The 65,756-nt window shown below is 40.5% G+C and overlaps 1 protein-coding gene across 1 annotated transcript; it reads left to right on the plus strand.

The window, feature by feature from the left end:
* Nucleotides 1-6,165: 6,165 nt before the first annotated feature.
* Nucleotides 6,166-32,143, plus strand: SDHAF3 (succinate dehydrogenase complex assembly factor 3). Its single transcript, XM_085227483.1, has 2 exons — nt 6,166-6,418; nt 31,406-32,143. The coding sequence occupies exons 1-2, from the start codon at nt 6,236-6,238 to the stop codon at nt 31,607-31,609; spliced, it is 387 nt and encodes a 128-aa protein (XP_085083609.1). The 5' UTR covers nt 6,166-6,235; the 3' UTR covers nt 31,610-32,143.
* Nucleotides 32,144-65,756: the final 33,613 nt, after the last annotated feature.

Raw genomic sequence — 65,756 nt, forward strand, 5'->3', positions numbered from 1 at the left:
TGCAGCGCTGAATTTTGGGGTAGGTAACAACAAATGAGCAGTGGCAGAACACCACACTGCTCCATGCTGCTTTTGTTTTCTTTCTTGAGTACAACATCTGGAGGGGGACAAAAGATTCTTATCTTTCACCTTACATGAAAGTTGAAGTGCTATAATACAAGGTCAGTTAAGTATTCCAGTGTTTGGCTGATGTGTTACATTGCCCTAGACAAACTGGGTGCATGCAGAGTGCTACCAAAGATCCAGAAAGGATATGAAATGTGAAAAATGTTTTTCTGATAGCATATTTTTATGCCAAAACTGTGAGTGCTGTTGGAAAACGTATATTTCATTTTAAACAGTGATAGGGATTATTCAAATGCTAAGAATTTTATAAGAAATGTTTAAAGCTGAGAACCTGCAGCCTCTGACTCTGTGAGCTCTGTGCTTTCATGCTGAAGTAAAGTAATAAATCCAAACGCTTTCAAAGTGCAATAGTCTCATGTTTGGATTCCAATTTTGCAGCACAGCTCTCATTTCTCCTCCAAAGTGTGCAGCTGCACCTCACCTTGACAATGCACAGGGTCTCATGACTGTACAACAAGGTTGATACTTCATCCCTTGAGTGTAGATGGTTAAAAAAGATAGGGGATTTTCAGCTGAGATTAGTTACTTGATGAGGAGAGGGAGGAAAAGAGAACACGTGTTCCACCCAGTCCTCTTCACCACAGTGCTGCTGCCAAAACTGCAGCAGCCACACAGAGTGCTGAGGAAACTTTAAAAACTTAATTAGGGAAGAAAGCAAACAAAATAATACTATGGCATATTTACTTAGAGCTGCAGTGCTGCCAGAGAAACCACATAGCTTGCATTTGTAAGCTATGCTTTTCATATAAAACATATTTAATTAAAACAGGAGACAGGACAATAAGCTTTCTTCTAGATCCGTTGAAACACACGTTTATGTTGTGTTTTAAATTCCCCTTGGGCTAATGCAAAGCTGGGCTAAAAATTTAGAAGTAATGCAGGCTGGCTAGTTCTATTCCCTGAGTTTGGACTGGGGATCTGAGTGAGCATCACATGGAGAGCAGAGGGAGCAGCAGTTCATTCCTGACTTCAGGGGGTTAAACTGCTGCTTTGTATTCACACACATGGTCCTTTCTGCAGCTTTTCAAAATTTTTATTTATTTGCTTTGGCCATTTTCTCCCCAGCCATCAACAACAATTTGTTTCTTGCTCTTTTTGTGCTCTGGAAGGGATTTTGATGCATTTGTGGAAGCACCTTTGCAGAGCTTGAAGTTTCACCCTGACTTAAAAGCAGGCCAGGAAAACAATGCTTTGCCAACGAATGGTGCACACTTCACATGGTATTTGAAATAACAAAATGTGCTCTTTCAAACTGTGCTCATGTAAGTTGACAGGAGAATATTGCACCTTTCACAGAATTTTAATGCAATGGAATGGAACAGTACATGTTGCAGAGTAATCAAATTGATTAAGAGTATATTTACCAAAAAGTCATAGAAGACATAAGATGTGGTGGTTCTAAATCTTGACACTTCAAATTTGTTTCCATTTTTTCCATAGGAAAACTGATTTATAATCTAGGCTATGTCCTGGTTCTTTAGTTTGAATGTTGAAAGCAATAACAGGTTAACGACAAAAAGAATTTCCAGCTCATTGTCTGATTTGGCACTGCTGCCTATAATGAAGGTGTAGCATTTTTCCCCTAAAAATATCTTTTTTGCCATTACACTGAGCTTTGGCGCTCTTTCATCAGACCACTCTCAAATTTTTCAATCATTTGAATCATTTCACTGAGTGTAATTCTTTTAGAAAATTTCAGCTAAATGTTTCTAAAATGAGATTAGACCAAACTCACATGGTTCTTTGTAATCCTTCATTCTTTTAACAGTGACCTACCTGAGAAGTGCTGGTGCCTTTGCTCTGGGGCAAGACTTGAAAACTGCCTCTGGAATAGGGAAAAGAAAGTTGTGGAAGGGAGACAGGGAGATGGAAAGCAGGAGGGGCCATGTTCAGGCCAGCACTCCTCCTCGGATGTGAACCTGCTTATTTTTGGCTCACTGCAAAGCTCCGTTCATAGCATTCAAGTAGAAAGTTGATGGAGTATGGCAGCTAAATTCTCTTTCAGATTTGCAATTCAACCATCATCTCTCAGGTCTGCAGGAGGCAAGTGGCACTTCCTCAGGAATTGTTTTTTTTGACTGCCAAAGAATGTGTTTTGGATGATACAGATCATATGGTTCAGATGAAAGAACAAGGAATCCTGCAACGAATGAGCAGCACGGGCAGAAGCTGACCTGAAACACAACTCCCTTTTAACATCAACCTGCCAATCATGCAATTGACTAAAATCCAGAAACAGCTGGCTACATCTCCCTCTCAAAAACATAAGAGTAGCTTATCTATTTCTTAAGAAGTACTTTCCATTATTTGGTTTCATTCCACTATGAGATGCATACCTGAGTACTTGAGGCCAACCTGATGAGTTCTGTCAAATAGCACCAATTATGGCGTTTCCTTCCCTTGGTGAAATGGAGCTTTCAGATGCAAAAAATTTCTTCCCTGTGCCCTGTCCTGTGCCATGCTGCCCTACCTGCTGGCACACCAAGCTCAGCCTGCTTGAGCAACCTGCCTTTACCTGAGCCTGCAGTGGACAGGCTGTTGTCTATTCAGCAAACTCAGCCACGTCTGGTATATTCACTGCCTGCATTCCTCCAAGTCCGGAGAAAGAGCCAACTCATTTTACAACAGCATATTTGTACATTCACTTGCATGTGCAACTTTTAGGTGGGTTTGGAGCAGACTGTCCTGTACTAGGACTGATTTTGCTTCTGTCAAATCAAGGTCAACACCTTAGCTTACTTTGACAGTGGCAAAATCATTGTATAAAACTCAAATATCAGGAGCTTTTTCTAAGTCATTTATGAAACTTTTCATTGTGCAGTTGCCACAGAATATTTAGCAGGCATTTAACCATCACAGCATATCTTTGACTTGGCTTCTGAATCAACAATAGTTTGTAAAAAGGAACTGTTATTAATTTATATGAATATGTAGAGATTTTATTACAAACTTCATTGCTCTGAAGTAAGAGGATTTTGTTGTGCTCTGCACATTGAAAATATAGGAAGCATAAGACATGACTGTATGGTTCTTTATGTTCATAGCAGGAAATTAGACACCCTAGGGTTCTGTACTTTAACATTTAACCTACAGTCTCAAAAAGAAAATTGCAGAATATTCTTTTTTTTTTTTTTCTTTTCTTTTCTTTTCTTTTCTTTTCTTTTCTTTTCTTTTCTTTTCTTTTCTTTTCTTTTCTTTTCTTTTCTTTTCTTTTCTTTTCTTTTCTTTTCTTTTCTTTTCTTTTCTTTTCTTTTCTTTTCTTTTCTCTTCTCTTCTCTTCTCTTCTCTTCTCTTCAACAGATGACAATACAGCTTAGTTTTGTCTGGGTGGCCACAGGTTCTGGAAAAGTGCATCACATCGTTGCATTCTATATTTAACCATTTATTCTGATTCACATAAAGAAATCTTCTTAAGATGCTTTTGCTAATTGTTTAAATTACAGCAATTATAGCAGCTCAATGAATACTTCAGCTTCAGCTTCTCTAGTCACCACATTACTGATAAAAGGAAAAAAACAAATATGGAAGAGTTCCTCCACTCTTCCTGCCTTTTGAGATAGAAATGGAGCACACAACATTGCTACTCTGGTAGATTCACAGGGTCTTCTGCTTGCTATTGGTTGACTGCTAGCACAGACGGACGCATAAGCAGCCAGAGCAGGGGACTGGGACTTAGCATATATGCTGGACCAAAGGTTCCTTGGAAGAAGTCTGAGATGCCACTCATGTAGTCCTAGCCATGGAAATAAAGATTTGTTATACGAGATGAACCTTGCTTTATGTTGCCCCATAGCAAAGCTGGTATCATCTCCCATAATCCACAGGTGCTATGGAGTGTAGCACAGAGATAGTCTGGTGCCTTTGTAGGATCTGCTCCAATTTCAGCAAAAGCACTGAACCAGTGCTCGTGAGCCCAATTTTATACAGAAGAATTATTTATGGATTATCTAAATCACAAAAAAAAAAAAGTTCACAAGAGTTCATCATATGGAGATATAATGAATGTTATACAGAAGATGAGCAAAATGGCTTTTAGTCCTGTGGACAAAAAGACAAGATGTGAAAAAAAATGCAGATTGCAGAGATGGTTGATGTATCCTGATTAATATTTGAGCCACAATGGAAATGCCCAGTAGAGGGCTTCAGTAGGCCACTGAAGGACTCCCAGACACACATGCGATGGAAGTAGCAAGGAGAAATCTGTCAGTGTGCAACGTAAGTAAGGGTGCAGTGTGTAATGTAAGGTCATTACGAGAAAAAATATTTAAATTAGTTCTTCAGATGAACGCACCCTGACGTAATTCAGAGGAACTGCATCATCGCAAATACAACGGGAGAAACAAATCTGTTTTTTTAAACACAAATATTTTAACAATTTGAACATCCTGATAGACAAAATGCAAAAAGTTTAAGAATCCTTCCTGATAGAAATGTCTGCAGAAGTACAGTTTGAAAATATAGCAACCCCAATTGATTTAGGGATTAGGACTGCCCAGCAGGCACTGGAAGAACTGGACAGAGACAGAGAGGAGAATGGGAACTGGACGAGCTGTCTGTGCCTTCCATCACTTCTGAGTTAGATACTTGGAACCTCAACATTCCTCCCCTGAAGTGCCTATAAGAATAAATAAACTTCAAAAAATGTTAGGGAGTGAAATAGTTTGTAGTTTGCTCTTTTCTGTGTTGCTTGGGCATAATGACAAGGCTTTTTGACAAGGCAGTATATTTTTATTACATTTCTCAGTATCCTGGGGGAACTTTAATGCTCCCTAGGCCTATGGAAATGTTTCCCTTTTGTTTTGAAGTCAATTATTTGGGCAGCTAGCAAGAGCTTAACGGGGCACCATCATTATACTGTGAATGTTCATTGCTGCTTCTGCTGCCTGAGTTTTAGCCCCTTTTTCTTTATTCAAAAGACCTGTGACTGTTGATACTTGAAGATTTTTCCATGTGGGTGGGTTGGGTATGATGTTAAACAGCTGAGAAAACTTCAATGCAAGCTGCAGAGCTGTCTGTGGGAGGCAGCAGAAAGCGGGAGCTTGGCGATAGCAGTAAGCCCTGGCAGACCCAGGCAGGTAGGACCCAGGCTTCAAAATGCAGATAAACCAAACTGAAGTTGAGAAAGCTTGGTTTTAGTAGACAAATTAATTTGCTCCAAATTCTGCCCAGGTTTAAAATGAGTTATTTCCTTTGGTAGAATCAGAAATAATGTAGTCAGCAGGAGTTGGGTGGTGATTGCCCCTCTGTACTGGTGAGGCCATATGTCGAGTACTGTGTTCAGTTTTGGGCCTCTTGCTACAAGAAAGGCATGGAGGCCCTGGAGTGAGTCCAGGGGAAGGCAACAGAGCTGTGAGGGGTCTGGAATGCAAGTCTAATGGGGAAGGGCTAAGGGAACTGGGATTGTTCAGTCTGGGGAAGAGGAGGCTCAGGGAAGATCTTATTGCTCCCTATAATGACCTGATGACCTGAAAGGATGCTGTGGTGAAGTTGGGGTTGGCCTCTTCTAGGTAACAGCAATAGGATGAGAGAGAATGGCCTTAAGTTGCACCAAGAGGGTGTTCAGGTTGGAGAAGTCAAAAAACTTCTCTGAAAGAAAGGTGATGCGTTGCACAGGCTGCCCAGGATGGTGGTGGAATCAACATCCCTGGAGGTATTCAAGAAACATGTGGATGTGGCACTGAGGGACACGATCAGTGGGCATGGTGGGGATGGGTTGGTGGTTGTGTTAAATAATCTTAGCAGTCTTTTCCAATCATAGTATTTCTATGAAAACAGAGCTAAGGTATGAGAGAACTGGACAAAGCTGCACCACGGCTGTTCAGACTGGCCTGTGGAAAAATTTCTTTACTATTCACTGCAACGTAACCACTACCCTTCAACTGGGGTAGTGGTTAGTGCCCCGTGCCTGCCACTTCAAGAAGGATTTAACAACGCCCTTGGAATATGCTGTAACTTTCAGTTAGCCCTGAGGTTGCAGGGACCGATTGCACTCCCCTCCACCCCCGGAGGCCACCCCCGGGGCTTTCCGCGGCCGCCCCGTGCCGGGCCCCTTCCGCCGAGGGCGGAGCGCAGCCCTAGGGATCCGCCTGACGGCTTCGGCGCCGCCGCCATGCCGGGCGCAATTGGGCCGCGGGCGGGCGGCGCACGGAGCCTCTACCGGCGGATCCTGCTGCTGCACCGGGCGCTGCCGCCTGCCTTGCGGGAACTGGGCGACCGCTACGTCAAGGAGGAGTTCAAGAAGCACAAGGCCGCGGGGCCCGCGGAGGCACAGCGCTTCCTGCGGGAATGGGAGGCAAGTGCCCGGTGAAGCGGCGTTCAGTGGCTGCCCGGCCCGGCCCCGCGGGTGGCGGGGGAGGCTGCGGCGGGTCAGGCCGCCTGGGCACGCTGGCGGCCCCGGCCGCGCTCGCTGGCTGTGCCCGGCCCGGTAGTCCCCGCGCTGCCGCAGCCCGTGCTTGTGGCACGGCACCCCGCTCCCTTGCCCCGCTGGCAGCCTAGGGCAGCGCTGGGGGTCTGTCTTTGCCTTGTAGGCGTGTGACCACAACTGTGTGCACACCTATATGTAACAATTATATAATTAGCTAGCTGTACGTGTAAAACAGATGCGAAATTATGGGGTGTCATTTGCATATATGTTACATAAATATGTATATATATATATAGCTACACGTGTAGCTGGTTGTATAATTACAATTAACTAAATATACATGCGTAAATAGCTTCCACATGAATTTGTATTTCATTTTTGAGTGGTATTGTTGCCTTTACAGAGCAGTTCTTAGGGCAGCAGGCCTGATGGAGTTCAAACAGTGCGCAAAGCCCACAGGCACAGGGTTTGGATTTTGGGTGCTTATGTGTGGAATGAGGACCTGGGCTCAATGATACTTAGGATCCTTTCCAACTTGGAGTATTCTGTGATTCTGTGACATTTCACGAGTTCCAGAGGGGAGGGACTCTTCAGGTGGCTGGCTGCAGTCAGGTGCTGACAGATCAGTAAGTCCTAAAAAAGTCCACAGAACAGGGAAACGTTACAGATACTCCATGAAGGAAAAGAGATTTCAGTTAGAGCATCCAAAAAATGATGAGATACATACCTATATGAACCAGTAGTGTGCCCTTGCAGTCCAGAAAGCCAACCATATCCTGGGCTGATAAAAGAAGCATGGCCAGCAGGGAGGTGCTCTTGCCCCTCTGCTCTGAGCTGTGAGACTTCACCTGGAGTACTGCATCCAGATGTGGAGTCCTGAGTACAGAAGAGACATTGACCTATTGGAGTGCATCTGGAGGATGGCCACAGAAATGATCGTAGGGAGGGAACACTCCTCCTATAAGGACAGGCTGAGAGAGCTGAAGCTGTTCATCCTGGAGAACAGAAGGCTCTGGGGAGGCCTGAGAGTGAGCTTTCAGTATCTAGAGGGAATATAGGAAGGAAGACGATGGGCTCTTTAGCAAGGTCTGTTGTGACAGGATAAGGGGAGATTTAGATTGGACATAAGAATAAGTTTTTTCACAGTAAGGATGGTGAAGCACTGGAACAGGTTGCCCAGAGAGGTGGTGGATGCCCTGTCCTTGGAGACAGTCAAGATCAAACTGCACAGGCCTCTGATCTAGCTGTAGGTTTTCTTGTTCAGGGGAGTCGGAGTAAGTGATCTTTAAGGGTCCCTTCCAACTCGAAAGATTCTAGGATTTTATAGACAATTAAGCTTCCAGTTAATTTTCATACTCACTGAAATGTTTGTTTTTTTGTCTTTTTATTCTCAAAATTATTTTCCTCGCCATGGAGGAAAATTGCATACTGTTCTCTGCTCTGTGTTGGGAGTTGATTAGAACAGGTGGTGTGCAGAGCTGCAGACTGATGGATGGAAGGGTGCTGGGGGAGACCTGGCCCAACCATCTGTCTGTTAGGTATACAGTAGCTAAAATGCAAGGAGTAATGCAGATCCATTAACCCAACACTGGGGTGTAAGAAGGGAGGGAGAGTGCTGCCTGGTATCCTTCTTAGAGGAAAGGAAGAAGTATATTTTATTTGGTGCTTACCAACTGATTGATGCTGAAATTGGAAATTTGGTATCTACTTTGCAAGTGGCTGATGCTATTATAATTCTCAGTTGCAATTTATTTGATAGTGCTCAAATGTTTCTGCTTTACTGTTTCCAGTTTTAGCATGAGCTAAAAAGGCAAGTTGCAGGTTACTATTTTCAGTGGTAAAATCTTCCTTAAAATATTTTTTAAAAGAAAAACGGTGTTTACACTGAGGTATTTTTAGCCATTTCTGTGAAGTGAACGAATAGTGAACACACTTCTCAGTTTAAAAATGTTTTAGAAGTAGATTACAGAGAAAACCGGGAAAAATTAAATTATGAGGAAAGGAATGTGAATTTTGAAACCTGGCATGCATTGCTATTAGTTATGATACGTTCAAAGAAATGAAACTAATTTAATAACTGTTTTGAATGCGTGAGCAGTAAGAACTTTGCAAATATACCTTTCTTCTAACAAGATGCTGGGATGTATTAGCAAGTGGTTAATGTGGCTCTTCTCATCTTTCCTTTAATCTTTTGTTTCTTTCCGGGATTTTTCTCCCCCAGATTATTATCTGTTTCAAGGGTGGAATTTCTAAATCAGACCTTCACATTTCTGGCCTTTGGGACTGTGCCTCTCACAGCGTGTTGTGGTTTGCGGCCCCTGAAGGCCTGAACCAGGTAGCTGAGGTATTCTGTAGAAGGCTTGGATTAGGCAAGAACAAGACGCTAATGGTGGTGGCGGGCTGATGGTTAGACTGGATGATCTTAGTGGTCTTTTCCAACCTTCATGATTCTGTGATTCTTGTTAAAACTTCTGTGGTGCTTTATGGATAGGGTCAGACCTTGTGTGTGGGAAAGTGCCTGAATATGCTGTTTTACAAAACAGAAATAGAGCTGAGCTCTTAGTAAGATATGAGATGTGTTGAAGGTCATTGGTTTGAACACATAGTCTGCGTTTGTAAGGTTGTTGTCATCATATTTTATCTGTATTTACTAATTATTTAGTGAACTACTTACCATTTTAATCAGTCATTAGGGTTGCTTCCAACATTTTCACCATGCTATTTTAAATTGTGATGCTGTTTTAAGGGAGCTGAACACATGGATTGTTTACTTGGGAAAATAAACTGTGCAAATTCTCTTTATTTCTTGTGAAACGTGAAAAACTGTAACCTTTTATTTTTAAATGCATTAAGAAGAACTATTAGAGCAACTTTATTTTTACAGGGCATTCAAGCCATTGTAGCTTTTAAAATTGCTGCAGTTCTTTAATATTAGGTTCTGTTACACTACAGTAAGGAAGAACCCAAATCTCAGCGAAGATCCAGATGGACCTTCTAATTCTCAATGGGTGCAGTCATTTTGAACATACTTACAGTGTACAGAAGCACAAGTAGAACACTGAAGAGAGATTTCTTAGATTAAGTTTAAACTGAAAAAAAGTGTTGAAAAGACCCCCAGATAGTATTGTCTCAGCATGTGGATGATTCTGGAAGAATTCCTGTACTGCCCTAATATTACTGCAGTATCAGTTTCCATTAACAGAGATGGGAAAATAACTCTTTTTTTGCTTTATAGAGAAAGGAGGAGATTTATTGTTCTATCACAATTTTTGCTGGTGGAAAATGCCATTTTATGGCAAATCCAGACTGACTTGTTTGAGTTTATAAGATAGATAAGGTGCGTTTTGAATATTTTGGAGGAGTTCTTTAGTGAATCAGATCTGGTAGAAATACTCTGCAGGTATATGCAAATTTGTATAAAAGTAGAACAACATAAAAATTGTGTTCTTCCTGTCATTTCTGTTGGATTAATGCTTTGCTTCTTGAGACCCACTGGGAAATATTAAAAGGAGTTGCAAAGAAAGCAGGCTTTGTTGTTCAGGAATTATGGCTGTTCAGGTAGATTCAAATTAAGTGTATCAATTATTAATATATGCTCCTTCCTATTTTCTAAATATTTAATATTTTAATTAAAATAATTGGTACTCATTTACAGGAGGTGGCTGATATAATTAGATTGATAGTGATTATTACCTTGGAATGCTATTGAATTAATGCTGACAGATATGGTAAGTGAATTAGTTCAACAGTCTTCTAAATCGTATGGTAGCTGATGAGAACGCTTACATAAGAATAGGTAATATTAAGGTAATATTGATTGCTTCATTCCAGGTTACAAATGATATAATATAGAATATTCAGCTAGGTAATTTAAGTATTTGTTTTACATCATTTACGTAATTCTTCTTTTAATTTTGAAATAGGTAATTTCATACTTACTTTGTTTAAAAAGTCTGACCTTGTAGATTGGAAGGTCTGGACTATCTTGAGATGAGCAGAAATCATTCTGCAGAATTACATGACATTTTCTCACATCAGAGAGAGAGAATAAATTGCCTTTGAAATGCTTTGGCCTTTTTTCACTCAGAAAGTCTTTTTATAAGCTTTCAAATTAACTGAGACTGACTGGGGAGCTGGCATCTGCTGTCATGCACTCAGAAGAAAGGTGACTATTTTTCATTTCTTAATTTGGCTGGGCATTATATTGGCAAAATTAAGATAGAACTGTATCTCTCTGTCTGGGGAACTGGTTTCTTAGGCTCTCAAGAATGGCTAATTTTTCTAGTTAATGTGATATCAGAAATGATAAAAGTAATTGTCATTCATCAAATTTGTTTTCAGTTTTGCCTGGCACTTGCAGTGTTTGATTTGCTGGAATGATTTATGGCATGGACCCATAATATCTCTCAGGACGCAACTGTCACGATGCATCTCTTTCTGCTGGTGACTGGGTATAAGTGTCTTGCTTCTTATTTCTTTTGGCTAGTGTGAGCTTCCTTCCCCCTTCTTGATTTATTTTTAAGCTTCTGGCATTCAATTGAGAAATTGAAATGAGAATTTGAAGAGCAAATGACCAAACAGATTGACCGGGCAGACGAGGAAGCTGTTGCCAGTACTGGAATCAGACTGGGACAGGAGTGGAATGTGGGTTGTCTTTTCAGCAAGTGTATGGGCTGTTTAAGTCTGCAACTGCTGCTAACTTTCTGTATTATGCTGTAAGTTTCTGTAAAGTACATTATATGACTGATTTTCTCTTTGCCTGACAAAGAAGTACGTTCACTTTTTGGAAGTGAAATATGGCTATAAGGTTTTTGCCATTTTATGACTTTAATGAAAATTGTGAAATAGGATTTAAGAGTAATATTTCATTGTAACATTACCGGATACATTGGAATTTGCTTTTAGTATTTTTTATGACTATCTGGGTGAAAACCTTCTTATTAAGAGTAAATTCCTATTGAGACTTACATATTTAGCTACTGCTTAGGGTAGCCAACAAGTCTTAATTTGTAAGCACTGAATTGGAGGCAGTTTCCTTTATTTTCTTTGATATCTCTCAAGAAGCAGGAAGGAATTTCTCACTTTTCTGAAAGCTAAATACTTATGGCTGATAAATGAAAGAACATGTGGGATTTGAACATGGCCAGATGCAGGGAATCATCCTGCTGCCCTGACCTTGCACATGGAGTGACCTGTTCTGGAGCCAGATCTGAAGTCTGCCTGTGTAAGATGGCAGCTCTTCCTTGGGGCACCCAGGGTTTGGTGAGCTCCCTGAACCAACTATTATGTGCAAAGATCTCTCTGACAAAAAAAAAAAAAAAAAAAGCAAACAAACAAAAAACCCAACAACCAAAAAGCAACAAAAAACCAACAAGAAAACCAAATAGCCGAAGAACCAAAATGAATCCCTATAGCAACATTTCTTGGTAATGAAATTCCTTGGCTTTACTCCCATCCTTCCAGTGCTCCTTCAAGTGTAGGATTAGAAGCAGGAGTGGGAGCCCACTTCTCTTTTGCTAAGGCTCCAACAGCCTGGGGGTTTTCTGATGCAGAGAAGGCCTGGCATGTGTGGGGTCTGCACCTCATGGGAATGAGCATTGAGTACTTACTTATCAGCTAGAGAACACTGTTTTCTCCATCAGATTCCTCTGCCCACTCTGACACCAGCAGTTCCTTGTGTGTTTGTGGCTCTGGGTTGGTGTGGTACACCATTTGGTTAAGCTGCTCAGTTTAACTTGTATGGAAATATACCACTTTTTTTTTTTTTTTTTCTTCTTTTTTTTCCTGTTTCAGTAATAGTATGGACTGGACTTAATGGAAAGTAAAACTTAAAGGCAAAACTGAGATTTTGTTTTAGACCTTTGTTGTATTTTCCAAATTCATAAACTTCGACACTGGTATTCTTAATGCTTCTATCATGTTACCATGCCAGTTATACAACAGGTAACATGTATCTCAGGGTTCTGAAGGAACTGGCAGATGTGGTTGCCAAGCCACTCTCCATCGTTTTTGTAAAAGTCATAACTGTTGAGTGAAGTTCCTGGTGACTGGAATAAGGGAAACGTGGCACTCATTTAAGAAACAGTGGACAAAGTGACAGCATCAGTGGACAAAGAGAGAGCAACTGATGTCATCTACCTGGACTTGTGCAAGGCTTTTGACATTGGTCCCACACCAGAACCTTATCTCTAAGGTGAAAAGATATAGATTTAAAGAGTAAACTATTCAATGGACAAGGAATTGGTTATATGATCATAGCCAGAGGGTTGTTGTCAAAGGCTCCATGTCCAGGTGGAGGCCATTCACTAGTGGTGTCCCTCAGGGGTCAGTCTTGGAACTGGTGCTCTTCAACATCTTTAACAGTGGAATGGATAGTGGGATTGAGTGCATCTTCAGCAAGTTTGCTGATGACATGAAGTTGAGTGGTGCAGCTGGTATGGCAGAAGGAAAGGATGCCATCCAGAGGGATCTGGACAAACTTGAGATGTGGGCCAACGTGAACTGAATGAGATTCAGCAAGGGCAAGTTCAAGATTTTGTGCTTGCAGGTATGAGTACAGACTCAGGGAGAAGAACTCATTGAGAGCAGTCGTCCTGAGAAGGAATTGAGAGGTTCTGGTGGATGAAAAGCTGGACATGAGCCAGCAGTGTGCAATTGCAGCCTGGAAGGCTAGCAGTATCTTGGGCCACATCAAAGGAAGAGTGGCCAGCAGGGAGAGAGATGTGATTGTTCACCTCTATTCTGCCCTTGCAAGGTCCCGTCTGGAGTACTGTGTCCAGGCCTGGTGTCCATAGCATAGATGTTGGAGTGGATCCAGAGGAGAGCCACAAAAATTATCAGAGGACTGAAGCACCTCTCTCTCCTATGAAGAGAGGCTGAGGGAACTGGGCTTGTTTAGCCTGGAGAAGAGAAGGCTCCAGAGAAACCTCACTGCAGCCTTCCAGTACTTAGAGGGAGCTTATAAACTGACTTTTTACACAGTCTGATAATAATAGGACGAGGGAGAGCAGATTTAAGCTAGGAGAGGGGAGATTTAGATTGGATGTTAGGAAGAAATTCTTCACTCAGAAGATGGTGTGGCACAGGCACAGGCTGCCCATTGAAGCTGTGGATCCCCATCCCTAGATGTGTTCAAGTCCAGGCTGGATGAGGCTCTAGGCAGCCTGAGCTGGTGAGTGGCAGCCCTGTCTACAGGAGGATGTTGGAACTAGATGATCATTAAGGTCTGTTTCAACTCAAACCATTCTGTAGTTCTGTGATGATACGTGTTGTTGTGTCTGTACATGTAGCTGGTGCAGTGGCTGTCCTGATACATGTGTCAGTCTGCTAGAAGCAGTTTTTATTTGCAACTGTTTTGACACAGCAAGAAGCACTGTGTGAATTACTGGGGACACAGCAGATGGTCATGGCTCCCAGTCACCTCAGGTTATTGTAAATTGTGGAATAAATGCCACTGAAGTGGTGGAACTTAGTATAAATATGTGGTATGCAAATAGTTTTATAAATTTTAGATAATTTGGTCATTGTATGCATTCGCAAATTATATGCAGTGCCTTTGATATTTTGTGTGGGATTAATTAAGCCTGAACTGTATGGGAAGTTTTATTAATTATAACTTTGATAGAGAAGCTGAGATTGCTGTATAAGCAGGTTGAATCTCTAATATGCATATAGTTCACTCCTTGCATTCAATAGCACTGGCCTGGGAGATGAGCAGGGATGTTTATGTTAATGCTTGCAGACTCATATGCATCAGAGGAAGTTCTGTGGCTACCTGCTCGTGGAAACTTTTTTGGTAAATCCAGCTTTGTATCAGCCAGCTTGTGATTAGACGTCTGAATAAGAACATGGCAAAAATGTCAGACACTGTAGCTGCATGCGCAGGAATGGGATGTTTGCAGAATTGTGATTTTAAAAGGTAATTCAGGTTTCCATCTAGTGGTGGTATAAAATTCTGTCTAAGCCAAGGGAAGCACAGCGTATTCATAACTGTGGTATGTGAAGCATTGTAATACTTGTGTATGTGGTTGAAACTTAGGAAATAAAAAGCCTAAGGATTCAAATTATGTACTTTTACAGCACGTAACTCTGAGAGCCTCCAGATTTCTTTTTTTTATATTGAAGTTATAATAATCAGGGGACAGTTATATTAATGGTATGCATTCAGATTGTACTCTCTGACTCCAGCAGTTTATTTAATTGCTGCAAATTAAGCTGTTTCTACTTTATCAATGTTTTGTGACAGACATTTCAAAAGTTTTAATTTGATACAGGTCTAGAAATCCTTACCAGGTTCAGTTTGCAGATGGAGAAAATACCTCAATAACACATCCACCAGTCTTTTGGACTTGTATTTTAAGACTGTAGCAGGTTGAAGAGAAAACCAGGTTTAAACTGTATTTGTAAATTTATAAGAATTTCTCATTGTTTATGTTTAATTGATACATTCCTCCTAGCATTTGTTTGGCACTTGTTTGAATACTGCCAGATTGTAGTGTCTATAAGCGTGGTAGGTGTTACTATGTTTTCAGCGCATTTCCACTGTCAACATTGTATAAACACTGCCAACTTTCCACAAGTGCTGTCAAGTACTATATTTTGTAATTACTGCAGTAATATTATGAGTGCTGTAATTGCATGTACTGTATGGATATGCTTTTCTGTTCTGTTCGTTCGCAGACACAAAATTGATATTTTTTCTGTGAATTAAAATGGAATCTGGAACATATCTAAATATTTCTGTCAGAATTGTTTTTTCACATTTCAGCATCATACGAGGTGTCTGCACAAGTCGTTCTGTACAGATGGGAGGAGATTTAGAGCCCTGAACTTGTACAGCACATCTAAATGTGTAGCTGATATGTTTGGACTCATCAAAGCTCCCTTATACGGTTTACTCTTAGTGTCAGTTTTGACAAGACACCAAACTTTATAATCTTGTCTTTTGCAGCATCTTTATCAATCTTTGTTTTGTTTTTGCTGTCTTTCACAATGCCAAAAGCTTTGTGTGTTTTAAGACTGAAGCTGATTCTGTGTACTATACGTCTTCTAATTGATATTCTACTATTCATAATGCAGCTCACTCCTGGAATACACTGAACAGCAAATTTCTGGCAAAACATTTTTATTTCTGTGTCTGGAAGTTGCTAATTAAAAACTATATTTTTTTGAAGGATATGATATGAAATATTTATTTGATCTTAGGGTCTGACAACATTTGAATTAATTGATTCTTAAAGGTCATTTCCAGAAGTTAATGTCAGTGAGATTTTTCAAATGAACTGTTCATTATACTAGAAGTTAGTTACAAGTAATACTACAAACAGACTTTACTGAGTTTTATTTTTAGGCTTAGTGATATGTGTGGAATTTGAATGCTGATGATATGGTCATTTCTTGTTGCAGAGATACTGGTGAGAGACAGAGCAGACAAAGGCAAAAGTCAGCATGATGCACTTTTTACCTTACCAGGCTAACCCTCCATGTTGATCTTGTACCTATCTTTCAAGAATGGCTAGTGCAGTAGAATCATAGAATCATTTGAGTTGAAGGGGTCCTTAAAGGTCACCTAGTCCAATCCCCCTGCAGTGAACAGGGACACCTACAGCTAGATAGATTGCCCAAAGCGTGGTCCAGCCGGACCTTGACCGTCTCCAGGGATGGAGCATCCCCCACCTCTCTGAGCAACCTGTGTCAGTGCCTCACTACCTTTATCGTAAAAAACATTTCCTTTGTATCCAATAGAACTATCCCCTATTTTAGCTTAAAACCATTTCCCAAAGTAGATGCACGTTCCCTTGTGATTTCCCGAATGATACAAAATTAATATACTAATTTTATGCTTTTTTTCCTTCCTGAATTATTCTTATCCATGAATTAGAGGAAATTAACAGGTGATTATGTCATTGCAATATTATCTCTTTATTCTTTTTACATTTTTCTTTTCTGAATCTGAACCAGAAGGAGGATGATGAAAGGGTGGGAACTTAAGACAACTCCCCATGACTATTGCTTCTTTGGAGCTGTCGTGACTGAAGATACTGAATAGTGTCGGTAGTATTAAAATCTGCATAGAATAAATCAGAGCAACTGGTTTGTTTTCTGTAGACCACAAAATGCCACTTGGCTCTTAATCAATCTTATGCCTTTTTCAGTTGCGCAGTGGAAGGCATATGGGCTATGTAATTGACTTGAGTTTGTTTGCTGTTTGAGGTGTAGTAATACCATCTGTATAGTCTGCCTTGATGAAAGAATTTGTACTACATTAGCAATCTTTGAGGCTTTGTCACCTTCTGACTTCTGTCAGTAGTGCCCTCACTTGTAGATTGATAGCCGATTTAGACTTCGGTGATACATCAGAAGTGATTATCCTTCATAAGACTGCAGTTTTTGAAGTGTACACATGATGGCAGCAAATACCTAAATTTATAAGGCATGTTTATCTACTAGAAACTAGTAGGATTTTGAATTTTCTAGTATAAATTAGTTAGAATTTTCACAGCTTGAATTCTTGTTATTTATTGAAAACTATACATTCATTAAAATACTGCTAAGATTGTGCGAAGGCTTTTTAATTCAAAAATTATATCGCATTTTCTACCTTCTGCGGCCATAATCATATTTAGTGGTGTTTTCTGGTTTTGATTTGCATCAGAGTAGTTTGTTACTCCAGCAGCAAAAGCTGGTACCTACCCAGGTAGTTTGCCATGTTTGGTGGTGACCCTCTGATCCCTTCAGACAAGAGGAGACGAGCACCATTCTTTTATCCGTCTTTGTGTTTCCCCGGCATTCTACCTGCTGACTCCTGATTGTGCTGAAATTTGCTTTTCTGAAGCCCATTGTTGGTTTTTCTCCATTTGAGAAACGTGTCTTATCTCTCTGTGGAGATACCTCTCATAATCTGCTCCTACCTCCCTCACATTACTCAGATTACATCTCCCAGCTGGATCTGTAGATGAGTCAAACCTGCTACAGCAAACTATTCTGACATAAACACCCTGCACTAGCTGCTGCTATATTGAAGTGAAAAAATCCTAACCAAATTTGAGGTACTTAATAGCTGCTGGTGTGTAACTATGCTTCTGACAGACATTGACATGGTAAGAGTCCCTTTTTTCACGGAGCTGGAAAGTTCTTGGAGTTCTTCAAAATGTTTTACTCATTGTCTTGTGATCAAACAGTTGAGTGTAATTGGTTTTCTTCTCTTCTTCCTCTTTAAGCCTTTCTCTGGCACGTTTATTAGCTAAATGCTTTCTTCTTCCATAACAGATGCATGTTTTTGGCATACTGTATTGCATTTTGTTCTTTATTTCTTTTTCCTGTGCCAGCCATTCTTTCTAAGTTCTCATCTTGTTGTCTAGATCACTAATACATTTTCTACCAAATGTTCTTAGTCTGATGAAAGGACCCAGTGTGCCCCTATTCCTGAACATGCCTCATCTACACATTGGGTGCTCACAGAAGTGGAATTCCTTTGCAATGCAGCTCTCTGCTTTCCAGCCACAGGAATCTGCTGCTGTGGGAGCAGGGAGGGAGTCCTCATTGGAGCTGTGAAGACACCTCAAGTCTTGCTTCACCTTAAGCATCACGTGGAAAGCATAGGTCAGCGTTAGGCCACGGTACCAGCACATTGCTTTGTTCTTTGTGCTGAAATTTCTTGTCTTGCTCTGTGTAGTTACTTCATATACTGTAGATTGCATTTGTTTTAATGTGTAGAATTCGTTTGAAGGTGTCTGGCAGAAGAATATGATATCCAGTTGTTTGCTTGACCTCTTGAATTTTTAAATTCAGTTGGTTGTTGGCAGCGAAGCATAGCGGTGAGCTTTTTATCAGCCGTTGTGGTGAGTTGCTGTAAGAGTTGGAGAGCCATGATGTGAAGAGTTTTAACGAAATAATGAATATATTGTGGTGACTAGAAGCCTTGGGACTTGAGAAGTGTCACTGGAGGGATGCTGTGTGGCAGAAAGATGTCTGTATCAGGATTGCTGAAAACCTGTAACAAGGCAATGACTTAGAAACACAACACTCAGTGAATGTTAATAAGACGCACCCCTACAAAATCTTCAGAGACATGTTGAGAAGATGGCCAAGTTGTCGGCCTGTCTGCTAAGAAAGACATACTGGGATGTGTTCATCAAACAGCAGATGTTGTCAGTATCTCAAAACTCAAGATCTGAAATAAGATTTTACTAATGAATTGATCCAAACAAGGATGTGACCGCTACCTTGTTTTCCCCTGAGTTGGTGGTGGCACAGCCGTAGTGACAGGACACTGAGATGCTTTAGGCTGGAAGGTGGCAGATCAGAGGGTGGTGAGTGAAGCTGGAGGAGCAAAATTGATTATGACAAGGTGTTGTCTGCCTGGACTGTGGAGTAGGACCCCAGGAAACAGATTCATCTAAAGAGCTTTCAGGTTAGTGAGGCAAACAGTGCTTAAACAATTTCTGTGTGTCTGGTACAGAGTATTTTGGACAAAATAATGCATTTCCAGCATGCTGCTGGCAGAGGTAGGGAAGGCATCTGTTAAATCCTTGCTAGTTTTCTTGCTATTTCATTTTGGCTTGCTAAATAGAATCCCGTCACACTTTTAGAGGTTATTGAAGGTGTGCTTGATTCCATGTAAATATTCATCTGATACTTTGTGGCTGCTGTTGCAAAATGTGCATTGTATTTCAACTAGAAAGGAGGTTTTGTTCTTCTTTCCTCTTGCATATTGGACAAGCAAAGCTTTGATGGCTGTTTTAGTGAGAAAAATGATAAATGCACTCTGTTTCTTTTCTGGAAATCTCTGCCAATGAAGTTTTGAGTTTGTTGCAGAAGAATTGGATGGAAACCTAATGTAAAAACTAGATTATACGTACATTCACAAAAAGCTGGTATTCTGATATGGCTTCAGTAAGTCAGCTGAAAGTAAATATTCCCCTTCTTGCACACTCATGCCCTGGGCTTGCTCTTCTGAAGGCTGAGCAGTGCGACCTCTCAACCCTTCCTCGTGCAGCCCGTGCTCTGGCCACCTCTTTGCTGAGGTTGCTTCTGTCAGACTCTCTGCACATGCATTCTGCTTAAATGGGTGGCCCAAACTGCTCTGACTGCATAGTCCAAGTGAGATCCAGCCGAGGCTGCTTGGACCAAAGGGCCCGAGTGAGATCCAGCCTGTAGTTCTCCCAGTCTGGCATCTGCTGTGATGCTGTCTCATGTGGCAGAAAAAGATTCTTGTGTTGGTTTTTGTTGCGTTGCGTTTGGGTTTTCAAATGAGCAGCTGCATTACTTTTGATTGGGAAATGATAAAATGTTCATTTTCTTAGATGATGTGGAATTTTTTTGCATGTTCTTAAGCACTGGACTGAAAAAACACTCTGGCAGAATCCTGAGGTTCTGCTGCTTTGTGAGGGTGAGAATTTGTTTCTTCTTGCTTTTAATACATTTTTTCCATTTGGGATTTAAATGATATATCTTGTACTAATTAGATAATAGTTTGGGAAGTTCTTGGAAGGTAGCTTTAGCTTCCAATTTTTTTTTATTGTTTAAGTAAAATCATTCATGTTTAACCATTACCTGAGAAGAATATTCATGTCTTTAGTGAGATTAATTGCACGTAATGTGTAAGCACGTAGTGGCAGCAAGTCATTTCTGCTTTTACTTCACAGCGTTCAAAAATAGATGTTTGATAGAATTTTTAGGTAAGCTTTAATTTTTGCTTGTGATACAGAACCTTGGTGTTATTTTGTTTTTCCAAGGTTACAATTTTATCCCTACTTTTTTATTTGAAGAGCTTACTGAAAGTGTGTTACTGTGATGTGCAGAACACTTGATCTTTTGACATCCAAACCATAATAATAATAGACCTATCCTTCTGATTTCTGACCAAATATTTAACTTACAGTTTCCCAGTGTTAACTGGGAAAATTCCCGGAGCTTCTGGAGCTTAAACAGAATTAATGACAGTGATAAAAGCCAGAAAGCCATAATTTAAATCTGCATTCACGATGGGCTGGTACTGAAGTGCAGGCGTGAACTCTGGAGATACATGTCAGCATCCCCTGTGGTACAGCCCACAGCCCATTGCTTGTTTGCCATCCAAGAATAACAGCACAAAGAACTGAAAATCACACTGCCTGGTTTCGCTCAGTTGTTTGTTTAACTTGTATGTAATGTAACTGTGTAGATGGGATGTTGGCTGCATTTTTGGACAACGTTTAGTATGCTTTAGTTTAATTTGTGAGATTCTGTGTTATGGAACCAACATCAGTCATATAAATTACATATGTGGCTGAAATGAAGGTTAATGTGCTATTTCGATGACTTAGTTCCAGTTAGTTGACAACATTACAGTTTTAGGATGCATTGGCTAAACTGGAATCAAACAGTGCTTCATCTGAATTTATTTAGTAGGCTAGCAGAAAGCATGCAACAGCATTCATGGTTTTAATTGTAAATAATAGCACAGATGAGCTCTTTGAATTAATTTGGCTTCATGTTTTCTTTTCACCTTCAGATGTTCTTGTTCAGTTGTGCCAGATGACTTCTCACGAGCCCTTGTGCTATTTAGCCATCCCATTTGCTGATTAGGGCCTTTGCTAGAGCCGTGCATCCATCAGAAGCACATGTTAACTAAGTTACTTGCCAAAGGTTTCCTTTTTCCTTAGTAATGTCACTTTACTGTTTGTTTTCATTTGTGAATAGCCTACTTGTAGGCAGTGTTGTGGAGGGAAGATGATATTTCAGATAGATGTGATAATCTTGACAGCACCAGTGGCAGAACTTTTCCAGGCCAATTCTACACACACCGAATGCAATAAAACACTGTGCTGCATTCTGCAAGGAAATTTTTTTTTTTTTTTTTTTTTTTGCAAACCTATTGTTTTTGAAGTCACTTTTACAATGGATATAACAAGCAGTTACAAGGAGATCTGTTTTGGATTTTTCTCATAAATGAATGCAGTAGAATGCAGATGATCCATTGCTCTTCTGTAGGAAAAAAAAAAAAGATGCACAAGCACATGCATACAAACCTGTATAATAGCTTTATAGGCCTAGTACAGCTTACTTCTAATAAAATAGCTTACTTTCTGTAGCATAAATCATATTTAACTGAATAAAATATAAAAAACCTGGACTTTTTAGACTAGATCTATTAAAACACTACTAATTAAAACACCCTAAGTTATTGTTAGTATGTTTCAAAGGTAAGCAGCTCTGCATTGTAGATAATGCAAATGTTATTTGAGATTATTTACTAGTGTCTTCAGGTAACTTAGTTGAGAGTTTTTCCCATTAGCTGTCTTGGTCTAACTCTATAGTGAATCCTGTGTCTAAAAAGCAGCTGGGAGTTTAAGTTAAATAGGTGACTCTGAAGGTCTTTGTACAGAGTGGAGAATGAGAGACAAGAAGTCATTGTGATTACAATGGAACTGCCTACTTGTGAGCAGATGTGCACAAGATCTTTTCCATTTTTTTTCTTGATTAGCAAGTGAAAGTCATTGATGTATAGGCAGCTCAAAAATACTTCAAGTTCTTATTGTTAGAACAGCGTTGTATTGTTTTAAACAGCTTCAGAGACATTGTAAAGCCATGCTAATGTAAGCTGAGATAATTCCTTGATGTTGAGAAGTCTTGAAACACAAATTGAGATATCTCAGTAGCTTAAATATTCTCTGAATGGTAGAAACCTTGAGCAAGGTTATTCACATTCCCAGTGGATGGCAGATAGAGATTTTTCTAGAACTTGATATGTAGTCAGTTTGAAAACTCCTCTCTTCCAGGTCATTGTACACAGTAGAAGGATGTGTTTCCCAATAAGGCACAAATAAAAAAATGCAGCAGTTTATCATTCACACTAATGAAAAAAAATCTTCATATTAATGTGGAGAGAGCATTTGAACAGATGCAGATGTGCCATATAAAATGATTAAATAGTACTTCTTAAGTCAGAGCAGAGGTACTTTATCTCAGGAATTTCAGTGCACAGATAGAACCGATGTGCTGCACTTCCCATTTCTGCTATCATCCATACAGGGAAGCTGTTCTTGCTCCAAATGTCAATACTTTACCCAAAGCTGAACAACATAGCGCTCGGCTGTTGAAGCACCTGGGAAGTTGGCAGCCACAGAGCAGATCTAAGCCAGTCTGAGCGATCTCAGCATGGTGTATTTGCTTTTGTGAAATGTTGCCTTGATGTTTTCACTTATTTTTAAAGATCTTTTAAATTGTAAAGCAAATTAACTTATGTTCCAGTTCTGCAATACCAAGTGCGTGACAACTTTTTGGAGTAAGCAGGCAGTAAGCAGGCAGTCTGAATTATTGTTGTGAAAGCTTAAGGTTTTCTTGGCTGAATGTTCATTCATCTCAAAGTACATACAACCCTATTTGACTTACTTGGTTTCCGTAGCTTGTTTTTTGTCTCATTTAATAATTCAAAGGAAGGCATCTCTCATGTTAAGAACACCTTGTACATGAGCAGAAACAAATAAGAAACAATAAAACAAGATTTGGATGAGTTCATTTTGAAGTATGTGTTATACAGAGATTATAGGACAATGTGTTCGGGCTTGAATTTGATATATATTTGATTTTCCCAAGAGCAGTAGAGAATATTTTATGGAGTTTTTCAGAGGTGCTTTCAAATTAGTTCTCTCTACAGGTACTTTCTTCAATTTGGAAACTTGTTCAGCAGGTCAGGAGTTGGACTCAGTGATCCCTGTGTGTCCATTCCAACTCTGGATATTCTGTGATTCCATGATCAGTGAAATTTTCTTGCTCCTTTTGTACTTCGTCTTTCCAATCTTTTGCTCTTCTGTGACAGCTCAGCCCTTACTTGCTGTAATGTGAAAGATGCTCTTTGGTTAGAAAGATAGAGAGTGGCTTGTAGATGATCACAGTGTTTTTTTTTTATTCCCCAAATCTGGAGGTTTTGACATAGTAGAGATGCAGCTCTACTCTTTTACAGCAGCTCTCAAATATACTGATGCTGCATTTGCTTTCTTCACTGAAAAATTCTGCAATTTCTGAAATAGTTCAGAACAAGTTAAAAACCAGGTTAGAGTTGTAGGCTTCAGAGTTTCTCGATCTCTAGAAACAGGAAAAAACCAAACAAACAGGAAAAAGCCCCAGCACAATATTAGGGTTATGTTTAGAATGGCAACTTAATTTCTCTGCCCTTTTTTGTCTGCACTATTATATCAGAAGACTTTCTGGCTGCATGCTTGCTATATTGCCATAATTTAGGAAAATAAAGCAGAGCAAGGACCTTCCATTACAATTTTGAGAGCTGTAAAACAAAAAGGAAGGAAGTGCTGTGGTATGTTCTATTAGAGAGTATAAAAGATTTTTGAAACAATTTATTTAATGGAAGTAAGTTTATGTATGTACAAAGTGTATTTCTTATCTAAAACGTGAGTGTCATCTAGCATCCTTTGGTGCTCAGCAGCAAGAACGTGAGAAGAACTTGCCCAGAGTGTAGCAGAGACTAGTGGGTTAATCCTTTTGCCTTTTAATGAGTACACATCAGTAGTGTGAATAAATTGTCTTTACTGCAGTGCGATTTTACAGATATAAACCAGTATGTTGTCAGTTGCTTTAAGGAAAATATTTTATCAGCATGCATTTGTTTTCATAGAAACGATGTATTGCTGCTATTTAAAAACAACAAGGACTGCATTTTAACTGGATGATTTTGGTTAACTACGCGGAGTTATTTCTTCAGAGTAGAACTTAAAAATTCCTAGACTGGATGACATGCTTGTTTAAGTAACACCCCATAAGGATTCACCTGTGTTTCCCAGCAGCAATATGTTTTTTATTCTTGAAAGCACAGGAGCCCCCCTATACGTAGGCTTTCTTTTATTGACAGCTAGTCACCTTCACTGGGCTGTGTGAAGAACACACCTTGCAATGTGTGTGTGCCATTTTGTTGGAAAGGTGAGTCAATAGTCTTCCACGACCCATTGCTTGTCTGCCTTAAGTACTGCAGCAGGCTGTACGTCAGCCTGTGTTACTGAGGGAGGTGCTGGAGGCGCTGTCCCCGGAGGTTTTGAAGAAACGTGTGGATGTGGCACTGAGGGCCATGGTCAGTGGGTACGGTGGCGATGGGTTGAGGTTGGACTTGATGATCTTAGTGGTTTTTTCCAACCTTACTGATTCCTTGATTCTGTGATTTGCAGTTGCCAAATTTGCTTTGGAACAGGGAGTATAGAGTATGTTCAGCTGAAACTGGGGATGCTTCTGTCCATCCTGAGGGACGGGTCTGACATTTATGCTAATAACCTTCTGGTCTGCTTGTTAAATATTGCCCATGAGGTTTTACCTGATTCATTCAATCGCATTATTCTTCTGCGGGTCCATTGCAGTGAAAAATTCAGTGCGCCCTCAGCAGAAATGTTATTTGTGTCATTGAAATCAATGCAAGGCACCTATTTGCAGATGAACTTTTTGTTTATACTTGAGATTTTTTATTGCTGTTCTGTTCGCTTAAAGTTTTGGCTCTAATAAGCATATAGGAATATAAGTAAAAATAAGGGTACCAAGTTTCTGTATGTATGCTTATGCATCATTGGGTATAAATTGAATAGAACATGCATGGAAGGCCTTTCAGTAGTATCATCAATTGGGATATTTAATCTTCTGCAGCTAGCAGTCTGGAAACTGATGTGGTTGTCTTGGAAACAGGCTTTATTTTGCTTTTGTAAATACCTAGATATGAAATAATTGTCTTCTTTGAAAATCGGGTACTTCTCAAAGAAATAACAGCAAATTTAAGGTGCTTGTCCTCTTTGAAGAATTGATGATGTTTCTATTGTGTGCTTTAATTGTGGTTGTGTGATTATAGTTCTAAAACAGAACGTAGTTTTCTTTAACCTAAAATGTCTGTTCTTATTGCTGATATTTGTCTTGGAGTGAGCTGCAGTAAAGCATTTTGCCAAGATTTTCTAGCTTAAGATTTAAACAGAAATACTGCAGTATAACCAGTGTACTGAACAAGCTACATTCCTAAAAAAAATGTATTGATGCTATCATTTCAGGTCTTATCCCTTGCCCCGCTTTAAATGAACAGCCTGTGAGGAATCCTTGACTCTTCTGCGAGGCTGTAGCACAAGAGTTGCCAAACAAAATACCAGCAGTAGAGGAAAGTGCACAGGACCGCAGGAGAGGAGAGCTGCCATGCACTGTGTGAAGTGTGAAATCAAATCTGGGTGGATAAATAAGCATCTTTCACATTGCTGAGGATTTAGTAGGATTTGTATAAAAATGTGAAACAGTATTCATGAAAGAAGTGTGACTTCTCTGGTCCTTTGCTTATTTGTCCCGTCACAGCAGCCTTAGAGTTTGTCAATAGTAACAGTGTAATTTCTGTAATTCTTACAGAGAAAGTCTAGACTGAATTTTTTTTGGTATGTGTTCTGTTCTTCAGTTTATGCTATTAAATTCAATGAGGTTTTGATGTATTTCTCTTCCAAGTATTTTTGTGTCTAGCACCAATTTAAAGAGCCTTCTAAACATTGGTATGTGCTTCAGAAAAGGGTGGTTTTTTTTTGTTTTTTTTCTTCCCTTTCATTCTTTTATGACTTATTTTAAGGGGAACTTACAGATTGAATTTTGCAGCCTGTCCATAGGAAGAGAGGAGCATCATAGGAGCTTGGCAAGCCACTGGAACTCAGTTTTGTGACCATCTCTTTGGTCTTACTTCCAGTCTGTTCTTCCTGTTCCATTTCCTGTGCTGTGTTTACATTTCAGTTTGATCTATTTTCAGAACTGAATTGTCAATTTATTTCTTCTTAGGAGTTTTTCTGTCCAGCATGTCACAAAATCATAGAATCATAGAATGGCTTGGGTTGTAAGGGACCTCAAGCATCCTCGAGTTCCAGCCCCCCCCGCTACAGGCAGGGCTGCCAGCTGCTAGATCAAGTGCTAGGTCACATTGCCTGGGGCCCCATCCTGCCTGGCCTTAAGCACCTCCAGAGATGAGGCATCCACAGCCTCTCTGGGCAGCCTGTTCCAGCACCTCACCATTCTCTCAGTAATAATCTTCCCTGTGACATCTAATCTGAGTCTCCCCTTCTTTAGTTTAAAACCATTCCCTCTCATCCTATCACTGTATGCCCATGTAAAAAGTTTATTTCCCTCCTGTTTATAAACTCCCTTTAAATACTGGAAGGCTGCGATGAGGTTTCCACGCAGTCTTCTCTTTTGCAGGCTGAACAAACCCAGTTCCTTCATCTGGTCCTCTTAGGAGAGATGCTCCAGCCCTTGGATCATCCTCATGGTCCTTGTGTGCTGAATATTCCTTTCTCCTTCACTAGAATGAGCTCAATTTTTCTCTTTAAGACCTGAGATGAAGCTTATTAACATAAGTGGGGATGATCTTAAAGACTGTGGCTGCTACCAGATGATGCAAAAAGCTTTTAGATACCTAAGTTTTGGCTTTGATACATAAAACTTATGTTGGTATTCTACGTCCAGAAAGAAATGATTAATCACAGATCGTTCTTCCACAGATGACAGCTAAGTCACTCTGATATACTCTAATGGGGTAATTGATGCATACTTACCTTGATGGTCAAGCCACAAACTTTCCACTTTTACCTCGTATTGTGATCTCATAAGTCTTATATGAGAAAGGAAATTAAAATAGCATATCATTTAAGCTGTAAGCGAAGCTGAATTGGTTCTTGAACTTTTTTCACATTTCTCTAAATAAATGTCATTTCTTCCAGTTTAACAATATTAGTAAACTGTGTTAAAAAAGGAGTCCATTTGTACCTTCCTGATCAAATAATAATTCTCCTTGCTGATTACTAAGTAGTACATAATTACATTCCCTGGCTCCATTTTAGCTGAACAATTTTTCATTCTCTCCTTCCAATCTGCAAACGAGCAAGCAACCAAAAAAACCAACCTCATATGGTACCAGTTCATTGTGGCTGCAGTATGCACATCCCTGCGCTACTGTGGTCACTGCCCTGAAGTTTTGGTTGGTTTAGCATCCGTCCCGAATCTCTTGGGAAAACGTGATGTTCTTAAAGTTCTCTTGGCTTTTCCTTCCTGGTGAAGTTTTAGAAAACTTTTGACATTTTCTGGTTGTTTCCAGTCTTTACAACCCCATGACTTTGTACTGCGGAAATCTGTTTTAGCCCTTTGCATTAGAAATGGTGACGCGGTCTTTCACCCTCAGAAGTGAAAATGCCATGTAATTCAAACTTTTCTGAAGATAAAAAGGAACTGAGAGTTTGTTGGTCACGTGTTTCACTTGAGGGTGTTGCTGAGTCTGACCTCAGCAGGGTTCCCAAACAGGAAACAGACTCCCGAGGAGGGATTACAGATTCATTCAAGGATAAAAGATTTTTTTTGTCTTTTTTCTTTCAAAAAATAGTCCAACTAATAAACACATTCTTTTTACCACAAGAAAGCAGGAAAGTTGTTTGAAGTCAGTGAGAGCAAGGAATGTAGTGATGAGACCCACATGTCTGAAGGACTGTTTATCAGGCTGTTGTGTGCTGAAGAAGAAGCGTGTCACCCCACACAGCCCGAGTCTGCATGTTTAGTTTCTATTAGACAAGTAACATTCATCAGTTTTACAAAATCCCGTTGCAAGTGGTAGAATTTGTTCTTCGTGCAGCTTGTGGTTACAGCTCCTCATTGATTACTGTTTCGTCTTTAATTAGAAAATATAGGATTTTGTTCAACCTGCATTTACTTTTGGGGCATGAGATGTCTTCAGTGGTGGGATGGATTTTCAGGTGCTCCCTGCTCTTGGACTTGTCTTGGACTTGGTCTTACAAGGTACCCGGTCTGTTTTATAAGTGTTCATGGTTCTGTACATAGCAAACCTCTGAGTAAACTTACGTATTTAACACATATTTAACGCACTGACTTCTGCGTAACTTTCTATCTTTAGCTTCTCTATTATTAAGAGAAAACATCAAGAATGTCTGAAACTTGAAAAGTAAAAGAAACGCAGATTTTCTGGCTTGTACAAGCTTTCTGAAGGCGGTAAGCAGATCTCTAAGTATTTTTAGCCAAATTGCTCTCATGGAATGTAACTCGTGAGGCAGGTGAGTGAATCTGGCATCGCGTGCATGAGCTGTGCTGGGACTCCGCTCCATATCCTCTCACTACCCAAGAGCTGGAGTTTACAGTTTGCTTAATTTGAGCAGTAGAGGTTTGTGTGTGCATGCAAGGAGGATTGGGATTTTATTTAAGCTGTACCTCCAGCAAAACTGTGTGAATACAGGACATAAAGAAGGCTTGCTTATCTTTGCTGTTATAATTTTGCACAGCTCTGCCTCTTCTATTCAATATTAGGCATTTTATTAATGGACTCCTTACCTATGGCTTTGGTCGTGAATTAGATGCTAGAGCAAGAAAACATAAGAAAAAACATTGACTTCTGTCATAAATCAGCTTGTCATTAGTTTTTTTTTTCTTGTATATAAATTTATAGCTTAGCCATAGTTTTATGAAGATAGCTTATTTCTAGTGCTTTATCTAAATGGAGCATGATGTTCCTGGAGAGGCCTCATTGTAGCTTCTGAATGTAAGTGTTGTTTGTTGCATCAGAACTGAAACGTTTGATCTCCTGCCATTCAGATGTTGATGATGTCCATGGCTGTGTGGTGAATCTGATAGCATCTCCCGACAGGAGCAGTGTTACATCAGTGACCTGAATCACTGTGGTCCTCCTCTGGCCACGCTTCAGCAGGTCCATATCTCTGCTGTACTGAAGACTCCAGATTTGGTCACAGTCCTAATGCTTTGGAATTTCATGAGCTATATCCCCCATTTAAACACTACTTCTTGGAATATTTTGTCTGTAATTGATTCTTAATTAGCTTAATGGAAAACAAAACAAAGCAAAGTGAGATTTTTTTTGGAAAAAAAAAAAGAGTAAGCTACAGAAAGCTGTCTGAATGTGTGTAGAAACATAAATCCAGTGTCTCTGTGCAAACCAAGCTGAGGGCATTGCTTGCTGTGCTGTCCATTCACATTATTGTTTCTTCACACTACAGCAGGTGTAATATTTTGCAACAGAAGAAGAATTTGAAAGGCTACAATTTGGAGTTAATTTCCAATGAGTGATGTGCGTGACCTGCCAGGCTAGGCTTGTTTTTAGATATCATCTTGAGGAATGGTTTAAAATCATTTGATATCACTTCTTGATGTCTGGCTGAGATGTTGAACAGGCCAATGAGCAGCTGCCTCTGCTCTGTCCCAGTGATGTTGTTTGATCAGTGTTGTCATTAATTTGGCTGTAAGTGATGATGTTTTGGAAGAGATGAAGGCATCAGCTCTATATGTTCTACATATATTATACATATATTCTACATATAATGTTCTACACGTTAAGCCTACCGTTGTGGAGGATGCCAAAGAAGACAGAGAAGATGGTTTCCATTCTTCCCAGTGCAGATTGGAATTTAATTTTTATTTTACCTTATAATTAAATCATACATTTTGTTCAACATTTCATATCAGCATATCAAGTGAACGCTAGCGTGTCAGCATGTACTGGGCAGGATGGCAGTCTGTCCATCTGGCTGTCGGGCAGCAGAACTTTTGTTTGGGCAGTTGGGGCTTTTATTTTTGTGTTTGATTTCTTCTAAACCTTGTAAACAACAAGCTGACACCCTTTCCTTAATGAGTGATATTTTAAAACCTCGGCTGTCACCCATCCCTGTGCCATTCTGGTAAAACAGAGGAAAGCTGTGTATTCAGTTCAGATGGTGAACTTCTTGGAAGAAAAAAAAGGTGGTTGATTCGCTTTATCGATTACAGCAAATACTTTCTCAATTTCTGTGGCAGACAGCTACAGAATCCATATCATTCAATCTCACGCCGCAGCATTGAGGCAGCCCGATGGTTGGGCTCAGCTGCTCTCCTGCTCTCCTCTGCTGCCTCATTGCGCTGAGCGTGGCTCTGCTGTGCCTGCAGGCTGGTCTGTCTCCAGCTTTGTATCTTCTCTCTCACGTACTGTGAGCAGAGTGTGAACTGTAACTGGAATAAGATGCCCTTGGAAGATCTGTCGGAGGTTTGGATCACAGTTGCCAGAGGAGGTTTGTTGTATTTGGAAGATGTAGCTATATGTAAAATAAAAAAGAAAGGAAGAAGTCATTTTCCTTGTTTGAGAAGGCTGAGCAGGGGTTTGTTTTGGCTCTGCTGTTAGAGGAGGTGCTATTGATAAATAGTTACACTCTGTGTCTGTAAGTTCTAAGGAAAACTAAAGCAAAAACAAAGATGCTGCTCCTTCTCGTTGCCTGCTACAGATTGTGATCACCAGATTTTGTGGTATATTCCTGAAAGAGCAAACGTAAGCTTCCTTCCCCTCTCCTGTTACGTTTTTAAACTTATTTCTGAACTTCATCTGGAGTTCTGCATTACAGTTCACGTACAGTTAGAAGATGGTGCATTTTCTGCATAGAAGCTGAATCTTAAATGACAGAACTACATATCAGCGCGTGATGGAGTGCTTTGCTAAGGGCACTGCTTCCAAGGCAGAGATTCTTTAACACTGATGGCTTTTCTGTGTTAGTAACAATTTGAGATTGGCTGCGTATCTATTTTGTTTTATCTGCTTTCTTTCAGTAGCTGTGTATCACACTTAGCAGCAGGTAAGATCCCGCTGACTGGTGTGTGTGCTTCCCTTCAGAAGATCATTGGGGAGATTCACTTGGGGCAGTGCAGCTTAGTCTGTCCACAAGGAACACGGCAAAGAGAAGTTCTCACGTTCATAAGACCCTCTGTTCTTTGTGTCTTCAGTGATTGTGTGGTTCTTTCTGAAAAAAAATGTACTTGTTGTCATTTGGTGTTAGTGGGTTTTCATAGGTTGTGTAAAAGAGTATGATAGTATGGTAAAATTGTGTTAAAAGAAGTTGACAGGAAACCTACACGTGTCATTTTTGTGACCTTTGTATCCTCTCTTCATAGAACTATGCAGCGCTGATATGGCAGCAAATTAATGACGACAAGCAGAGCTCAAGAAAAAAGGCTGTGTTTGGAATCCAACTCACAGAAGAAAAGCTTAATGACTTCCGTGATGAGCAGATTGGGCAGCTGAAGGAGCTGATGGATGAGGCTACCAAACCTAAGCAAAAAAACACCATTTCTGAAAACTCAGAACACAAAAGCTGAAAGGTTCTGAACATTTGACTTAATGCATACAGAACCATTTTGAAACTTCCTTTTCCAGCTGGGGTAGAATGTGATTTCTGTGGAATGATGGCTGCTGCTGATGCCATAACCTGTCTGAAGGTGGCATCTCTGACTTTTTATGCAATTATGTCTGGTAAAATGGAATCCTTATGACAATTTTATGTTAATTGCAATGTTTTTGTTTTTCTAGTGGAAGGTGGAGACTTAAAGAATTTGGTAACACTAATTTGATGTTTTAAAAATAGAAGATTTTAATTTTAATCGACTGACAGAGCAAAACTTCTTTCCATTTTTACATCATCCTCTGCCGTAATGGAGAAGGTACAGTTAACATTTGTTTTTCTGATGTGGATTCAATAGACAAAGAACAAAAGTATGGAGCTAAAGTGCATTCATTTGAATGGAAATAAATGATCAGTATTGGAAACGTACTGTTGTTAATTCTTCTTCATTGTGAAATGTGCTTTAAAATAAAAGATGCAATTCATTATTAAATTGATTTTGAAGAAATCATTGGTTTATGAAGGAAATTATTTTATTCACACGTGTGATGCATACCTTTTTAAAAACCGTTCATTATTTTGATCTGTTAGCGTTCAAGTAGTCTTTAAAAGCTTTGTGTCCCATCCAACTCGTTATTTTATGTTGAGCAGAATTTATAAGCACCTCAGTTGCCAAAGTTATCCATTTCATAATGCAGTGTAGCAAACATCAGTGATTTTTGGTAATGGATCAACCGTCATCGGGACCATGCGTGCCTATTGTAATACACTGTTGCAACTAAAAGTAACAATCCTACTTCATCTGCTAAGAAAACACCTCCCTTACTATGCAAAAGACAGCTTTCATTTCATATTCCAAACTGAGTTTTATATTATTAGTTTTGTTCTATTTCTGAACCGTTTGCTGTCTGTTACCCATGGAATATTTGAGACAACATAATTTCTTTCCACTTTGGGAATAACAGCTTTGATATGTAAGCACATTTCTACCTGTCTGGGGTTCTAACAGTATGCTGTTTGCCAGAGCTTCATGCCTGATTCTTAAAAGGGCAAATCTGGGGAGCAGACTGCTTGTCTCTGCCATACCTGTCTTCCCATTTCTGAAGCCTTTGCTGGGACTTTAGGTTGCAGGTTGCTCATTTCTATTAAAAGGTCAACTTCTAGACTCCAGCGTAAGTTATGCTTGCAGTTTGCTGCAGTACATCTTCCTCTGGCAGCTCTGCTTTTTGTGTTATAAGAGCACCCTTTAGCATCAAGGCATGGTTGCAAAGTGCCTAACAGAAACAGAGATTAAAGGGCAGAGATGATACCCAGGCTGGAGGGCTGGGGTTTCCAAATCTTGGGTCTTGACACTTCAAGGACACGGAGAGAATGGCAGCTCCCTTCTGATCTACTGCTTTCCTGGGCCTCACCTCAGTAACCACGTGGGAAGCAGATGGGACGTGTGCAGAAAGCCTGAAAACTCCAATGCTGTTGTTCACACATAACTAAAGCTTTTTGTACTTCAAAGGCTATAAAGATCTAATACAACTCCAGAATTTAAAGCAGAAGGATATATTGTGTTGCACCTTCAGATTTACAGTAACCAGTAATTTCCTCACAGGATCTATTTAGTTCAGAAACAGTGTTCAGGTGTTTGGCAGCAGAGTTTGGTCCCACTCCTTGACTGCTCTACACTTGTCTAATTTCAGCATCCACGTTGTTTCAAATTTCTTTGGAGTACTATAATATGGGACCATGATTAACATATTTTAGGCAATTTGTGAGTTTAATTGAGCTAGTTAGAAAATACAAAACTAGAAACTAATACTTTTGTATCTGCTCATACGTATGTAGATAACACACATTTCTGGAGGCTAAATTAATTCATAATGAAAAATTACTCTTTGGTATGAAAAATTCAAGCTTGAAATGAGACCTAGGTGAATTGGAGATTAGGTAAACATCTGCACGCTCACCATTTTCTATTAACTTTTTTCTTTCATTCCCAGTAGTAGACAGTGTTCTGTACTGCATTTGTGTTCTTGCTGTTTAAAAAAATTCTTACAAAAGCCAAAATACCCCATGAAGGAGCAAAACGCCTTTAAGGATGGCTGATTCCAACACAGCCAGTGCAAGCAGTAAGGCATACTGTGATCCAGGCAGCAAATAAATGTATGCATTTATCAATGGCCATTAGTTGCAGAAGGCAAGGAGTGACACTTTTATTTTGAAGGCATGGGATACTTTTTATGGGGAATTTTACACAGTATTGAATGGATAATTAACAAAGGAAAGCATCCATCAAAATTACTTCAGAACTGCAAGCAGTTGGTGATTTGAATTGGCAAAATACTTGCTTAGGGAAAAGATACTAATTACCTTATGAAAAATATAATGAATTATAATGAAAAAAACCTCCCACAATGAAGAATAATTATAACCACATTAGAAATTAGTACAAAGTTTTAAACTGTGCTTTTATGTTTTGTATAAATCATTTGCTTTTACGCAGATAAAGATTGAAAAGCCGCTACCAGCCTTACAAGAACTCCTTCACTCCGTTCAGCTCATCCATGAAGGATGACCCTTTGTGTTTGGGTGATCCGTCATTCATTGGCCATTGAGAGTTAAAAGTGAGTGACAAAGTTCATTGGTTAACTTGGTGGGACCTTGTCTGTGCTAACACCTTGAGTGATTGCCTGGCAGCTGGGAGGATGCGGAAATGAGCAGAAGGTTGTGGTGGCTGAACAAGACACGTGGGCTGAGGTGGTATCAGCAAGCAAACAGTTTTGAGAAATACATCTCTCTGAAATTATCACACTTTGGATATGCAAAATACAGCTGTAGATCTCAACAAGAACAACAAAATAGTCATTCCTCCAGTGTTTTATTACTTCAGTGTTGTGAGTTCATCTTTTTTTTCTTTAAACTGTCTGTCTAGCAGAAACTATTAGTAAATTTTCTTTCTTTCTTAAAAATAAACAGCATAATGAAAACAGAATTTATGAAGGAGTTACATTCCTCAGCTACTTAGAGTTGCTTTAATCTTTTTGAATTACTAGTGGGCTTTCTGTTTTTTCTTGCATCTGTATTTATGAGCAGCTGGTTATTCACTGATGATTCAGAAGCTAAAATTTCACTGGCTTCTAGATAGCAGTATTGAGCAGTAAGACCTCCTCCAACTGTTGTAATCCGCCTTACTCACAGAACCATTCAATCACAGGGGTTGAAAGTGACCTCAAGAGGATCATCAAGTCCAACCCCCCACTAAAGCCGTTATCCTACATTAGGTCACAAAGGAGAGTGTCCAGGCAGGTTGGATATCTCCATAAAAGGAGACTCCATGTCCTCTCCGGGCAAACTGTTCCAGTGCTTCATCACTCTTACCATAAAGAAGTTCTTCCATACATTAGCATAGAACTTCCTAGGTTCAAGTTTCAGGCCATTACTCCTTGTCCAATTGTTGTTTACTCTGTAGCTGAAGTAATTGTGGAAGATCCCACAGGCGTTATGGTGCCTGTAACACATGGACTACAGTTTTAATGCCCGTAGACATCCCAATATCATCATTTTCAGCTTATGTTTGATGCCTGCCTTGCTGTCTGCTTCTTTCAGAGAAACAGCTGTGATTGCTGTGGTGAAGGATGTGTTTTATGGATTGCTATGGATAACATGTTGCAAAGATCAAGTTTCTCTGAGGCTGTGGCTGCCTTGACATGCAGTGATGGCTCAGGTAAATACCTGAACAATTACAGCTTCTCATTTAGCTGTAACAGTTTTGACAAATTACAGATTATCACAGAATAGAAAGACGTGACATTACCTAATTTAAAAGCACAGAAGAACTCAGTTCCTTTAAAAAAAAAAAAAAAAAAAGCAATTCAGTTATATATATATATATAAACAGAAAGCCTTTTTTTTCACTGATTGTATGCTTGTAAAAGAAGGCCATTTTCAGTTCCCAGACAGGTAAAGGGCTTTACATTTATATAATCAACTTTCCATTTACATTCACCTAAAGATGTAATCCAAGTACCAGAAATGCTTTCAAAGATGCAGCCTCTCAGGGGAGCGTAACCCTTTTCATACAATTGAAAGTATCATCAAAGCTGTTGATTCACAGTGCTTTCAAACAATCCATTAGGATAATACAGTAATTTCATACATCGCCGTTTTGGCCAGATGATTTGTGTTTACAGCTATCAGAAGTTGAGTTTTTTCAGTGCACGTATTCTACATGGATGGTATTGGAAGTGAGAATGATGATATTTGTAAAACTGAGGGAGGAAAACACTTCTTGTTGTTGTTATGAGGGCTAGAGTTTGTGCAGCAGCCACTTGCTCTGCATCTCTGCCATCTCCTCCATCTTGTGGCCCCCTCTCCACACTCCTCACTTCCCACCCTTCACCCCACAAAACGAAAACAAAAAACAAATCCAAACAAAAACCTCTGGTGCGTGAGATTATAACTTGAATGTCCTATCAGCAGTATAAGAAGGACGCAGATGACAGGAAAAGAAGGAAAAAGTCTTTGAAGCAGAACAGCCCTTTGCAGAGATGGGAAAGGGGCTGGAGGAGGACCTGGGACATGAGAGGGCACAGGAACAACCACTTGCTGCAAGGCATGGAAGGATCCAGTGCTCCCTGTCCACAGTCACTGCTCCAAGCCCCTCAGCTCGTGCATATCATCATCAGGGGTCTGCAGAGAACAGCGTGATGTATTTTAATATAAGACCTACCTGTATTTGCTGTATTATCAGTTTTTTAACATGGATATGACTTCTGAGACTCAACCTTCTAAATAGTTGTGAGAGAGTCTTCCCTTGCTAGTCCGCTCCCTGAGGCAAAATCTACTGCAAAAATTGCATGGCTTTGTAGTAAAACACAAGTGTGTTATCTGTTTTGTGTATGTGATTGTCATGGATACAGAGACACTGCATGAAGTCTGTGCTCTTCTGTACTGCCGATCAAAGCATGAAGTGTGCCTGATCACATTGCTACAGTAAGTAGATTGTTGCAGTGTTTGCTTAGGAATAGTTCTGAAAGCAGCTTTAAGATTTCAAAAAATGATGTGTCTTAAGCACAACAGACTGCCCTTTCAAAAAAATGCTGCATCTGCACCAAAGAGTGAGATTCTGCCAGACTAAAGCTATAATATGGCACAGGATTTAAAACCTGGAGCAGTGGGAGAAGACATCCCCTAACACAGTGAGATCAAAGAGGTGTCAGAGCTTTGTGGAGAAATATCCGTTTTTGTTTTATGAGCACCGAGGCTGGAGGAACACATGAGAAGGCTGCATGGCTCCATCCCTAACTATCCAGATCCATCAGCACCTCCTTCTGTTTGTCATAGAGCCATTTAGGTTAGAAAAGACTTAAAATCAAGTCCAGCCGTCAGTATAAACACTACAAAATCCACCACAAAATGATGACCCTTATTGCCACTTCCAAATTTCTAAAGTGCCTGCAGGGATGGCAGCTCCACCGCATCCCTGGGCAGCCTGTTCCAATGCCTAAATGCGCTTTGAAGAAATATTCCATTCTCTTTGAATAAATATTCCATTCTAAGCATCCCCTGGCACAGCTTGAGTCTGTTTCCTCATGTCCTATCACTTATCACCTGAGAATGGAGAGCAACATCCATTTCTCTACAGTCTCCTCAGAGGGTATTAAGTTTGTAAGGAGGTAACATCACAATGGCCATATGTGTCTGTTGCAGGTCATGGCCAAATCATTGTGCTTCCCCACCAGTACTTGTGCATTAGTTCAGAAGCAGCATTTCACCAAATGGAGGTGCTCCAGGATCAGTAAGCCATACTGAGCTAATCTCCTGGTTCTCGTTCCTCAGTTCACATTGGCTCTGCCAAGTGCCAGCTGGCTCCCAAAGAATGTGCTGCCCTCCTGGCTATCTGGTAGCAGTTCCAATAGCCTCTATGCAGTAAAAGCAGCCGGGCTGAGGTTGTGCTGCCTTTTGTGCTGGCTAGCACTGATTTAGAGTATGGCAAACAGCTTTCTGAGGAAAAAATAAACAGCAGTGATTGCCAGGAGACATGTTACAGATATTTACTGCTTAAATTCCTTCTCTTAAACTGTGACAGTCATTTTGCAAGTTGCCAGTATAAAAGCTCATTTCTGAGCTCACTGTGTAGCTTGGTAATACCTACACAGTGAGACAAAGCAAGGGGTGTTGACCTGGAATGCCTAGGGGCATGCGATGTTAGAGAAAACTTGTAAAAGCTGGTTATATACTATCGACATGGTACAATGTGAATGTTTATTTCAAAACGATATCCAACAGACTTTGTTTCTTTTCAGTTCCTGGTGCTCTACTCCTCTATCAGTTGGCAATATATTGCATTTGTCTTCCCCAAGCTGAGTCTGCTGTGCTCTTGGTGTTAGCTGGTGGTGTGGCTGGGTGCACACCTGGCAGCTGCCCATGGCCAACCAACACCACTGGGGTTCTTAAGGCATCTGTACAAAGTTCTTTAAGTAAATTAGATGATACAAATCTGAGAATACCTGGACTATGCCACACTGAGAAGAAGGATTTAAACAGAGAGAATAATGTTATGCTTACTCCTGAAGAGAATATGTGGAATGAGATGTGTGTACAGTTCTGTGAATGCATCATGTGAACATTATGTGATGTACAGTCACTGCTTGGTCTAATCAGTGCCATATCTACCCTTCTAATAAAACAGATCCCTATGTGATTAGCTATGGTGTAGTAATTTGTAAGAGCAAAACTTTGTTTCCTGCCTAAAGGGAACTGGGAAGTGCTATAAACATGAAATATCAGTGCTACCTGTGTGCATAATCAATGGATATACAGATGGTATGTATGTATGTATGTATGTATGTATGTATGTATGTATGTATGTATGTATGTATGTATGTATGTATGTATGTATGTATGTATCCAGGAGCTTAGTGAATATAATTAATATCAGAGTAATGAGAGAAAGTCACTCACCCTGTCCTGGGCTCATGAGATGAACTCCAATGGAGCAGATCTCCAGAGAGACCCTTCCCCACTGGCAGTCAGCTCTTAAATGGGTCCAGGAGAGGTGGAGCCAGGCTCTACTCCTTCCTGCAGCACAGGTGAATTGCCTTCACCTGTGCTCCCATGGCTGACTCATTGCTCGCCTCAGGTGATCAATCAGAGGTTCAAGCCATGATTCAGCAGCCCCATACACTGTGGAATTCAACTGCTGTTTTACAATATCTGTTATGATTAACAGTATGCCATGCAGTGTGTTTCTTTGGGAATACAAAGCATAATGCTTAGTTGTTTTTAGAAGCTGAACCATATGCTCTAGCTTTCATTTGGTTCCTTTCTAAACATCACTGGGACATCACAACTCTGCTACATCCTTCATGGCTGTGGCATGTGGTGGTAGGGACTGTGAAACATCCATCCCATGTGGAAGAGGGGAGATGGGAAAGGAGGAGACTTTTTAGCAGGGTCTGTTGTGGCAGGGCAAGGGGAAATGGTCTCAAACTAAAACAGGGGAGATGGAGATTGGTTAGAAGTTCTTTGTGATAAGGGTAGCGAAGCACTGGCACAGGTTGCCCAGAGAGGTGGTGGATGTCCCATTCCTGGAGACAATCAAGATCAGGCTGGAGGGGGATCTGAGCAACCTGATGTAGCTGTAGGTGTCCCTGCTCATTACAGGGGGGTTGGACTAGATGGCCTTTAAGGGACCCTTCCTACTCAAAGAATTCTGTTACTCTATGATCACCATTGCTCAGATAAGTAGGGGTCTCCACTGCCATTGCAAGGAAGCTGTGAGCTTCCCTGGCATCTTTAACACGTTCTGGAGGTGTTAGAAATGAGTGCTTGTCCCATCTCTGTCATGGGTAGCCAGCAAGTCTCTTGGAAATTACCTTTGGTGTGGATATGCTCAGATTTTCCTTTCCTATGAACTGTTCTTCTATCTTGCCCTTTTGGCAGGAAAGTGCGTGTTACTTCTGCCTCTTCTCAGGCACCTACAGATCTGAGATCAAAGCATTTCCAAATTGGGATTTTTCAGCCTCAGGGTAACAGGTAAGGTGTTCAGTCTCAACTATTCACAAAAAATAGCCCTAAAAATTCAAATCTTTATATAAAAAATGCACTGTTTTTAATGAAGTTGGACAACAAGCTCCCAGACAGAGAGGTTATTCTTTTTTTTTTTTTTTAGCAATTCTCAGACCCTGTGCTGATCTAAAGATGTATTACGTATCTTGGAGCACATCTGCCCTGCAGGCTGCAGTGGGATGAGCCGGCCTGCTGCTGCTCCCCGCTGCTCCCCTGCTATCTGCCATCCCCACTCTGCTGCCTTTGGGCAGCACGGCAGAGCATGATCAAGTTTGAGGAATGGAGCTCATCACTAGAGACACAGCCTTTGCCATAAACTGGTGTTTCTTCTGCTCTCTCTGTGGTGCTCTGCCTGGATGGCATGTCACCAAAATCCAGGGGTGCCCCAGAGCTTGGGGATGGCGTGCTGCTGAGGAGTGCACCTGAGCAAAGCTGTGATGGTATTCTCTTCTCTTTGCCAACATATGGGACAGACAGTTCCTTTTTTGTGACTTCGGAACAAAGGCCTTACAATGCATTTGATGTGCAATGTGCTTCAGAAGAATTTGGAAGTAGCCGTATGAACAATTTATAGTGGTTGGCATGTTGCAGTGAAATATTTATAGAGGTACTATATTCCAGTGAGTTATGTTGCTGGTTCCTGCAACTCGAATGATAAAAATGTCCTTTGTAATCTACAGAAAAGAGACTCATCAGTGCTGTGGATATAAGATTTGCAACCAATACTGCCATCGTCTATCTGGAGCACAGGAAATTGGCAAACACCTTTCCTACAATAAATCCCCAATATGGCACATATGGTGGAGGTGGTGGCACAGTTCACCTGCGCACACAGAGCCAGGTAGGTGTTGTTTGTACCAGTGAGGAAATGGGTCCGTGCTGCAGGTCTGGCCAAAGCGCTGGCAGTGGCTGGTGTAGGAACAAAGCAAAGCCAACAGCAAATTTCTTCACATTCCTCTGTGCTGGGAGATAGGAAGTGCAAAGTCTGTAATGCCTGCCTGGAGGCAAGAACAGTATTTCATGTGTTTTAGAAGGAACCCTCCCATTCTCTGGGCATACAGATAGATGTTGGTGCAGAAAAAAGATGCAAATGAATGAGTTTTCATCAAGAGCAGAAGTGAGCTATGAAACTGCTCATTACAGTGGTGATTTTCTCTTTTAACTGCAGAATGAGACTCCAAGGGATTTAAGACAAAAAGTCTTGAAATGAAGTCTTCCTTGACCATGGAGGATTTATTTTGGTTCTTCCTCCAAGAGTGATTTTCCTTCCTTGGATGTAAGTGCCAGGATGTAAGGATGCCAGGATGTAAATGTCTTGGATGTAAGAAGCCAGGAGTCTCTGGCACACTCCCTGCTGGTGCACCAGGGTGCACAGACATCTTTGGGACTACCAAGGAATAAAGCTGGTGTATTTTTGTCAGGTTGCCATTCTTCTGCTTTGTGGCATAACCTCAGTCTTGGAGACACTAAATCTGCCCAGTGCCTAATTGGTTTTCTGCACCTCAACACTGTATGGTTCTGTGATGCTAGGAGACTTCACCCTCCTCACTCTCAGAGTTTTTCAGTAGTCAGCAGCACAGAATAGTAAATGATGTTTCCTGTAAGCAGGCCATTTATAAACAGGATCGTTGTTATTTTAGCATAGCTCTATATGAATTTGTCTTCATACCACTTGGACAGCTAATTCTGCTCTGAATCCAGCATGAAAGCGTGTAGTGATCCATCACAGAAATCATTGCTGCTCAGAGTTTAATTTTTCAGCAAATAAAGAAGTGATTGAAACTTGCTATTATCCTACTCAAGTGAGTTTTTTCAGAAGAATTAATAATTCCCTGTTATTTTAGTACAAATTGGCATAATGAGCTGTCTGCGTGCTATTATCTCTGAGCATTAACTGCCTCTACTATGTAGGATAATACTCAGAATAATTATTACTTATCTGCATGTACATACAACGAGTAATAAAATAATTAGACCTTTTAAAACAGCGGATAGAAAAGATTCCACTTACTGTAATTCTGACTTTCTGATTATAAGGTTGAGATAAATAAAGGGTGACATTCTATCAGTGTGACAAGCCAGCAAATGCCGTGTTTATAGATATCAGTACTGCCTGTATATTTTCCGAGCTCCTGAATGAGCAAAGGTTTGAATAAGGATGTGGAAGAGGTGAGCTGCACAGCCGCCATGGGTTTGATGGGTGGATCGTGTTGGGTCAATATTAAAATGTTTAAATGGGGAGGTAATAGCACTGTGAGTTTTCCCCTTTGCCCATTGCTCTTTGTTTCCAAGAACTGCGCTTCTATTTATCACACCTCCACCCATGCCCCCCACGAGCACACTGGCAGAGCTGCTCTGAGCATACATACGTTCTTGGCCTGGGATTTTCCTCATCAGCAGCCTCCAGAGAGCGACCTTCTGACTGGCACGCACCCCGTGCATGGGCCCTAAACTATGATGGTGGGTGTTATCCATTGTTTAAAGGATAATTATTTTAAGGGGGATTTTTTGCTTGCCTGTTTCTTCTAGGACACCTTGGGAATAATGGAACCATGTCCGATAATGAAGACAAGCCAATTCATCTCATACTCCCTTGCAAATCCCAGCCCTGGGTTAATCACTCAGATGATTAGGAGCTGGAAGCAGACTGGTGGAAGATTTTAATTCTGTTTGTTGAGAATTGTAAACATAATTGATTTACATTTCTCTTCAATAAGTTAATTTGAGAGAGCATTCCCATCGAGAATAATATCAGATTCAAGGCTATATGGCTTACAAACTTCAGTGACTCCACTGGAGAAAATACAGATCACTCCTTGCTGCAAAAGGATGAAAAGGAGAGAGACTAATGACTGATAAATGTTGGCTTCCTGTAAACAGAAAATTACCAAATCTGACAACTACTATACGTAAGTATGGTAGCACAAGAAGCAACATGCTCCCTATTATCACTGATAAGTTAATGGATCAGTGCTGAAATTCAAATAAATAATTTAAAAATAAATTCTTTGGGGGGAAAAAAAAAAGTCCTCAGCTTGATTTAGAATAGTTTTGTTTTTATAAAAAACTTGATTTCCCTCAAATACTATGGTTAGCTGAAGGTTTGGTGTACTTTACCACCATAAAATGTAGTTTGATTAAAGATGATGATCCCTGCAGAAGGAGATCCCTTTAGATTAAACCCTCTGCTTTTGGTTGGTGGGGTCAGGGAGAGGGTGGGAAGGAGCTGAGGGCTGAAATGCAGCAGACTCAGATTCAGACTCCTGCTGGTGCAGCATAGCTAAAGTGTTACTGGCCTGTCTGAACTCTGTCTCTCCTCTCCTCTCCTCTCCTCTCCTCTCCTCTCCTCTCCTCTCCTCTCCTTCTCTCCTCTCCTCTCCTCTCCTCTCCTCTCCTCTCCTCTCCTCTCCTCCCCTCTCCTCCCCTCTCCTCTCCTCTCTCTCCTCTCATTTAAAAGATACCTTTGAGATTCCTGCATGAAACCAGATCTATGTGAGTTTTTTGGGGAGAGGCTGGATATTTTCTGCCTCGTCCTTGATCCATGTCAAATATGACCCATTCTTTGTGTTGAGTTTTTCCTATTCGTTCTTCAAAATTTGCTTTAATTGTGGAATGTATGGCAATGGTATATCTATTCTGAATAGGTCCCTGGTAACCAGATACCAGCTCTGATGGATTTGACCTAATTTCTGTTGTGAAACCACATTACTCCTCATGCCCTTGGAAAACACGCTCATTCTGGTTTCCTATCTCATTTCCAACTCATTTAGAAACAGTTTTACAGCCTTTATTTTCCTCTACAGCCCCAAGCTCCTGAAACTTTTTTTTTGTATTAGAAAAATTCAGTGCTTTCCAATGGGACAATATTTTGCTTATGAAAAAGGAAAACATTTTTAGACCTGTTCTTCACAGGATGAGCTGCTGCCCTTTGTTGTTCATCACAGTGACTCATGGCAGCTTCACTGCTTTTGGGAAGTACTCTCTTGCCCAGCAGGAGCAAGCCCTGTGGGTGGGGAACCTGATGCTGGTGGGATACTGAGATGTACAGAAATGGGGTATTATCCATTATGATCGTCTCCAAATTTCAGATTAATTTGTTCATAGGGATGAATGCACTCAGCGTGTTTTGTTAATCAGTTTCTTGCTTGCATACACACTAGATGAAACCACTGTGCTCATTCATGCTCAGTCCAGGAGCAGCTCTGATGGCTCTCATATTTCTGTTTTCAATCTGTGCTTCAGAAACTCTGGAAATCTGCTAGTTACATAGGTGTCACGTTAGTGCTTTCGGTAGCTCTTCAGTTCAGAGCTGCATATACCTACTGTTTGCAGTGCTTTTTACCCACAGTTTTACCTCTGACAGTAAAACAGAAGCCCTGGAACAAAGAGCTGGAGTGCATCATAACTCCCTTCATTGCCCCTTGCAACTTACCACACTGCAAACCCCAGGTAAAACTTGGAATGAATTTCCAGAACATCCCCCTGCCACTCCCTGCTCCAGCCTTCCATTATTTGCTTACACTTTTTGAAGTCAGCCTGGACTTTTACGAGCTTGAGTTCATTTGCATTCCCATCAGAGCATGGGCTTCCCTCTTTGCACTGCAGCTTTTGGGTCTTGCAGCGAAATCCAATCTGCAAAGTACGATATTTTACAGAATCATAGAATGGCCTGGATTGAAAAGGACCTCAAAGATCATCAAGTTTCAACCCCCTGCTATGTGCAGGGTCGCCATCCAGCAGCCCAGGCTGCCCAGAGCCACATCCAGCCTGGCCTTGAATGCCTCCAGGAATGGGGCATCCACAGCTTCCTTGGGCAACCTGCTCCAGTGCGTCACCACCCTCTGAGTGAAAAACTTCCTTCTAATATCTTATGATGTGCCTGCTCTAGTTCACCCAGGGAAGACAAGGCAATCATGCTGGGGACATAACACAAGATGGACCTGCTCTGGCTGACTCGCATTGCTGTGCACAGGCCTCAGAGCGAAGAGCAGCACTGCAAATAAGACAGAATTGTTAGCAGGTCATGTTACCAGTTCATAAAAACAAAGTCAATTTACTTCATTTCGAATTAACCAATCACATTATTTTTATCAGATTCTGTACAACAATATTTCACAGGTAATTTAACATGACACAAGGAAATTAACATCACAGATAAATGTCAGTGTAAGTATCATGAGAAATAAATCTACTGGTGTGAGCTCACAGAGTACACGAGATTAATTAAATGGAACCATTCAGTTTTAGCCAGATACCTTAATTATAGCAATCCTGATTGGCAAGCAGATTACTTAATGAGTTACAAAATATATATCATTTAAATGTTCATTTTCTGGATACAAAATAGATTTTTATTTGCTTCATTGCATCTTAGTGTGAAAACCTAGAATACATTAGCAAATGAGATATTAAAAAGTCTAGAAAGCTATTTCACTGTTCTAGTTTTTTCACTTATGTGGGATGTGCTTTTTAGGGGAGATTTTTCTAGGCAAAGACTGTACTGAAGGCATTATGGGTCTATGCCAGATAGGGTCAGAGATGATGAGAGCCTGTCTGACAGCCTCATCCCAGATATTCACCTGCAGTTTATGGTGAAGTTTTTCAGCACATCCACCCCCACTTGGCTACAGCTGGATAACTTCATTTGTGGACACTTTTTCTGCAAATTGAAGAAGTCTGGTTCTCAGCTCAGCTTGATGCACTTTCACAGGAGGGAGAGGAGATTAGAAGAGAGAAAACAAAATAATTTGTTGCAAACCTGTAGCATAGAGAACAAGGAAGGTAAAAGGAGAGGTAGAGCCTAGGTGGGTGATGGACTCTGCCTGCAGAGGAGTGAGATAGCACTAAGCTAAGAAGGACAGAGAAGGTATTATCAAACTTTTCTTAATGCAAGCACTCTCTGGATGATTTTTAATGTAACTGCCACTCTCAGGTGCTCCAACTGCTATGATATCCTACCTTATCCTAGAGTGTCAAGAATTTGTGCTAGATGCATTACACATTTGGAGGGAGCCAGTCTCAAAATGATTCACACAGCCTTTCTGTACAGTCTTTGTGTCACCACTGGTCTGTCTGTCTTCTTCTTGCTGCTAACGAGCCAAAGCTCTGCAGTGCCGAGCTGCGTTTTTTAGCTGAATAAGTAAATGCAAAGAAGGGGGGAACCAGCTGAGCTTTCGAGCCAATGCAGAGACAAGGAGGTGAGAGGTACTGGGGTTTACCTTGGTCGGGGTGGAATGGTTACAGCTACTCTAATATAAATTGCATGCAGTAAAGCTGAAAGATGAATGCATGTGGGGAAATGTGCACATAGCATAGTCTGATATAGATACTTTGCTCTGAAGCAAGAGGAAAGTCTTGATTAGCTTTGGTGAACTGCAGTGTGCTGGCTCCAAGTTCAGCTAGAGTACTGTCACTGATAAATGACTTCACTAAATTAAAGTTTTATGGGAAGAGATATTTCAGGAAATACGTCACTGATGAAACAGTGAAAAAACTTATCCCAGTGTGTAAATTTGTGACAGGCACCTACAAATAATGGTCCTTGGGATATTGATGCCCAGAGTTAGGCACTGGGTACCAGAGCTGGGCTGTTCCAGAACAGCCTTGCTTTGATTTAGAAAGATGAGTCAGTCATCTGCAGTACTACACGTTGATAATTTAAACAACATTTAGAAATCCTTAGTCAGTTTTATTATTATTACTTTTGCAGTGGTAGTTTGTTAAAACTTTTTTTGCAATCTTATTTTCTTTTCTTAGTTAAAGGTCAAAATATCAAAGCCTTTGCAATGTGGATATTCATGCCCACTGCCCAAAGCTGCACTCAGACAGCTCTAGCCATGCATGCTTACATGCTGAAAGTCACTACATGAAGCCAAGCTGCCATCAGTTTTTGAGGTGATTCTCTCTGGGAGTTTCTGTTTTGAAGAACCTGGGCTGAATTCTGTTTTCCAGCACAGTGGCAATGGTTATGTCCTCAAAAATGTATGTATATATCTAATTTGTTTTAAGGTAATTGCATTTGTCTCTAATAATGAGCTGAAGTAAGTAACCTGCAGGATGCAAGCAATGTTGTATATTTAATAAGCTCTGAAGGAATAAATAATAGACCATTTATGAGAGGTTACTCTTGAGTGAAGAACAGATATTAAAATGATTTCTTTATTCAATTTCTAAACAAATGGTAGCTATTGAAAGGGGAACACATCCTTTTAACCTAATGCATCTAAATACTTTACAACAGAGTAGTGTTTTCTACTGCCGAAGAGTGCAATGTAACTGATGTAAAAACAAAGTGAGAAAGGCCTTATTTAAAAAATCTTTGAAATAACCTTATGGACCTTATTTACACAATCTATTTTGTTGTTCCTTCACCCAACCTTTTTCACCCAAATTTTCAATGGGAAATAACGACTTAGACAATCACGAGGAATGATAATATCTTAGTAGTTAATAGACATCCACCTTTTGGATGGCTTCAGGCTAGGTTTACAGACATGAGCAGGATACTGCTATGTATTAGGATTATTAATTGCCAATATCAACAAACCTTGGATATGAATCACTGGAAATTATAATTTTCTTAATATAAGATGCTATTCATCTAAAGACCTACTGAACTAAGTGGGATTAAAATCTGTTTCTCATGGAAAGGTGTTTACAACTGAATGGGCATGGACTGCAGCCCATCCTTAGGTACTCCCGCAAGTGTGACTGTAGTACTGATGTATGATTACTTTTTGATGGAAGCAGTTCTTTCAACTTTCGTATCCCATTTAAATCTATTTTTGTAGTGGATTATTCCTTAGAATTCTTCAGTCTAGCTTCTGAAACTCTTTTTGCTGTTTCTTCTTATACACCATAACTAATTATTTGTATAAATTTACATATAAATGTATAAAAAGACTATGAGAAAAAAAGTACATTGAGACAAATATGGATTTTGTGGTTCACCCATCTCTAACTTCCATTGGCTCCTGGAGCCGTTGCGTATCACCTCTCTGTCGCCAGCCTGTCCAAGTTCCTTCTGCACCAGTGCAGATGAAGTGAGTTGTTCTGTACCAACAGTTTTCCAGATCATTTGACACTGATCAGGCATCAATTCAAATTTTTCAGAATTATTGTTAAAAATTTTTTTTTTTCAAAGCAGCAAATTCAAATGCCTTTAAGAATATGGAAACAAGTTATACTGAAAGGCTTAATTTACAGTCTATGCAACATACTTACATTGCAAACTTAGAGGTGTGAACAACTTTTAAGGCAGATATTCATGTGTTTACAAACAGCCTTCACTTTTCTCTCCCATGCTGTGGCAGGAAGCTTTTATTTTAGTAAGTATCAAGAAGCTTCTTGGAAACAGGACTGCCTTTAGGAGGAAAGCCCTCAAAGACTGGGATTCACAGAAGAGATGTCTGTAATTATAACCTTGCAAGGTATAGAGCAGCGGAGATCTTTGGGGGATGGGGTCATGAGTTAATTTGGTGCTTTTGCAGTAGACATCAGGAATGTACTTGACATAAGCAGATGAAGAAAAGCTATTTTTTGCTTGTTTGTCTCTTCAATAACACTGCCATCTCTTCCTGTGTAGTAAGGAAAAGCATTGTGTGGATTGTTATGGCTCATCTGTCAAATAAGATGTTTCTGTCACAGCACATTGTTTGCTTTTGGTATTTTCTCTTAGTATTATTTACGTGCTATATTTTGTGTTCATAAGCAGTTGTGATTATAGCTAATAAGCATCATTATATCTTGTGCAGGCAAATTAATTTGTTTTCTTAGTGCTGTACACTGAAATTCTATAAATGTGTCACATAACAAGTAAACTCCCAGTTAGTGTAGTTCAGTATCTCTGAGATTTCAATCATAGGGCACACAGACAATGTTAACAAGAGATGTAATTACAACACTGAGTGATGCAGTAAGGCTTTCCTGAGCATTTCTGCCTACCTGTTGGTCTGAAACAGATACTTCTCTACCTACTGTGCAATGCTTTCTTTTCAGCAGTAGAACCAGATAGCCAAGACACTGACAAACGTGATTTTTATTTATTTATTTTTCTTTTCCTTAGCAAATCTCATTTTTTTTGTCTTCCACAACACACTAGAAATCCAGAAAGCAGCTTGCTTTAAAGTAGCACATGATTTCTGGCTCATTTGAACTCCAAAAATTCAGAGATGGTAACATTTTATAAGATGAAATTAACCCAGCCTATTCACGCCTTAGAATAAGCTTGAGCTGAATCCAATTTAGGTCATTTCCATAGCTGAGCAGCTTAGCTCATGCTGAAAAGTAGCATTGTAACCCTCCAGCTTTGACAAGAGTAGCTCCCAGCTGACAAAGTTGTGGCAGCTGAGTGTAGGGCAGGAAGCCCAAGAGGAAGGAAGCCAACTCCCTCAGGTGGTAGAGCAGCAAAGTAATACTGAGTTGATGGGATCTTACATTTCCACTTGCTGCTGAACAGCACATGGAAGGTGACAATGGAACAGACAATAAGTTGTGTGCTATTAGAAATTATAACAGTATAAGTAAAGAGCCAGGAAGCACCAAAGCATGAGCATTCTGTGGAAAGGTAGAAACAAGACCGTGTGCCAGAGCCAGAAGTCGTTGTAAATTTCCTTAGAGTTGGCTGAGCTTTGGTTCCCACGAGTCCTGATTTTGCATTCAGTGCAGTGTCAGAGCTGCTACACAGCATGACGAGGTCACATCTTTTAAATCTTGCAGTTGTCATCCAAATTTAAGAGAACAAAACCAAAAACTTGGTGAAAGGCTTCTGTCTTCAGAAAGGTTAGGGAGAGCTACGATGGGTTATATAAATCAGGGGGAAAAAAGATATCAAACTATTTGGGCCATAATATGAATTGTTCAATGACATGCCATCCTTTGAAGAAAACTTGATATTAAGTAAAAAGTTTCTCCTAAGTCACACAACACCACGTTATTTATCTTCATGTCTCTCTCAAGTTCTTTTGTTCCATAATTGCAAAGAATTAAGACTTGTGTGCCTTCAAAGGTTTGTAGATGAAGGCCCTAGATGGAAAGGAAAACCTGACTAAGGATGTCTCCTTTGAAATGTGTTTCCAATTCATTGTTTCTCTTTCTCCATTAGTTAAAGCTCAGATTTAATCAAGGAATATAGATTACTCCTTATATTTAACATAAATCTCTCTTAATAGCCTCTCATTCTTCGCAATTTAAACAAAGAATAAAGTAGTCTGGGTTCTCTGTACTGACTTGGAAATGTTTATGACTTCATTTCCTTTATAAACTGGAAAGTCTTGCTTCTCCTACACCATAAATGTCTTCAATAAAATATGTTCAACTGTAAAATACAAAACACTTGCCTTTTGTACAACTTTTATTGTCATGTCTGTTTCTCTTTCTTGCTTTGATGAACACAAGAAGTCTAACCATCTGCCACAGCCTACTTTTTTGTGAGATAATAACGTAAGAGAAAAGCCAAAACTACTATTGATATGTAAACTTCTTCTTTCTTGGGGTTATTTTGAAAGTGGGAAACATTTTGGACATTTTATTTGGTTCACATAACTAATAAACGTGTGACTGTATTCCAGCTGGAGAAAGCAGTTTTAGTGATTGGATAACACATCCCTGCTGGATTCTCCTCTTCTGAAGTTCTGCACAGCATCTCTGAACACACACACACACACACACAATATGAGCAATTAGACTGAAAGTGCAGAAACTGCAAATAGGTATTAATTAGATGCAAACCTGGCATGACCTGTCTCGCTCAAAGGGAATGGAAGACTCAAGATTCATACTCTTTGCATGATCCCACCCAGACCACTCAGACCATGCCTGAGGAATGCATCCTGGCAGCTGAGGCACTGCTCCCAAATGGCACAAACCAGCCTGGTACTATTTAGGACCCTTCGGGTGGGGAGGCAAAGCCATGGTCTAGAGGGACAAAGCTGGCAGCTGACCTTCAGCATTTAGAAAGACAGTGAGTCAACAAAAATATCTGTGTTCCTCTGGTATAATGCCACTCAATATTAATCAGTGCCCAAATTACTTCTCAGCATGGAAAATAAAAGTTTTCATTTCAGAAACTAAACTCCTCAGTAAAGTCTTGAACTCCTTCAACAGGTTGCTGGAACTCTCTGGACAAAGCAGTTTCTTCATTGTTCACTCTTGTATTTGTTTGTCTGTGGGCCTCAAAACCTCTAAACCCTCATCACTTGGAAAGTCCTGCTGCAAATGTCGCTTTTCAAAGTGTCTTATGCTTTTATTTTTCAGATGGCTGCAGGACTCCCTGTGCCTCACAAACTGCATCTCGACAATGGATAAAGATGCAAGAACATTTTTTTCCATTTACAAGATGGTGAGACACCCACAATAAGAAGGAAATGGCTTGAAGAACATGAGGGCAGTAGCAAAACACGTACTATAGGCTGCTGTTTTGCACCGAAGAATCATCTTTATAAAAGAGACAATGGTAGCCTTATGGACCTAACAATGACAACAATTTCATACATACTCAGCATTAAATCTTATTATGTAAGCCTTAACAAAGGGGTAAAGGAAAGAAAGAGGGCTGAAGAAGTCATTAACAGAGTCATACACTGCCTAATAGGATATCACAAAAACTGTTCAAGGTGTTCATTACCCCATCAGATCTGACATTTCTTACTGTGTTCTCACGAGCACGAGATGGACCAGTGAAGTAAATTGGGTGAGTCAGGTCCATTCTGCACTTCAATGTGACCAGGGTTTAGATCAATTTTCATCAGCTTTTTTTCATCCTTAACTTTACATTTTTGTTTTCCCTTCTTTTATAATGCAGATCAAAGTAATTCTTCTCAAGTACCTTACTTCCATTGAGAAAGTGTTGAAGTTTTTCTTTAATACAAATGCATAAGACTGCATTAAACTTCCACAAAGTGCCTTAGAAGATGGAAACTCCACCATTATGTATGCTCCAGAAATAATATTTCTCTGTACAACAGAAGCTCCAAAGGAACAGGATCAGCAGAGAACAACAGGAAAGTGAAGAACAGATGGTGAAGATGCACACAGCCTTTCTGCCATTGTCTGTGGCTTGGTACTGATACCGAAATGTCGCTCTAATGGACACATCCTACTGAGCTACATGGTATGGTGATGTCTCCCCTTATCATCCAGTTGCACAGAGATTTTGGAAGGAATACTATCATTGTGTATATAATCAATGGATATACAGATGGCGTATGTGTGTGTATATCTATCTATCTATCTATCTATCTCCAGGAGCTTGGCTAATATAATTTATATTGGAATAATAAGAGAAAGTCACTCACCCTATCCTGGGCTCATGAGAGAACTCCAATGGAGCAGATCTCCAAAGAGATCCTTCCCTGCTGGCAGTCAGCTCTTAAATGGGTCTAGGAGAGGTGGAGCCAGGCTCCACTTCTTCCTGCAGCACAGGTGAATTGCCTTCACCTGTGCTCCCGTGGCTGACTCATTGCTCGCCTCAGGTGATCAATCAGAGGTTCAGACCATGATTCAGCAGCCCCATACATTCTGGTAGCATGCTTTTTTAAGGAACAAAACCATAGAAGCATTCAGACTATTTCTTCTGTTCCTTTTTTTTTTTTTTTTTTTCCCTGAACATGGTTTTTGCCTAAAAATCAAAGTGTGGTCATGAGACTACAGTACCTCCATGCTAGTAAGGTGTAAAATTCTCAGCCCAGAGAAACACGAAGAGAAGAGTTTTGTGGTGGGTTGGGTTTCCTCTCTTGCCTCCTGTGGCTGGGTGAGTGAGGCCCAGAGGTAGGATGCTGGATTTGGGCCCTGATGTATTTTGTTCATGACGCAGGGTGGTCTTTCAACACCCAGTGCTGGCAGATAGATACCTGTTGTGGACTGTGGGTTTTAGGGTCAAATACTGGGCCACAGATAGTTCCAAAGGGTGTGTGTGGTTTTACCTGCTGCCCCAACAAGTGGTTCTCATCTCTTGAAAGCAATGGTGTTATCATGAATGAACACCTTCCATGAGCTGAATGAGCCCACATCTGCCTGTGAGACCACCCTTGTTTCTCACTTTCTTAAGGAAATTCCACAGATGTTTCTCAAGCCAGCTGCAGGTCAGTAAGCTTCCCTAATAACTATGAATCAGTCATAATTACTTGATTTGTAGCTCTTCGTCCTCCTCCTTGCATAGATCTATCAGACTTTCCATTTGAGTGGTACCTGCTCAGGCATCCATGACCAGCCGCATGCTTGAAGAACCTCAGATCTTCAGGACTTTCTGGTGGAATAAATTCCCTAAATCATTGCAGCTGGAAAGAGGGGAGAATATATAAATATATTAAAAAATATATATATATATATATATACGTATATATATTTTTCTTTTTAAAATGGTCCTCTCCTGTAAAGGAGGCTCTGAGTAGAGCCAAGCATGTTAATAAATAATCCTCAAAGCAAACCTGCATTTCAATTACTACCCTTTTGTGGGAGGGAGTATCATGGCAATGGGAAATCTCATCTTTGCAGTTCACTGCCATCTCCTAATAACCAGTAACAGAGTTTGACCTGGAAAATGTCAGTTATAATGAAATTTGTGCTGAATGCTGGCTTGTCACCATTCACTTCCATGGCCATTGTTAGCAGCGCAGTCTCTGAGAGCTCTGTGTGGGGCAGGATGTCCCTGATCCATCAGGATGTCATGGCCAGAGTGCTACACCTGTGTCAGAGGTAATACCACTGTTATATGTGTCACTGTATTTGTGCTGGTGCTCTTGAGAGATGATGGAGTTCAGCTTCTGTGTTAGAACTTTTGTAGCAGTGTGGTGCTTGGGAAGAAGAAATATTACAGATAAGGCAGATGAGATCAGAAGAGTTTAGGTGTTAGCTTGACCTTGCATGACATTCTCAATTATCTTTCATTCCCATGTTTTACTGTAGGAATCACCCATATGGATCATGACACCAAATGCTCTGATCCAAGAAAATAATCCTAAGAATGTGGCTTCCTACTAATACCCTCTAATTTCCTTCCGTATTACTGCTGTGCAAATCTAGTACTCTGTGGCTCTGTGCCAAGATTGGGTATAGGATCATGCACCCAACTATTAATCATACGTCAGTTTTTCAAATAAAGGAAGAAAGGTAGCAATTTTCAGGAACTTATAGTTTCAAAAGTCCTTCAGGAAAAAAAAATCAGCTTTACCTCTCATTTCAGGAATTCTTCGTGCTCTTCTGCCATCTTTGAAACCTTGTTAAGCTCTCTTCTCTACAGCATTGAATGAAACTGATACTATGGGAACTATTGGAAAACTGCAATTCATTTGGCATTGAAAATCCCCAGTAAAAAAGGAAATGCCAAAAAAAAGCCCACGGGACAAGGCATTTGTGACTATGGCAGAAAAAAATGAACAGTGTTAAATACACAGTGACTATTTTTGTCACTATAAATAAAAATTTGGCTGTCACAGTGGGAACAGGGACAAGAGTGGAGAGAGAAGTTGATCTCATTAGAAATGCTTCTTACTGACCAAACTGCCTGCCTGGGTCTAAGAGTACCAAGCTCACTCTGAATTAATTGTAAACCACAGAGAGTTCTGTAATATACAGTATCATGAAAAAAAGAAGCAGCAAACATAGAAGTTCTAGTCCTCAATTTTTTATTATTATATATATATTTTTTTTTTTTTGAGAAAACTCACATTATCTAAATGTAAATGTGTATGAGGAGACTAAGGATGAGATTAAATTCATTAAGCTACCAGTTCTAGACAGTCTGGCTCTCAGCTCCCAGTCTCCATTCAGACAGCTGCCAGGAGTCACCAATGCTCTGACTGCACAGGTCATCTCAGCAATTCTTGAGCAGCACCAGTAAGAAGCATAGCCCAGACAGCAGATTCCACAGTCTAGACCAAATTCTGAATGATTTTTCTGGAGAGAAAAAAACTGGAGTGTTGCTATTCATGCCAAGAACTACTGCATTCATGCTCTCTTTCACAACTACCTATCTAGCAACTAAATATGCACTGCTGGTTTTGTTCACTTTTGCAAACATGCATTGCGTGTACCTTTCAAATGCCTTCTCATTATAGGAGTGCTTAGGGAATATTTTTTGTTACCAGATGACGAGTTATTTTACTCAAATGCAGAGATGTCTCAAAAACTTGTGTACTCATTGTGCTGTTTTGATCCAGGTGAGGGCAACACAGAGAAATTTTCCAAAGGATTTGTCTGTGCTATGATAACTTGTATTCTTCACTGTCTCTGCTTTCTCTCAGCAGCAAACATTTTTCATGTTTAAATGGCTCCTGTCTTGAAGTACGATTATTTGCATTTCAGAAAAATCTAATTGACGTCCCTGAAGTAAGAGATGCAAGACTTAATGGAATTGACTTAATAATGCAAGTTAACAAAAATTCCCATTCATCTCCCAACTTCCTTATCACATACACAGCTCAGTAAATCGATGCCAACATTGAATTAGAGAGCAGTGACTGGATTTATCCACAGAAAATAATATTTTTCAGTAAACTCTCAAACAATCAATTTGTGTTTTTGAAAACAAAACAAAACATCAGACAACAACCAAAACCGTCAAAGAAAAGCAAGGAGAAAAAAGATGGCACCATTGGGATGCACTGAGTTGATCCAAAGACCTGATTTCAAGTCTTACCTGGAGGAAGACAAATTCTGGCTTCTGGCTCTCAATCCAGCTCAACATTGTTCCGAACAAAAAAACCTCACAGAGTTTTAGAGAAAAAATCAGTCTTTGTTCACTGAAAAGTAGTCCATCAAGGACCAAAGAGCATGGCATCAACAAGATTTGTAGGTCAAATGAGGAAGAGAACATCATTTCAGAAATGCCACTGTGATAGCAGAACCTCTGCTCCATAATTACTGCTACTGGCTGTTGGGAGATGGGAACTGATGGCATGCTGAAGGCTTTGTGAGTCTATTTTCCGTGTTTCCATGGAATGGTATATTTGCTCTGTTCTCTTTACTGGAGAAGTCAGTCAAGTTTTCTAGAACCAGAGCAATGAGCAATGAAACAAAAAATGCTCAGTGGACTAGCTGAATAATGACTTAGATGTGCTAACATCTTGGTTTTATAGCAAAAAAATCCAAAATATCCTCAAAGATCTCACATATCTCTTCCCCCTTTTTACAAAGAGCAGCTTGTTGAGATAATGACTTTTTTTGGTTCCAGGGAGTTTTTCTTCCAGAAAAATTTACTTTGTTGATATATTTTCACTGCCAAGTGAAATATGGTGGTAATCTATCCAAAGATGCTACACAGATGTCCACAAGCAGTGGTGAAAGGCAATTGTATTTCAAAATATTTAGTGATATGTTGAAATAATTTCTTGAGTAGTACATTATTAATGAGCTCAATCCACAGCATTTACAAGTAACAATTTATTTTTTGGAGTCCACCTGCTGCTGAGGAAGCTACTGCTCCAAGATATCATCAGAATATAAAACTGCTACCCTTCATGTTTTTAAACTTCGTAAGCAAGGTACTTCACTTCCTGGACTTCAGCCATATTCACATTTGGTTGTACAGTGCTTTGTGTTTTAAGTAATTTAACCAAATACATTTTACTTTGATTTACACAAAAAACTTATTCCTAGACACCTGTTAGACCTGTATTTCTAGGCTACCAACAACAAAGTTCAAAGGAGAATCCTGTATCTTCTCTCCATACTGTATATTCTAGAGTCTTTAGAGCTAATAGCTTCCAAGAGAATAAGAAAGAGTTTGAATTACCAAATATAATCTCAAACAGTTTGTATTTGTACAGAGGTGTTTGTATGCCTCACTGTGGACAGGATTTTTTTTTTTTTTTTGTAAAACATGCCATGGGTTTAGCAAATAAAGAACAATCCTCTAATAAATAAGGCTATAAGAACTTTACTTTAGAAGTCACCTTCAGTGATAAAAATATTCTCCTGAAAGATAGTGAAAAATTTCATTAAGTGACAGTAATAATGGTAAGTGGTTTGTATTGCATATTCTTTAAGTCTGGTTTACTCTCTAAAAGGAAACTGACTGGAGTATGAAACTTAGCCTAGCCATTAAATATTACTGAAGAGGAGTAGAACTCCTTGGTTTCACACCAAATATTTTACATCTACTGTCTTCTCAAAATTCTTTACACCCCAATCCAGAGGTTAAGTATTCCACTGAAAAGTACACGTTTGTATTCAGAAGCTTTAGCAACAAGAAGAAAGTATTCTTAAACGTGTTGAAAGCTCCAGTCATTCCAGTTCAAAGGTGGAAATAACACTGCTGTAATGCAGAAAGATCGTGTGATGCAGCTCTCCTTGAACACGCATGCTGCTAATTCAGGATCACAAGGAGATTGCCATGGATCCTAATGCCTCTTGGCCACAATCCGAATTGTAGGCATCATGTTGTGTCTTCAGGTCTCTTACGAAACTTGTGATTGAACCACAGTGAGAATCCCATCTGCAGTGTATGTGCCCCTGGGCAAGGCTTGCTTTGCAATACAGAGGAGTAGCACCTATACCAACTTTCTGACTGTAAAATTGACTGCTGCTCATCTAGAGAGAGGACTTGCACTATTTTTAACTAACTTGAAAGTTGTAAAAGCCCAAAACTTGTAATGAAATTGAATTTTCCAGTCCTTCAAAACAAATGACCGAAAGCACAATGCTTTTACATATTTTGCAATATATTAAAAGATAAGTGTCCTTTCCCATTGAAGTAGAAGAGAGGAATTTTTCTTCCTGCCAGAAGACCCAGTCATCTGTCACATGGCATAAAGGGACAGATCTATCTGGAAGAAATAGGGATTAATGTGAGCCTTGAGCCCATCCCATAGCCTTTCTGCAAGGGTAATTATCTGGGAGACTCAAGGACTCTGCCTACAGAGTTTACTACCTCTTGTATTATTAGGAAACTATTTTTGGTATATTTCCTGTAGGACATGCTGGGAAACCCAATTAACCCTACTAGTTAATTAGCGGAATGCCAGCCCATGTGCTTAGTTCAGAGTAGTCTTAAAGAAAGTTTGTCTCCAGTGGTGTCACTGAAAATCTCCATCTGCATGAAAGATAAATGCAGTAGAAACTCCATCCTGAGCACTTAGGCTGAAACAAAAGCATGTAGCCAACTTCATGCTCTCCTCCTCAGAGAAGGCTGCTGACCACCACTGGTGGGGTGAGCAGGACACAGACCCAACAACCACAGCACCTACTGCTATGTCCAGGGCTGAGGCTGTGCCCATGACCCCAACCCATCCTACTTTGGGTCAGGATGGGGGGACAGATGTGGGCTGTGAGTCTTTGCCCTCATACCCTGAAGGAAGCCCATGGGCTACAGCCCCCAGCAAGCCCAAGCCCTGTCACCCCAAAGCTATTCCACATCTCCTTCTCTGCAGTTTCTACTTGCTTTGAAAAAAACACACACATTGTAGAACTATGATTCATGACTTGGTATTAATAAATTCATGTGGGTAAATATTTGGTTCTCTTCAGCTCTGTGGAGAGCAATTAGGTGATGCACAGATTGTGACTAAGTACAATTAATAGTGGCAGAGCATACCTTCACAGGGGAATAAATACAACAATTAGTGTCTTATTTTATTGGCTGTGTAGGATTGTTGCTAGCTATAACAGCATTCACAGAGCATAGGACTGCATACAAAACACTATGTCTTCTCACATCCTGGGGTTTTACATCTTGGGATGAAAAGCATCTGCTTTGAGACAAAAATTTTCCCTACTGGTGTCAGCTCAAAGATGATCTTTGCTCTTTCAAAAGCTGAGGAAGAGTTAACAAGGACATTTCTGAGCTCTGAATTTGAGCCTCAAGGAGCATGGTGCCATCCTGCCACAGCTCTTCTCAGCAGCAACTGGCTCTGGTTTGGATATGCAGTATGTCTAATTTTAAATTACAAGTCACACTCAGTTCTTCATTTCATAGAATCACAGAATGGCCAGTGGAAGGGACCTCAAGGATCATGAATCTCCAACCCCCCTGCCACATGCAGGGCCACCAACCTCCCCAATTAATACTAGACCAGGCTGCCCAGGGCTCCATCCAATCTGGCCTTGAACACCTTCAGGGATGGGGCATCCACAACCTCTCCAGGCAGCCTGTTCCAGCACCTCACCACTCTCATAGTAAAGAACTTCTCCCTGACATCCAACCTAAATCTTCCCTCCCTCAACTTAAAACCATTTCCCCTTGTCCTGCTGTTATCAACCCTTTCCAAGAGTTGATTCCCCTCCTGTTTGCAGGCTCCCTTTAGGTACTGAAAGGCTGCAATGAGGTCACCCCACAGCCTTCTTTTCTCCAGGCTGAACAAGCCCAGCTCCCTCAGCCTGTCTTCATAGGGGAGGTGCTCCAGTCCCTGATTATCTTCATGGCCCTCCTCTGGATCCTCTCCAACAGCTCCCTGTCTTTCTTGTACTGGGGGCTCCAAACCTGGACACAGTACTTGAGATGGGGCCTCACAGGAGCAGAGTAGAGGGGGACAATCACCTCCCTGTCCCTGCTGGCCACCCCTCTTCTGATGGAGCCCGGGATACCATTTGCCTTCCAAGCCACAAGGGCACACTGCTGGCTCATGTTAAGTTTTTCATCTATCAAGACCCCCGGGTCCTTCTCCACAGGGCTGCTCCTTCCAGTCTGTATGGATGCCTGGGATTCCTCCAGCCCAAGTGCAAAACTCTGAGCTTTGCCGTGTTGAGCCTCATCAGGTTCACCCGGACCCGCATTTCCAGCCTGTTGAGGTCCCTCTGGCTGGCATCCCTTCCTTCTACCATGTCAATCGCACCACTCAGCTTGGTGTTGTCAGCAAACTTGCTGAGGGTGCACTCGATTCTGTCATCGATATCATTGATAAAGATGTTAAAGAGCATCAGTCCCAAGAAAGACCCCTGGGGGATGCCACTTGTTACCGGCCTCCACCTGGACATCGAGCCATTGATGACCACCCCCTTCTGCAGACTTTCAACCAGTTTCTTATCCACTGAGTGGTCCACCCATCAAATCCACATTCCTCCAATTTGGAGAATAAGGATGTGGTGGGGGACCATGTCAAAGACCTTGCTCAAGTCCAGGTAAATGGCATCAGTCGCCTTTCCCTTGTCCACCAAGGCATGCTTTCTGTCAGCTGAAGCTTTTCAACCATGGCTGAACCTGAAGACATCCTTTAGGGGACAGCAGGAGACCTGAGCTGGCCGGGTACAAAATCTAGCCATATCCTACAAAGAAAGTTGTCTGAATTCTCAGAATAGGCAAACTAGTTCTTAGAAATGGCCATCTAATTTTCAGTCTTATTACTTCCCTCCTCCTTCCATGCAAAAACCTTGCAATAGGATCATAGAGTCATAGAATCATTCAGGTTGGAAAAGTCCTTAAAGATCATTGAGTCCATATATTCATCAATATATTAGGTGAAATTGTTTGGTTAAAATGCTGGTGACTGAAGCTAAACTCTTAAAAAGGGGGGTGTTGGAGAACCTCAAAAGCAGGTTTCTATCTGCTACGCTGGGTCTGAGGGGAACAGAGATGATTTTGGTCAATAATCCCATATTAGCACTTGATACCAGTAAACTGCCTTTTATTTTTGGAAATCAATGCTCTGTTGTCTCTTCCTTATGGAGACATACAATCATTTCAGTGCTCTCCACAGTTCCCTGACACTGTCAGCAGCACATGGTGCATTACTCAGTCTCAAGTGGATCCATACTTTAATTGCACACTTTCCTATGCATTGTTAGAGCACTCAAGAAGTACATCAAAGGTGCTATTGTTTTTCTAAAACGTCTTATTGTTAGCAAGAGAGCTGAGGTGTTCTATGCAAATGCTGCCTTTCAGCTTTGACTTTTATCAGGATTGTTTTGTACAAGGATAACCAATGCTTTGCTAACTTAACCACTGTTTATGTGAGGATAAGGATTGTAGCTGTGGGCAGGGGGTGTTTTCAGCTGTAGACATTGACAAAAGTAGCTCCCAGATGCAAAAGCAGTGTCCTTCTTACATATCCTGCCAAGAACCAGGCACCACTGTATGGGCCTGACCCCCTTCATCAACCACCACCATATTCACAGTGATGATACAACTCTTCCCAGGCACTGAATGCTAGAGAGCATCACCAGGTAAAGAGAAGTTGCAATGTGAGAAAAAAACAGAAAGGGCAATTAAAAAAAAAAGCAAACAAAAAACAAAAATAAAACAAACAAACAAACAAACAAAAAGGAGGTACCAGAACTATCGCAAGACTCAGAAAGACTGTATGTGGATATTAAAATATATTTTCTATACAGTGTCATGGTCCATGTTGCAAGACCTGGTGATTTAAGCTAGTTCTGGACCCTGCTAAAAAGACCTGAATTGTATAAAAGTCTGCCGTAACAAAGGTGGCATTTGAGACCAAAAGCTGCTGTTCAGCCAGAAAGGACCTTTTGTAATATAAATTACTCTGAATATGCTTGAAAAATGCATATATTAAAAAAAAAAAAGAAAAAAACGGGGCTTGGAGTCTCTTCTTAAAGGCGCACGAAACTTCAGCTGATTTATTTAAAAAAATGCAGATTTTTGAGGCTAATTTTCATGGAGGCAATCTTTTACTGCTCGTCTCCCTCCTCCAAAGAAGATTTTACAGATCTTCAAAATGGTGTTTTTCAGTCCTGTTTTCTGAAGTCATTACACGTTTTCTTTTCCTTATGAAGACTTACAGAATTTCAAAGCAGAACATTTCTTGAACTTAAATTGATATAAAGGTTTCACATTTCAGATCTTAATATATAGTGAAGTTCTTTGATTTCCCACAATGCAAGCTTTTTTTTGCTGCTTTCCTGAGACTGCAAGCATAGTAAAGTGTTCTAGTCTTAAATTTCTGTCTCTATCAACTTGCAAAAGAACTTTGTATTCAGCTCTCATTTACCAGAAAAAAAATGGTGTGCTTAAATTGTCTTTCCCCTCATTGATTCCAGTGAGCTGATTAGATTTCTAATGACTACGATGACTGCATAAACTAAAACCAGACCTAATCTTTGCAAAAAACTCAAAGCAATCCAGAAACATATCACAAGCTGTTGTTCTTACCTTCTCTCCTTTTGCCATCTCCCTAAAAGTAAAGCACCCATAATCCTTCCATCTGCAAGTAAAGTAACAGCCTGCAAGCAGATTCTTCATTACACTGCCCACAGAATGGAACAGGCCCACAAAAGCTTCTTTCCTTCTTACCTCCACAAATGTCACCGCGGTGCCCTCAGGTATGTGCTGTATTTAGACATCTCTGTTGGCTCAGGTAATGGTAAAGTAATTCATTCTATCGCAGACATAATAAATGAAAGGTAGCTGAGTTGAAGTTGGTTTCTTACACCAAACACCCTGAACGCTTTGCCTGTTCACAACAGCTATTCCCACTTCCACCTGGTGAGCAAGTCTTTCTCTTGCCAGAAATGATTTTGTACTGCTGATCCAGTGTATCTATGCATGAAATCCTGATCTGCAGAGATACTCAGCCCTCCCAGGGATTATGGAAGTAAACACTTAAAAATCATTAGCTTCTGCTGAACAGCTCTCCTCTATGGTCAAACTGCCTTGGGCAACCAAGATGCATTCTGCTCCCCCAGGAACCACTATTATGCCAGCACAAATTCATTTGACTTCCGTCAAGTTGCTCTTTGCGTACACAGACAGAGAGATCAGACCAGGCCAATTTTCTTTAGCAATGTTTTTCTTTTTTGCTGGATAGATAGCATATCCAAGGTTTTATTTAATAAAATCAGCATGCCTAACACAAACCAGATGGACTAAAGTTGGTTGACAAAATGGATAGGTTATTTTAAAAGACACTGATTCATGGTTTTCCAGTGAAAAAATAGCATATAATAGATTTATTGCTGTTGAATAAGCAGCTGAGAAGCCAGGGAAGATCGATTTACCTGATGTTGTTTTCATAATTTTAAAAGCCTTTTGCTGGGTATCAGAATGCATTAGGCAAAAGGCAAACCTTTCATTCACTGGTTTTGAAAAGCACAGAATCATGTAGAAAGGGTGGCAATCCCTTCAATGCCCTGTTTCAAAGCAGGATCGCAGTTGCCCAGGATGTGTCCAGTTGGTCTTTGGATGTCATCAAAGATGGAGAGTCCACAGCTGTTGGACGATCTATTTCTGCTCTTGATCACCCTAGCAGTGAGTTTGTTTTATTTGTGTGCAACCAGCAAGCCTTTCCCTTTCTTTCGCTTGTGGCTCTTGCCTCTTTTCCTTTCTCTGTACAGCTCTGAGAGCGGCATGATTTCATCTTATCTATGATTTCTCATGAGGTAACTGAAAAGAGCAGGAACATCTCCCTTCAGCCTTCCTTTCTAAAGCAGAGAGAATTTACTTCTCAGTGTGTTCTTATCCATCACCTGCACCAGCCCCTAATCATCTTGGCTGTCATTCACAGGAATCTCTCTACTGCGTCAATGTCTGGTACTGGGTGGCACTGTACTACCTACTTATTTCCTTTTTCTCTCTTTCTCTCTTCTTTCATTATTTTTTTTACCCCTACAAAGTTCATATTTCCTAAAATTATGACTTCAAAATAAAGCACTGGATTGCTAAAACTCTGCTAGCAACAGTCAGGCATAATTGCTGATACTTCTGAAACTTTAGGACCTCTGAATCCAGATACACTTTATGTATTTAAATTCACTGGAGTTGAAATATGGTGGGAGAAACCAACCATTTCTGAGAGATCTTTATTGTTAAACATTGCCTTTGCTATCCACTGAAGACTTCAGTAGTGGAGATGTTGAGATTCTTCGAAAGAAAACAAGAACAGAAAAGAAATAAACCTTTGGGTTGCCAGTGAGAAGGAAGGTTTCAGCCTCAAGAAGATGTTTTGCCCGATGTACTCTGTCCTGAAGCTGGAACTACTGTGTGCAGCTGAACTGCTGCGAGTTCTTGCGGGGGGGCATTTTCTTCAGGGACCAGCAGAGGGTTCTAAGAGAGTTCTGGGAGAGAACTGCATTTCCATTTCAGTAGTATCTGCTGTTTTGTTTTGTCTTCCACAAACAAAAATGAAAACAAAGCAAAATTCATATTGAAATCTATTATGGAAGAAAATTCTGGAAAAGAAAATTCTAGCTATTAATCTCCATGCTGCTTTTCATAGCTAATATTGATTAGACCACCATAAGGAAACAAACAAACAAGATGATACCTTTGCAGTAAAAAGTGATAGTCTCGAGAATGGCAGGGCATTAGCCTGCCTGTTGTTTTCCTCTGTTTGAATCTGATCTCTGAGCACTGGCAACATTATCTGAATCTAATTTCCAAGCAATTTTAGCAGTCGTGATATTCCAGCAGTTCCATCTATCTAGAACACGGCACTTTCAAGGACTCCATGGGTGGGCTGGCAAAGCTGTCTCTGTCAGAACAAGCAGTGTGCGTATATGAGATAGTGTTAGAAGTCCCTTTCCCTCACTCTGTTAAGGCATCTTCAGCCATTGCATATCTTTATTGCATAAAGCTGTGTAAGTGAGCAAAGCTCCAGGCCCAGATGGCAGAATTATTTCCACCATAAATAATGCTGCACCAGTCAGGGAACTCGACAGGTGCTTTCAGGCTGTTACCACTGCATATTTTCTTGCAGCAGAGTGCCCAGTGCTGCTTGCCTTGCCTGGCATCATGGATCTCCAGCTATGAGAAACAACAGAAAGACAAACCAATGCCCCATGTTGGCTGCAACACTCACAGCAGGAGTCCCAAATATCTTTTGCTTCCCTCAACTTTAATACAGCCACAGCTGGCTGTGTTCTGTCCCAATGGTCCTGATCCCTCCTTCTTTACCTTCCTCTGAACCGGAATCTTGAGCTCCACCAACTCACACCCGCTGCAGCAGCAGGGCAGGGCACCAATAATAACAGAGTGAGGTGCCACCATGTGGGAGGGCTGCATATTGCGTCAGCTTGATCGAAAGAAAACTCCCCCTCTAAAACATTTGGTAATTATTAAAATATATTTTAATTACTTATGAAAGGGCTTTAAAGGACTTATGTGAAACAAAAACTGACAGAGAAGTGTCAGTTTTTAGAAGCACTTAGCTGGAAACCTACGCACTGCATAAATACTTTCAACACCTATACATATATATATGTATTAATAGAGCTTTGAAAATTAGCATCTTTCCCACTCTGGGATGCTCACGATCTGTTTCCTGAATTTTTCCTACAAGACATTCTGACATGATGGAGAGGGTTCTGTGATATGGGTGGGAGAGGTGGAGAAGGTTTTAGACCTGTTGGAGTGTGAACAGAGAATGTCCACAAAAATGATCCCAAGGATGGAACTCTTCTCCATGAGGACAGGCTGAGAGAGCTGGGGCTGTTCAGCCTGCAGAAGAGAAGGCTCCGGGGAGACCGTAGAGCAGCCTTTCAGTGTCTAAAGGGGGGCTGTAAGAAAGAAGGGGACAGACTCTTTAGCAGGGTCTGTGGTGGTAGGACAAGGGGAGATGGTTTCTAGTTTAAAGAGGGGATATTTAGGTTGGATATTAGGAAGAAGTCTTTTACAATGAGGTGGTGAGGCACTGGCACAGATTGCCCAGAAAGGTGGTAGATGCCCCATCCCTGGAGATAGTCAAGGTCACATTGGATAGATCTCTGAGCAATCTGATGTTGCTGTATGTGTCCCTGTTCATTGCAGGGGAGCTGGACTAGATCACCTTTAAAGATCCCTTCCAACTCTAAGTACTCTGTGATTCTCTGATTCTGAAGTATGTTGTGTACAGCCACACCAGCATGGCAGTGGAGCTGGGGACAGCAGGAGGTTTGCAGGGTGAAGTGGCATGCTCAACTGAGACCTGTGTCCTGGTGTGTCCAAAGAGGCCTGACTTTAAGTGCAGGGGCATCCTTAGGCTGCTCTTTGCTAATGTCTGAGTGCTTCACAGTGCAGCTTGAGCAATGTAGTGCTTTTGGGGTAGATTTATGGAGTTGATCTTAATACTGGATCCAAAATCCCTTTTGGGAAAGCTTCAGAAAGCTGAGTGTAATGCCTTGCCCAAAGTGTGCTCAGGAGAAAACCGCATCAGCTCCTCCTACATCAGATTTACCCATTCACTGGGATTTTAAAAGGA

Source organism: Meleagris gallopavo, chromosome 6, assembly GCF_905368555.1.
Source record: "Meleagris gallopavo chromosome 6, MGAL_WU_HG_1.1, whole genome shotgun sequence".
Classification (NCBI taxonomy): domain Eukaryota; kingdom Metazoa; phylum Chordata; class Aves; order Galliformes; family Phasianidae; genus Meleagris; species Meleagris gallopavo.

Bases quoted from the DNA above. Each gene is read 5' to 3' on its own strand.
- SDHAF3 (XM_085227483.1), top strand. From the start codon at position 6,236: ATGCCGGGCGCAATTGGGCCGCGGGCGGGCGGCGCACGGAGCCTCTAC. The intron at 6,419-31,405 runs GCAAGTGCCCGG...CTCTCTTCATAG, and splicing joins GCTTCCTGCGGGAATGGGAG to AACTATGCAGCGCTGATATG.